The sequence below is a fragment of the Panicum hallii genome, chromosome 6 (genome assembly GCF_002211085.1).
Source record: "Panicum hallii strain FIL2 chromosome 6, PHallii_v3.1, whole genome shotgun sequence".
In the NCBI taxonomy this organism is placed as follows: domain Eukaryota; kingdom Viridiplantae; phylum Streptophyta; class Magnoliopsida; order Poales; family Poaceae; genus Panicum; species Panicum hallii.
In genome coordinates, this window is record NC_038047.1 from 36379781 (window position 1) to 36450132 (window position 70352).

A 70352-nucleotide genomic window follows, 5' to 3' on the forward strand; every position below is an offset into this window, starting at 1 on the left:
GAGAGAGAGAGAGAGGGGCAGAGATAGCGACAGACAAAAAAGGAAAACAAACGGCAACACGGGAAGAGCGAGAAACGGGGGCTACCTTCCCAGCTCCCAACAGCAGCGAGCGACCCACCCAGGCGCCCGCTCGCCGCCGCTTGACCCGCTTCCGCTCCTCTCCCTCCTCCTCCCCTCCCGAGCGCGGCTGGTCGGCCTCGCCGGCGACCCCACGTCTCTCTACCCCTCCTGGAGCCAGAGGCCGCGCGCGCGCGCCCGTGCTCGCTCGCGATCTGCTAGGGTTCCCTCCGGCGGGGCCCACCACCCATGCCGTCGGCGGCGGCGGCCTCCGCGGCGGCGCTCCTCCTCCTCCCCCTCCTCGCCGCCGCGGGCGAGGTGGCGGTCTGCCCGAGGCCGCCCGCCGCCGCAGCCGTCCTGCGCCAGCGCCACGCGCCCGCCTCCTGCTCGGCGGCGGACGCCCCGGGGCCCCGGCGTCGCCACGCCGCCGTCGTGGAGGTTAGCTTGGCTTTCCCGTCCGATTCCACCATAACTCTGCCAGAAATTGGCTTTGCCTTCCCATTGCTTGCGCTGCTGGGCTGCCGTTTGGAGCGCGGGAATTTTAATGCCGCTTTGCTTCTATCCACCTTTGTGACTTCGGCTTTTGAAGGAGCGAATCGCGTGCTAGCGCTCGATCTAGGCTGCGCCCAAGATGAATTCGAAACGTGTTGCAGATTTACAAGTTGTCCTGTCGGTGACTATGTTTGGTAGTTCAATCTGATGGCAGAATTGACTGAACTTTTGTTCACGACAGCGCGCCTGACCGTTGGATTAATTTTCCCCCATTATTTTAATTCGAGTGGAGACCAGAAACAAGGACCCGTTAATTCAAACACTTAATCACTTGTGTCTCTCCAACTGCCTCCCAGGATGTGATGGAAATCTTAGGTGTTGATGGTTGTGGTATAGGAAGTAAGTCGTGGACAGCAGGGATGAGTTGCAGCTGCTTGACTGTGTATCAGAGGTTGTTCATGTTACCTATGTGTATGCTCGATCATTTATTGCATGTTAGTTCAGCTGGACTCTTGTAGTGGATATGTGCTGGGCTGATTGTTGTAGATGTTGGTCAATTGGCCAGAAGTTACTGTTAGCAGTTTAAAAGGAATAACATTTCTTCCATTTCTGTATATTACACACAAAAGCTAGTCTGAATAGGGATTCTCTTTTCTACAGTGTGCACACACCATCCTGATAAATATGCCCATTAGTTTAAGTGCTTGTTTGCTTCTGTATCACACGTTTTGACGTTTATAATTTCGATTGCCTGTCAAAAAGTGAAATTAAGTTACACAGTTTGAATTGTCTCAAGGACTCATTTTGATTATCTTCTGCATAAAGGAGTGCATGATACTTTTCAGAGAGTACCTATATTCATTGGGTTTGGCATCCATTTTATACCAATACCTGGCAGTACATCAAAATATTCCTACTTTGCTCCTTGTTAGTTCAGATATATGTGCCCAAGTTGATTGGCTGAACTACACCGCTATTGATCTTCTCAGGCTTTTGGATTTTGTTCTTAAATCTTGGATGAGTACTCTTCTTGTCTCTTACCTCATGCTCCACTTTGATGCGCCAGGGTGATGATTGGGCTCTGCAAAAGGCAGTAGCACTTGTGCTGCAGAACAGGGAAGATTTTGTTGCTATTCTTTTTTATGCTTCGTGGTGTCCTTTTTCTAAAATTTTCAGGACAGATTTTCAAAAGCTATCGTCCTTTTTTCCAACTATTGCTCATTTTTCTTTCGAAGAATCTCATATCAAACCAAGGTGCGTCTTTCTAAAAGAGATAAACATAACATAGGTTTAACTAAATTTTGGCACACAACTCACTTGATATATAAATTGCAGAATATTGTCAAGATACGGAGTCCGTGCCTTCCCAACTCTTTTCCTTGTGAACTCTACAGTGCGTGTGCGCTATCATGGATCTCGGACCATGAATTCCCTTGCTATGTTCTATAAAGATGTTACAGGTATTATTCCTCAACGTTCTGAATTTGTGAAAGTAATAGCGCACAACTTAAATTTACTGTTTTTGACTAAGTTCAACAGAATGGCTGATTATTTCCTGCTGCACCTTAACCATTCAGATGGTATGTGCTGATTAAGCATATATTTTGTCTATAGATGTAGATATGGTGGTATTTTAGTAGGATTCAGTTCCCTGTTTGAGCCATTCTAGTGTTTATTCACTTTTCCATAATGTTTTCGTACATTTCACCTTCTTCTTTTTGAAATTATCAAGGTATGAATCCTGTGTCATTGGACACAATATCCCTGGAGACAGTGGAGGATACAGTAACTATAATTGATAATGACAAAAAGAGCAAAAAGGAGGATTCTCTGTTATTATGGGCAAGATCACCAGACAGGTTACTTCATCAAGATACATGTCTTGCATTGGCTAGTTCTTTTGTGCTCTTGAGGTTGCTTCATTTTCTTCTTCCCAAGATCAATGCATGCATGAAGCAAGCATGGAGGATGCGACTTTATGAATTGAATAGGTTGTTTCCTAGCTTGTCTTGAGGAAACCAATGTGGACATGGAAACTTGAACTGATTGTCTAAACAAGGCAGCATACACATAAGCGATGCATGCAGCAAACCAGATCATGAGGGGGTTGGGGTTCTGTCAATGTCTGCTCATAAGTTAATCAACATTGTTGGCTCATGGCTGACTAGTGAAAATGATAGTTCTAGCAGCTCAGTGTATCCCCAAGGTCTCATCAAAGATAGCTCTACCAGCTCAGTATATCCCCAAGGTCTCATCAGTGGATGTATCCTATTTCCTCGGTCTTAACTCTTTCTGTGTCGACTATATGTGGTCATTCCTTGGAAATGTCTCTACAAGCTTAAGTGGCATTCAAGGAAATGCTGGCGTGAATGACTGCATGGTGATCATCTATACTAGCGGCCATCTCTGTGCAAATTCAAATTTGTATCTTGGTCTTGTTCTGGATAAACAAAAATACAACATGTATTCTAAGAAAGATGGTTCTTCTAGGTTAGTCATACATGATTGATATGTTTGCGTTTGACAAACTCGAGGGGGTCCGTACTGTTTGTGTATAGCTAACAATCCTGTTGACCAACTGGTTGTTCTAGTGAAGTTTACTGGATGTAAATGGAATTGCCGGATCACAACGACATAAGTTATTTTTCTTTTTTCTGGCATGTGGTTTAATCCTGTTTGATGCAGGTTCATAACCGATATGTTTTTTTCAACCAGCGCATGTCTCCGTGTTTGCACAATGTTGGACCATAAGAAAGTTTGCAGCTTGGATTGGTGAGGGAGGAGAGGTGACGCCAGAAGCGAATCACGCCGTGCACAGAAAACTCTCTGATAGAGTTTTCTTACAAAACCAAGCAGCACATACGTAGACAGATCGGCCCGGAAGCCTTCTTTCTCATGTGTTACCTAGGCCGCTATGTGCCTCTAGGCCTGCTAGCGGGGTGGGTTGAAATGGGTTTTGTGGCGTGGGTTTAGATATGGAGTGTGTTTGGACGGGTTGTATTAGGTAATGGCTCGGGGTGGAGTAGATTCTATGTAAACGTGGGTTGAGACAGATTGGAGCGGGTTGGGACCAAACTAATGTGAGTCTCGCGTTGAGAGCTGGATCTTGGAAATAAAACTTTGAATTCCACCATAAAATTTTATCGAAATTGATTGAAATTTGTTGGAGATGACTCGGTATGGCTGGCAGCTACTTTCTGCAAAACAGTGTGGCTAGACCTACACGTGGGCCCCACGTCAAGAGCCGGACCCTGAAAATAAAACCTCGCGTTCACACTGTAAAATTTTATCGAAATTGATTGAAATTTGTTGGAGATGACTCGGTATGGCTGGCAGCTACTCTCTGCAAAACAGTGTGGCTAGACCTACACGTGGGCCCCACGTCAAGATCCGGACCCTGAAAATAAAACCTCGCGTTCACACTGTAAAATTTTATCGAAATTGATTGAAATTTGTTGGAGATGACTCAGTATGAGTGGCAGCTACTCTCTGAAAAGCAGTATGGCTAGACCTACACGTGGCCCCCCGAAAATAAAATCTCGCATTCACACTATAAAATTTTATCAAAATTAATAGAAAATTTGTTAGAGATGACTCTATATGACTGACTGCTACTCTGTGCAAAGCTGTGTATATACATACATATATATATATATATATATATATATATATGTGGGTTGGGATGGATTTAATTAGTAGGTCTAGCCACACCTATAAGTTTAAACATCAAATCGGGTGGGACGGAGTGGGTTGTTTAGTTTAGCTTTTGGGTCCAGGTGAGTTGCCATTTGATTTCCATATCATATGCATTGGGGTGGGGTGAGTAAGGGGTGGGTTTAACCAGGCCTAGGCGCCTCGTAGGATGGCTTGCAAGGGGAGCGGGCTCTTCACGAAGACATCAGCGGTCACGCCGGTCAGCTGCTGCTTCCGCCACCGCCTGCCCTTGTGCTCGTACACCACCTCCTCCCCGGCCGCTGCTCCTTCGCAGCCGGTACCATCCATGTAGATGATGTAGTAGCACAGCGAGCCGTCCGCGCGCTTCACCAGGATCCTTCCCCCGCGCCAGAGCAGCGGCCGGGGGACGCACCGCGTGGCAACGTCGAGGTCGACCCTGCACACCTGGAACCACACTTTGCCGCCGCCGTCCGTGTCATCGCCGCGCACGTACATATCCAGGGCCGCTCCGATGTCGCCGCGGCGGGCCTCCGCACCGTTGGACACCAGCGAGAGGCAGAGCCGGCCGTCCAGCTCGGACAGCGACGCAACCACACCACCATCCTCGGTCGCCGCCACTGGGAGGTCGATCTCGCCAACATTGTGAGTGCTAAGGTCGAAGCTGACGACCATGATGACGCCGGCCACGCACCAGGCGAGGTAGCACACCACGCCGGCGACGTGCACGCCGCAGTCGGCGGGGCAGTATTTCACGTGCCAGAGGCCCACCTTCTTCCACTCCGGGGCGAAACGCCCCGACGAGCCCTCCCAGCTTTCCCGACCTAGGGGGAGCACCTCGCACGTCACGTGCGGCCGCCTGGAAGTAGGCAGCCGGACGTCGAGGTGCACGACCTTGTACTCGCCGGTGCCGGCGCAGCGGCCGAGGCAGTACCAGGGGAGGTGATCGGCGGCGTGCGTCCACGTGGTGCGCCGGCCACGCCGGAAGAAGTGGCAGAGGCCGAGGCTCTCGTCGGTGGCCGGGTTAAGGAGCTCGGCATCGCGCTGGCCGCTGTGGAGGCATGCCAGGGTGCCGCAGCAGTTGTGCACGGTGAACCCGTGCCTCGGCTTCCCGCGGCACGAGTGCAGCGCCGCCAGCCGAGCCGCCCTGGCCTCGTCAACCACCGAGACGGGGCGCGGTGCGTCCCCGTCGTGGAGGAGGACGCTGCGGACGGGAGCGGCGAGGTGGTTCTACGCGTAGGAGTCGTCAGCGATCATGGAGCGCCAGCTCTTGCTGACGACCTTGAATCTCGTCGCCGATGACGGTGGCATGCGGGCCAGGATGTTGCGGATCGGGACGTCCGGGAGCCACAAGGCGGCGGCGGCGTCAGGCTCGTCCTCGGCATCGTCCATCGACAGCATGGGCTCGTTTTCGCGAGGGGAAGAAAAATTGTCGTCGATTTGGTCATCTTCGTTGTCCACCGGCATCATGAACTCGTCTTCGCAACGACTGGTTTCGTCACCGTTGTCCGCCGGCAGCATGGACTCGTCTACACAAGGGGTGGTGTCACTGCCGTCATGGAAGGAGGTGGAGGTTGAAGCCATGGCGACACACTGTAGCACCCTTATAAAAGAAAAAAAAAAGGTCACAACCCATCTCCATCTCTCTCTTTCTCTCTCTCCCCTCTTTCCAGCCCAGCCCAAGCTCTCTTCTCTCCTCTCTCTCTCTTTTCTCCCTCCTGCGCTCAGCCCAAACCCCCGCTCAGCCCAGCTTCCTCCATGTCTTGATCCGCCACCCTCCTCTCTCTCACTCCGGTCACCGACAGGTGGACCCCACCTGTCATCCCCCACCTCCAGCCGGTTCCCTTCCCCCTCCGCGCCGCACGCCCTGCCCGGCCGTTGCCGCACCTTTGCGCTCCTTCCTCCTTTACTCCGCCTTCAAGGCTCATGGTGAGTCCCGCGCCGTCACCCCACCTCGCGTCCCCTCCTCTCCCGCCGAAAACCGCCACCGCCATCATGGCCATGATGGCCGGCAGCCACCAACGCCGCTACTTCCCCTGCCGGCCGCTTTGCTCCCTCCCTCGGCCTATAAAAGCCGCGGATCCCTGCCATGCCCCTACCTCTCTCCTCTCTTGCTTTTGCTCTCCCTCACGGTCGCCCGCGCCGTCGTCATTCCGGAGCGCCGCCGCTGCCGTCGATCTTCTCCACTGCCGCTCTTCCTCGATGACAAGCCGCCACCGGAGCTTCGCATGGTGGTGGGCGTCGTCGCCAACCCTTCCTCCCTCCCTCTCACACCGTCCCGCCGCCGTGATTGCTTGTCACACCTGGTTTTGAAAAGAAAACCGAATGCATCTCATATGTGCGCCAGGATGAAGTTCCGCACATATAATAAACTATACAAGTGTATATCCGAAATATTGCCATAATGAAAGAGAGTATCATAGTACTTTATTACATGACTGAAAGTCTTAATCTTAAGCGAATAAATAAACGTTTATAACTAGTAGTGGACTTCAACTTCACAGACAGATGACTGGGACACATACACCTAGTACTCTTCAAAATTTTTGGGGAACACCGGGCAATTATCTTGTTCTGAGCAGCATTTGTTTTAATAAAGAAAGCGTGAGTACACTTATGGTTGGTACTCAGCAAGTGGAGTAAATTATATGACATACAAGGCTAAAATCAAGGAAAAGCTGATATGGTTTGACTGCGATAAGCATTTTTATTTGATCAAATTTTATTTAGCAAGCATTAACTAAATGTAAGTATAGACCAACCCTTAAATAAATAAAAGAGATAATATAACAACATGTCAGACCCGGGACTTCAGGACTATGTACATAACGTAGTTCATACAGGATTAGGGGATAGGACATATCCTATACCTTATCTATGTTGTACTCTACTCGCATGCGAAGTAGGACTAGCTGGTATAGAAAGAAACTACTCGAGTTATACTCGAGTACGATTCCTAGACTAGTGTCAGACTAGGATTCATGTAACCCTGTCCTCCCGGATATATAAGGACGGGCAGGGACCCCCTCAAAACATCAATCAACACCCAAGGCAATACAAACCACCATACAGGACGTAGGGTATTACGCACATCGCGATCCGAACCTGTCTAAACCTTGTGTTGCTTGCACTTTTGAGTTCCTAATCTCGGCGTCACCCTACCTAAAACTTACCACCTCGGGTATACCTTTCGGTGGGCAGGCGGTAAAACACCGACAGCTGGCGCGCCAGGTAGGGGAGCGCATCGAAGATCCACCTGCGAACTCGATGGCATCGTTCAAGTTCACTAGTGTTGTGCCCCCCCCAAGGCACGACGTTCGTTTTCGGCCTAGTGGGTTTGCATCACGGATGGTGTGGACAATTTTCATCGATTCATCATCGACATGAAGACGCAAACTCTTGCAGCAAGTTCTCATAGCGACCTCGACGAGTTCGTCGATAATCTTGACGACTTGTCAACCCATGGCTCCACTACGAGGACCGAGGAGGAGTCTGCTTTCGACGCGACTCCATCCAGCGCTGCAACAACTTTGCTCGGGTTGGACTCGTTCCAATCTGAGGGCTTGCGTAACTGATCGTGACTCGGTCTACGCAATTCAGCCACTAATCTTCAGGAGGCCAACAACTTTGAGTCCCTCTCCGCATTGGAAAAGGACTTAGACTCTTTACTCCGAATCGGAAAGCCCGAAACCACCACTCATCGGGGGCTGCGGGTTGTCTTGGTGACAACGGTCTGATGATCACCTCCACTCCAGAGGGCCGTTTCGTGCATTGGAAGGGCATGAAACTCTCTGATCTACTCGAGGATGAAGACCGACTTGTGGCACACCTTGAGCCCTTGCCTTTTCAGGAGGGCAGGCCATTAGCCACCGTGGTAGAGGAGTCGACCGAGCTAGTCGAAGCGAGCTGATGAGCTCATCTCACGCCAGGTGCTAATGATGGAAGAAGGCGAGGATGATGATGACTTACCCATCGTCGAACTTGATGTGATATCTGAAGATGAGGCCACAGCCAACACCGGCAACAAAAACGACACCAATCATGAGGCACGGAGGGCCAGGAATAGAGCTCGTGCAGTCCGGTGAAGGAGGGTCAACGAGCGCATGCGATCTATGCATCGCGAGCTGGACGCCGAATTCGCTGCCGTAAGCGAGCGGGGCTTTAGAACTCCTGTGGCCAACATCGCTAGGGTATCCGCTATACTCGAGCGCAGTAACGATCCCAACCTGCGTCAAGCACTTCGCTATGCGTAGAGGGCATGGATTCAGCTCGATCAGCAAAACCCGGCGTCCACCGTCAGAGAAGAAAAGGTGGGCGAAAGCCACATCCAGGATCACAGTTGATCGGCGGGCGGCCGTCCTCGACCTTATCACAGCAACAACAACGACAACGCTCGCGGGAGTCAGGACACTGGCGGGAGGCAGCAGCCACTTCCAGGAGGCAACCCGCGACAGGCCAATCATCGGAATCCTCCAGAAGACCTGCACCAGCGAATCAATGAAGGATGTGTGTTGTCGGTCAAAACCCACCGGCGAGCAGTGATAGGCAACACGAGGAGCCGGGAGGCTTTCGGGACGGCTGGTGGGCCCCGGTCCCTCGGTCAACGGCCCAGTAATCCGGCGCGCACCCTGGCTTGAGGTCACTAGGCGTGCCAGCTGATCCTGCACCTGATCAGGAAGGTGTGATGTATCAAATTCCTGTACGCACAAACATGTGTAAAGGTCAGTCCGAGCCGTGATCGGCTCATCACTTCCTCCCCGGTATCGGCTGTAGAGAGCCGATTGCATCAATACCGGATCGGATCTTTGGAACAGGCAATGTATATATATGCAAATAAATCTTGCTTCATAAATATCAATCTAATCCAATCCACGACAACTAAGCCCTCACTGCACAATCGGAACATCCTACACGTGATTGAGCCTAACGAATACACAAAAGCATCGGAACAATCAACCCAAACAGAGATCCTAGAAACAACCGAAGAGCCGATTCCTAGAGCAACCTCTATTCAAGCTACGAGCCGATACTAGAACATACCGCCGGAACTTTCAACTCGTTTGTAAGGCCTAATCATGCATATATCGAACTAAATCTCTGAATACACAGAAACTAGCCATAACAGATCGGATCTACTGGTAAAGACAAAGCAAGATGCAACCGTCGTATCCGTGATCGAACACGATGATTACTAAGCACAAGTGAGCAACGAACAAAGCATGATCGGGATACAAAAAGGATAACATTACTCTATGCGTGCTAAGATAACTAATGCTACTCGCCATCTAGAAGGCTTCAGAACGAGCAACACATAAACGAACGAGCAAGGGTGATGCTACCCCGATCACGCAGAGCGTGATCAGAGCCGCATGGCACTTACCCGATGAAAACCCTAGAACAGGGGAGGCGATGCGCCGAGAGTTGTCCTTAGACTCGTCCTTCTTAACTAACCCTCACCAAACACAACACGAATCTTAACTGCCTATATCTAAATTTCACGGCCTTTCTGGCCCCAATCACCCGCACAAGGTCCGATTCGCAAGCTTGTCGTAACTGTCTTCTAGGCCCGTCTTGCTCCATGGCCCACTTCTGGCTCGGTCAGATTATGGCGATAACACATGCCCCCCTAGTTTTGGCATTGGTAATTCCGAAATCAACCATTTAAAATCGCCTCGACCCTTCGACTTCCGAGCCGTACAGTCACGCCCCTTCAACTTCCAACGGATGTGACTGCTCTGTATCAGTCTCCTAGGGAACCGTCACGGTGCCGATTCACTTCACCTCTCTGTTTACCTTTATAAACTTACCCTCGGCATCTTCCCCAATCATCTTTCTCTCTTAGCCATTAACAATTGCGCTCCTTTCTTTCCTCTGCCATGGCTTCTTCTTCTTCTGCCTCCTCCGTTATTTCTTTTGAATCCGAATCTTCCCGAGAGCCTACTCCAGAATACGACCCGATAGTTGCTTACAAAATCCGTGCCCCCCTGCATTGGGATACGGAGGAATGGGACTTCCATTCCCAGTCAGAGGATGATGAATCCCTGACTGATGGTGAGGATCTCGCACTCCTCTTCGGAGCCGAGTTGGAGGAAGACGAAGATGATGCATCTTGGGAGGAAGACTTCTCCTCCTCGGAAGAAAGAGTTGATTCCTTCTCCTTCGAGGAAGATCCGATGGCAGGTAACTTCCTCTTTGGCAGGTCAGCAGACGAAGCTTCCGACGACACCGAAGAAGCCGAAGACGATGACGGCTTCACCAGCAATAGCAACGGGAATGATGACAACGGTGACAACAGTAGCGATGATAGTGGTGCTAGCGTTGCTCCGCCGGCCAAGCGCCGCAAGACTACTGGCGTGTACTGGTGGTAGGCTGTAGCACCACCATTAGGTTGTTTCAAGGAGCAGTTAGCTCCTCTTTTGTACTTGCTGCCCTGCTGTGAATAGAATCCTCTTTTGCATCAGTAAATTTCTTGCACATAACAACCTGCTCAAGAGCCGATGGCAACGCATCGGCCTTAGAATATACTAATCCGGATCCGAAATAACTTTCCAATTTGTTTTACCTTCTTCCGGACCTCAAATCCAAAACATATCTCTAGAGATTCTAGGATCCAGGTTAACTCCCAAACTTCTTTTGCTCATAAACCCCAGCCGCAAAATCCTCCTCCGAACCTTGAGACGCACATTCGATCCTGCGCCGCAAACCCTAGATCCATTCTCTAAGTTCTCGATTCGAAGCTCCCGATGGCGGAATCTTCGAGCACTGCTGCCGCCATCTTCGGTCTGAAGGTAAACTTCGACCCCCATTAATTTAATGCAGTAACCGTAAACTTTACTGCGTAGTTAAATGACTTCTTCTCCGATTATCTTATTTCCTTGTGGTTTTTTCTGGCTTCCGATATCTTCTTACCGCACCCTTCTTCCTCCAATTCTTTCTACCTCAGGCCTCATTCTTACGAGAAGCCCGTAGATCTGATTTCATCTGAAGCCAATCAAATCCCCTTCGTGAGCCAGGACATAGATCTAGAGTCTTGGTCAGATAGCCTCCGCGCTTGGCCAAATCCTCCTGAGGGTTGGATAGTTTGGTATAACCGAATGGCGGACGCCTACCAACCTCTATGGGAATCCATCGGGATAGTCGATGCTCTGTCTCTATCCCTTTCTCCTCTTGAAAAAGATGAGAACCTTCTGAAGACCATCGGCTACTTCTGGTCCGATGCCTTGAATTGCTTTCTTTTTGGGCATGGTCCGATGACACCAACGCTCCTGGATGTTATGATGATCACTGGCTTAGACATCTCATCGGCTTGTCCCTCTGCTTACAGGCTTTCTGTAGTCCCCTTCAAAGTATCTTCCAAAGCAGAATGTACTAACTGGAGTGCATACTTGAGCCAACACTAGAAACACAAGGGTCCTGTATCGGAGAAAGAGCATACAGCCTTTCTAAATTTGTGGCTTGAACACTTCCTCTTCTGTGGCCCTTCACTTGCTCCAACCAAAAATTACCTCCCTCTGGCTTATGAGCTGGCCAAGGGTAACCCCGTTGGACTTGGTAAATTATTCCTTGGGAAAATTTACAGATACCTTCATCTGATGACTTCGAGCCTTCTTTCACAGAAGAAACTCAGAACTAGTGGCCCGTGGTGGTTTATCCAGTTATGGGCTCATCTTTACTTCCAGAGCTTCATCCCCAATTTCCCTTCTCTAGTCAGCAGTTCTTTCCCTGACCTAAGTGGGAGGCAGATTAGATGTACTAGCTTCGGGCAGGCTTTGTACAGTCTTCCCAGCGGGAAATTGAACCCTCCAGGCGCCTTACGTTGGTTCAGGATCTTTTACCGAGGCCTAGACAGCCCAAACTTTCTCCCATATATCAATTCTGAACTCTTTGAGAACCCAGCCATGTTCCGGCTAGCCAATTTCTCCTATGATGCTGACACCAGGCGTCTGTACTCCATTATGGTTCGGCCCTGCCTTCTTCCGGTCGGCATGAGTACTTCCAATCGGATCATAAAGCCGGGGTATGAGTTTTACCAGCCGGTCGTAGCAGCCCGGCAGCTTGGTCTTGGACAAGTACCACCTCATTTCCTTCTTCTCCTCCTGACGTCAAATAGAGTGGATCTCCCTGATGCTGTAACCACCCAAAGGTGTTACAGTCTTTTTTCAGACCTTCCCCTATCTGTCCCTGCCGATCTTGTCTTCACTTCTTCGGCTGTTGATTTTGAGGGGTGGTGGTCGATGTGGAAAACTCACGTTTTCCGAAGAGCTCTGGGTCCAATGCTGCAGCAGATCCATTCTGAATATGAAATTCCCGCCGGAGAGGTACCGCCTCTTCGACTAACGTTTCTTTTTTGACTTTATTGAACCCTTTCTGATTTCATTCTTTGTTTCTGCAGCAGGAGGATGGCCCAGAGCCGACGAATGATGATGGGTCACCCTTTTGTTTCTTGCCAGTTGCCCCTGTGGTCCTCTTCGGCAAAAATCGCCTCCTCCTTCGAAGAGCATAATGCAAATACAGCCGAGCACTGCCAAGCTGACCCCCAAGCGAAAGCGATCCTCTGAAGCTGTTGCCCCCCGAGCTCGTGCTAAGACGAGGAAAGTCCTCGTCAAGAAGATCCAGAAGGAAGCTGCGCCATCTTCCCCTAACCCAGAAGTCCCAGTCGCTAACCAGGTTTGGATCACCTTCCCCTTTTTTAATATAATCGGCCTTTTGTTCATGGCCGCTTTCTTTAACTGTGCTCCTTTCCCCTGCAGCCTGTCGTTGTGGATGTCTCTAGTAGGGAAGAGCCCCCACGCCAGCAGGGTTTGGCTTTGGAGGTGCCGGAGGATGTGGATGTGCCCATTAGAGCTCTGATCACTCTACGTGATCCTGATGCGATAGTCCTGGAGGGTCCTTCTGCATCGGTTTACATCCCGGCTGCTTTGCCAGGTTCGTAGGAGCCGGTTGTGACCGCGTCATTTGCTAGCCCCTCTCTGGAAGGGCCATCCACCGCCTCAGCCACTGCCGACCTCCCTGCGCGAGAGACACATCCAGCAGAGCCGACCGCTATCTCATCGGCTGTTGCTCCAGCAGAGCCGACCGCTATCTCATCGGTTGTTGCTCCTTCTTCTGGAGATGTGGCTCCTGTGGCCTCTACCGTCATCGTTCAACCTTCGGAAGGGATGCGCCCTCAGGAGCCGATCGTTTCTTCATCGGCTATCACCACCTCTCTCTCGGGATAGGTATGCCTTATTCTTTTTAATTACTTCGGTCTTTTTCCACAGTGCCTTGCTCACCCTCTTTTCCTCCAGAATCTGGATCTTTCGGAGCTCCTTGCGTTCGATCCTGCCTTAATCGGGTCGGCCATACTGGAAGCCAATGACCCTCCCGTGGACTTGACCAGCACTGCCAATCAACTTCTCCACATGAAGAATCTTCTATCGGGTCCGATCGACGCCTTGATCCAGGATTCCAGCACAGTGAAACAAATACTTGATGAGGTCAACTCCCAGCTCCCTGTGAGCCTTCAGGTCAAGCTTTTGCCGGCCGGGTACCTCCCTTCTTTCCGAGCAAAGGTGGCAGAGGCTCGCCATAGGATTGAGACTCGGCATTCTCAATCGCTCCTAAGGACTATCATCGCCGAGATGTGCCAGTCAGTTAACAAGAAGAAAGCCGCACTCGACGCCAAGGTTGAGATATCTGCCTCTGCCCAGCGGCTCCATCTCCTGGAGAGAGAACTAGAAGACCTCGAGGCTAAAGTCCGGGCCACCAAGCAGCGCATTCAGGAGGAGAAGGATCTTATCGCAGGCTCCAAGCAGGAGGCAGCTGTGGCAGAACCGCTTGAATTATTCCAGCTCAAGTGCGTTAATGATCGCTATACAGCTGTCATCAAGTCAACGCACTTCAAACGGAACAATCCATTGGTCTGTCGGGTCTCCGCCCGATACAACCACGGTTCAACAGGATCGAGGCAGATTTACCTCGCACGAAGGCGAGTTTACAATCACAGAATAGCTCATCAACTTTTAATTCACAGACATTCAAACATTATTACAAACTAGGTTCAAACCTCAGTAAACTTATCCAAACAGTGTTCAAACTGACAAGCAGAACGGCTTGCCCAAACTTACAGCGGAAAGAAAAGATTACGCGACTACACACATCGTGAAAGTGGACACCATGCCCAGCCCAAGGCCTGTTGTCACTCAGGAGGGTCACTGCCAGCCGGGGACGGGTCCCATTCCACGGACCAGCCAAAAGGAACAGACGTTGGCCATGCAGGGCTTTCTATGGAGTTCTCGAAAGTTATACCTGAAACAGACACTAGCAAGGCTGAGCATTCTAATACTCAGCAAGACTTACCCAAGTTTGGGTATACTTTAGCCCGTAACTAGACTCATGAAGGTATTGCAAGGGTTCCGGGTTATTTTTAGCAGAAAAGCAACTAAGAGTATAACTTACTTTCAAGTTTTAGCTTTCAGATTCTAGTTTGATTAGTCCTCTAGGTAAGCACTTATACTAAGCAAGCTAGGTAGATATTCTCATCCATCAAAATTATTCCATTGAACATCACACTTTTTACTCGATGTGGCAAAAGGGATAAGCAGTCTCAATCCTCGTGAGAGGCGGACGATTCCGAATTGAATTTAACCTTGCAAGGTAAACCTAACACACACGCTTGGACATCCAAAGATCGTTCCGAAGCAACCATTTGCCTTTCATTCCGGGTCGTGGAGCAGGTCCACCACAAGCGACTATAGGACCGTACGCACACCAATTGTGCAGGACATACATCTGTAGCGCGACTACAAAACTCGTATTCCTGTCTGCCTTGCAGAACGTACTCCCGCACGTCGGTGCGTGGAAAGAACCAAATTACGAGTGGTGGGAGGTATGTCCACTTGCCGGGCCGATTGGTTACTAGGCTTACCGCTTACCATATTTCGTGGTATGTGGTTAGTACTTTCAAAAGCTTAGCCACCACTACCACACATTTCGACCTTAAAGCTTTTATCAAAACAGACAGGGTAAACTTTAGGTCATGATACAGCACATGACCCTGTCCATCATCCTTATAGTGGTTGCAGAATTGTAAACAAGCAACTCCTATATTGCGCGAGTGACAGGGAATCACCCGACTTTTACCGGTCCTATTTAGCAGAGCATCTATGCGATAAGGACTTGGGTACAATACATTGGATTCCTAAGATTTTATGCAACTAGGGTTTCATTTCAACTCCTAGACGTAATGCAAGATATATAATATATAAGTGAAATGGTAATAAATTGAAATACTGGGATATGCATCGGGGCTTGCCTTCCTGAGCGGGATTGGGGGTAGGGGTGTCAGAGGCTTCCGAACTTTGGTTCGGGGCTTCAGTTAGTCCCTCGACGGCTTGTGTTGGGTCTTCAAAAAAGCCTTGGTCTTGTCCTAAGACCAACTCGTAATCTCTGTCGTCGAGCATCGTTGATTCTATATGATATGCAACAATTTAAGTAAGACAAGATCTGAATTTAAGATTTTATGTTACAACAAGGTTGCAACTCAATCAAGCCACCACACATGAGTTCATGAAATAAAGGGGTTTAGACTTGAATTACTATTTATAATTGAGTTATGATCATAGTACTGAATTTATTGCAAACAAGAACCATAACATTTGCATTTGAATTTAGATCTCAAGTTTAAATTCACAACTTAGGTAAATAAGATCATAAAGTTTTGAAAGTTTAACTACATACTAATTATCAACATTTTAGGTCATGATAAAAAGATTTACTCGACTAAGTCCAGGGAACATGCTTAACTAATTTTAAATTATTTCAAATTTGAAATGTCCAAACTCAAAGAACTTATATTACAAAACAAAGTTGAGTGTAACATTCCAACATAAGATCACATAGGACTCCTAGCAAATACATATCAAAAATCATGAGCAACATAGTGAAGGTGTAGAAGTTACACCCAAAAAATACTTCTCAACTTTAGGTTCAAAATAGATACAAAAGTATTTAGTTTCATACTAAACTTTATTAACAAAAGTTGTTGGGTTTAAAATCTAGTTTCCAAAGAAACTAGTTTTGCAATTTTTGGATTTTTCTGCACTTTTCTATTGATTTTACAAGCCAGCAGCACTACTCACATGAAATAACAAACACGTTTACACAGAGGTCCCTGATCGGCACTATTCCTCTGAGACCGGTGGTTTGCAAGCAGCCCCCTAGGCTTTTGCACCTTCTAAGCCGGGGTCCCTGACCAGAGGTGAAAGGGGGCAGAGAGTGGATGGTCACCTCCGGCGAGGAAGGTCACCGGTGACGGGGTCTGCGTGGAGGGGGGGGGGGGTACCACAGGGTCCTTGCGCACCCTTGGCCGCACGGAATCGGGAAGGGGCGGCTTGTAGCGGCGGTGCAGCAGAGACTGGCGGCCGGCGGCGGAGGGAAACGGCGGGGGCCGTGTTCCTGTGATCTTGGGCGGTGAGGAGGTGGTCGGAATGCTTCTTGGAGGAGTGAGGAGGCTTGGTGCGGGATCAATTGAAGGTGAGGAAGACCGGAGAGAGACGTCCCACGGTGAGCCAGAAGCGGCGGCGGTGGCGCTCGTCGGTAGGGGGTTCCGGCCGGGATTGAAGGGCGATTGGGGGGTTAGGGAGCACGAGCGAGGGCCGGGACAACTTGCTAGGGGGTCCACGAGGACAGAAGGCGCCCGTAAGCGGCTGCCCACAGTGGGCTGTGGTCACCGGAATGGAGGAAGAAAGGGCGGCAGTGGTGCTCGGGTTCCAGGGCATTGTGCAGCACAAAAGAAGTGAGGGATAGAACGGCTATGAGCTGGGGATGTTGACGAGCAGGGAATTAAGGATTCAGAGGGGGCGCTCGGCCCGTGCCACGGTGGTGGCGATGTGTCAACCGACCAGGAGTTCAAGGGAGCCGTGGCGCTTGCGGAGGAGAGTGTCAGGGGCAAGGAGGATGCTCGGGGAGGAAGAAAACGACACGTGGAAGGGGAGAAGCAGGAGGTGGAGCGGTGACGGCGGCAGAGCGGCGGCCGGGGGAGCTGTACCGGCGGTGGAGTAGAGGGGGGGGTAGGAAAAACAGAGCAGAGAAGGTGCTCGGGGAGGAAGAAGAGAGGGGAGGGGGTCCGAGGACCTGTTTGCAAAACATAAGAATTACAGGGACCCTTCGGTAAACTAACTTTTCCCACTGATTTAGAGCTCAAATGAAAAAGTGCCCAAAATCAAAGTTGTAGAGTTTTTCAAACTCTACAAAAATGCTTTAGGGCTCAAGTTCAAAAGCTCAAAACTTGCAGCTTTATAAGATAGATTTTGAAGAAAAGTAACACTTGAATTACCTTGGTCCTTACCAAAGTGATTTTGATCAAATTTCGAACACATTTGCAAAAGTTCATGGAAGGTCATGATGACTTGTACTTTTACATATTAGCCCTCAAGTAAACATAAAAGTTACTTTTGTACATTACTTACTTTACATAAAAGCCCTATAGTTTTTGTTTTAACTACACATAGATCCCTACCTTTCCACCACAAACCCATTGTTCTTAAGATTTAACCTCCCTTTTTCACTTCTCTTCCTACAAAGATAAAAATTTAACACTTGGTATTATTTTTCTCCTAGGTTCCAGTGCTACCTTCTATTTAACCCAAATAACACTTTAATAGCCTATATTTTATAGAAATTATAGATATACCCCTAGCCTTTTGTACTATCCCACATACACCATAGTAAGCATACACATAAGCATACATATATCATACCAAAGCCTAGTGTCCCTATTTTTTAATTACCTGAATGTCACAGCAGCAGTCTTGACCGCCGAGCTGAAGGCGGACTTGGCCGAGCTGAGCGGCCTAAGCAAACAAGTGGTGCCGGGGGCGGACGAAGAGGACGAAGCGGTGATTGCTGAAGTTGACCGCATCTGTCTCGACGCCATTGCTGCCATCAGTGATTTCCTCCAGAAAACCTGCCCAAGATGAACTCTGTATTTTCATGTCATGACCTTGAAGTTGATGGTCATACATCGGCTATTTGGTAACCTGTGGTGTTTAATTGCTACAAAAAACTTCTAAAGTCGATGGTTTTACATCGGCTGTTCTAATGCCTTTCGTTAACGTATGGGCCGATCATACTCATCGGCCTTCTTTTTTATTTTTTTGTCTTACCACAATGCCACCGGCTCTGCCCGTGTCACCTTGCTTAAACTTACTGGTCATATCGGCTAATTGCCTGATGGGTGCCATCGGCTTTACTGTTCGTCGACCCACATACTTGGGAAGTATTTCTTAAGATGCTGACCGTTGACTGCCACTGGAAACTTGACGCCATCCAATTCTTAAAGCATGTACGCATTCCCAGGTAGGACCTGGTCAACCCTGTATGGCCCATGGCAGTTTGGGGACCATTTGCCATATGCCGCGTCCTTAGTTCCCAATGGTAATACTGCTTCCCAGACCAAGTCTCCTACTTGAAATTCCTTTGGTTTGACCTTCTTATTATATGCATGGGCTACTTTAGCCTTATTCTCCTTAATCTTCTCTAGCGACCATAGCCTAAGTTCCCTGAGGTCCTCCACATTGTCACTCATCAGAGTAGCATATTCTTCAGCAGATAAGTCATTCTGGAATTCTATGCGCCTTGACCCGGCCGTAATTTCCCACGGTAACATGGCTTCCTGCCCGTAGACCAAGTGATAAGGGGAAGTTTTTGTCGCCCCATGACAAGATATACGGTATGCCCACAATGCTTTTGACAAGACCTCGTGCTAGCGTCTGGGGTATTCATCAATCTTCCTCTTAATCAACTTGATAAGGCTCTGATTGGACGCTTCGGCTTGTCCATTTGCCTGAGCATAATATGGAGATGATCTAATCAGCTTGATACCCATATCAGCGGCAAACTTCTTGAATTCTTCTGAAATAAAAACCGAACCACCATCTGTTGTAATGGTCTGTGGGATCCCAAATCTATGAATGACGTGTTCCTTGACGAACTGAATAACATCTTTAGATGCCACTGATTTCATTGGAACCGCTTCTACCCATTTGGTGAAATAATTTGTGATAGCTAAAATGAACTGATGACCCTTGCTAGATGGAGGATTAATTTTGCCAATCATATCCATGCCCCAGTCTCTAAACGGCCATGGTTTAATAATGGGGTTCATCACGGACGCTGGTACCATCTGGATCTTTCCGAACTTCTGACATGCTTGACACCCTTTATAATACTTAAAACAATCTTCCAGCATGGTGGGCCAATAGTACCCTGATCGCCTAATTAGCCACTTCATCTTGTGAGCCGACTAATGAGTCCCACACGTTCCTTCGTGGACTTTATGCAGGAGCCGATTGGATTCGACCGGCCCCAAGCATTTAAGCAGTAATCCTTCCAAGGTCCTGTAGAACATATCATCCCCTATCAGGACATACCTCATGGCTTTGTACCGTATCCTCTTGGGTGCCCCCCGAGCCGAATCCTTCAAGTAATTGAAGATATCAGCTCTCCAATCTCCCTGGTCCAGTAGGTACACCTGATGATTTGATCCATCGGTTTTGTATCCTGAAGCCAGTTGCGCCAGATCATTGGCCTCTGCATTCCGAGCTCTAGGTATCCAATAGAAATTTATGTACCTGAACTGGGCTATTAATTCCTGGCATTGCACCCACAATGGAAATAGTAGCTCGCTTTCACACCTGTATTCTTCTGTGAGTTGGGAGATTACCAATTTTGAATCCCCGAAGACTTCTACCGCTTCGGCTCCGGCCTCTAGAAGCAATTCCATGCCTTTATGCACCGCCTCGTACTCTGCAAGGTTGTTGGTAATGGTAGTAGGTAATCTGATCGAGAAAGAATACGTTGCCCCCCGAGCCGATACTAGCAAGATGCCGATGCCACATCCATCTCTACAAACTGATCCGTCGAAGTACATAGCCCAGGCTCATACGGAAAGCGCTTCTATATTGGTATTGACCCTCTCAGCAATGAGATCCGCTAACGCCTGCCCTCTGACTGCTTTTGCGGGCTGATATCGGATATCGAACTCTGATAATGCAAACATCCATTTCCCCAATCGGCCTTTCAGCACAGGAGTCGATAGCATATGTTTTATAACATCCGATTTGCAAATGATGATTACCTCAGCCGATAACAGGATATGGTGAAGCTTAGTGCATGTAAAAAATAAGCAAAGGCAGAGTTTCTCCATATCGGGGTACCTTGTTTCTGCGTCCAGCATCCTGCTGCTGAGATAAAATACCACCCTCACCTTGCCATCATATAATTGTACTATCACTGAAGCAATAGAGGTGTCGCCGACTGACAAATATATGTAAAGTGGCCTATTTTGTTGTGGTGGCACCAACACAGGCGGTCTTGACAAGTATTCTTTAATTTCTTCGAATGCCCGTTGCTGTTCTGCCCCCCAGCGGAATTCTTCATTGGTTTTGATTTTTACTAACTCCATAAAGGGTTCAATTCGCCCAGATAGGTTAGAAATTAACCTCCAGACGAAGTTGATCTTGCCAATAAGCTGCTGAAGCTCCTTCTTGGTAGTGGGTGGCACCATAGTGAGTACAGCTTCCTGACTTTTTAGGCCAATCTCTATTCCTCTTTCATGAACCAGAAAACCCAAAAACTGCCCGGCTGACACGCCAAAGGCGCACTTTTTTGGGTTCATCCTGAGCCCGAACTTCCTAGTTCGTTCCAGAACCTGCCGTAAATCATCTAGATATCCCTCAACCGATGCTGACTTCACCAAGACGTCATCGATGAAAATTTTCACCAGATTGCCGATCAAATCATGGAAGATGTGGTTCATAGCACGCTGATACGTAGCACCAGCATTTTTCAAGCCGAAGGTCATAACCACATACTCGAACAAGCCCACCGCTCCAGGCACTCTGAATGCAGTTTTGTGTATATCTTCAGGGGCCATGAAGATCTGATTGTAACCTGCATTACCATCCATGAAACTTAAAATTTTATGGCCGGCAGCAGCATTGATTAAAGTCTCTGCAATAGGCATTGGGTATTCATCCTTCAGGGTGGCCCTATTGAGGTCCCTGAAATCTACGCACACCCGCCATCGGCCATCCTTCTTCTGCACGGGCACAACGCTGGAGATCCATTCGGCGTACCTGCAAGTCCTGATAAATCCAGCTTCTAACATCTTCTCCATGTCTTTTTTCACTTCAACCAGGACATCGGCTTTCATTTGGCGTGCCCGTTGTTGGAATGGTCAAAATCCAATTTTAAGAGGGAGCCGATGCTCAACTATACTCCTATCCAGCCCAGGCATCTCTGTGTAATCCCAGGCGAAGCAATCGGCATATCCCTTCAGCAAAGTTATCATCGGCTCTCGTAGGGATGGATGTAATTTCTTACTTATGAACGTTGGTCGTGGCTTATCCCCAGGACCAATATCTATCTCCTCAAGTTCGTTAGCCGATGTGAAACCATATCCTAACTTCCCATCCTCCATTAGGTCAATGCTGCAGATGGAAAAAGAAGATAGTAAAAAGAATTCCGGCCGATCGTTAAGATCGGCCGATCCACGCATCCCATTATTTTCCAAGTTTTTACAAAAAGAATAAGGCCGGCTGCCAGCGCTGGCCATATCATAACAACTATGTAAAACACTTGTCATAAAAAATTTGATTTTTTGGGGCCGATTGCAGGAATCGGCCTTCATAACTTCGTTGTAATGTCTCGTTTCTTGTGCCTCCTTTATTCTGTAAGGCCGGTGGATAAGACCAGCCTTACTCCATTTTTTGTAGCCTCGATGCGATCACACCCTTCTAAGCTCATCCCTGAAATCGGCTCTTGATGTTCCGCATCCTAGATGCTCATGGCGGCATGCAAAATTTCAATTGAGTTGTCTGCCTGAACCACTTCCACCTCGTCTCCGTCCCACTGGATCAAACACTGATGCATTGTGGAAGGGATGCAACAGTTGGTGTGAATCCAGTCCCTGCCAAGTAAGACATTGTAGGTACTTTTGTTGTTAACGACGAAGAACGAGGTCGGGACGGTCTTGTTTCCAATGGTGAGATCTGCACTGAGGACGCCTTGAGCTTCTGAAGTCTGCCCATTGAAATCACTTAGCGTGACGTTAGTCTTGATCAGGTCTCCGGTGGATCGCCCCAAACGGCGCAGAACTGAGTATGGCATGATGTTAACTGCCGCTCCCATATCCACTAGCATCTTGTTAACGGGCTGACCGTTAATATACCCTTTGAGGTATAAAGCCTTCAAGTGCTTGTAATTCTTGGCTTGTGGCTTTTCGAATATCACCGGCCGTGGTCCCAAATCAAGTTGGGCTACCGATGGCTCCTCACGGGTCCGAGCATGGAAGTCTGCAGGAAGTATAAAAACCATGTGTGTATCAGCCGATACCTTCTTATCGGCTTTTGTTGACTTGGGCCACCATTCTTTTCTGGAAGAGCGCGACTCCTTCTCCTGCACATAATGGACTTGTTCTGCCAGATCCGGTCGCGCTTTTCTTAAGGTCTTGATGTACTTGGCCTCGGCTTCTTCCAAGCTACGTAGCCGCTGAACCCTGCGCTTCTGGGAACGATTAAGTCCATCAGGGCACCAACGTGGACGATGATACCTATCTTCCTCTTCATCTTCCCCTCTTGGTGATCGAACCCGCTCTCGCCAGGTTGGAGCAGGTCCTAGCCGTCAGAAAACTGAGTCCGTTGCATCTGGCTTCACAGGTCCACACTCTGGGCAATCCCTGATAGTAGGCAGCCGGCTCATACCGGAATCCCAACAGTACCTGAAGAACGGGCAGTGCCAATGATCACGGGCATCTTCATGCTTCCTCAAGCGCTTTCCAGTGCGATGCTCATATTCTTGTTCTTTAGATTCCCGCTGGAGGCGCTGCTGGTACTGGTACTCATATTTCCTGAGAAGATCAGAAGAAGTTGGCCGTTGATTCCTCACATACCTTACTTGTTGTTCTGTAACATATTCTTTCTTCTCTTTTTGGGGCCGATCGCTGGGATCAGCCTCTTTGTTCTTGACCTAGCGGCGTGACGCCACCCCCACCATGTTGATGCCGAGCGCAAAGTCCAGCTGTCGCCTTGCAGACCGGTCATAATTTTCTACCATGTTGACACCAGGGAAAGGCTGAGTGTCAACTTTCATGGCGGTTTGGCCTAGGATCAATCGGCCCTACTCAATGGCCGATTGGATTTGCCGACGGAGCTCCTTGCAATCACTCGTGCTGTGGGTAAAGGAGTCATGCCATTTACAATATGATCTTCCTTTCAACTCCTGCACCGTGGGGGGCTTGTATCCTTCTGGAAACTTCAACTGTTTCTCTTTTAATAATAAGTCGAAAATTTGTTCGACTTTACCCACATCAAAATCAAGCCCCTTTGCAGGCCCAGTTTGCTTCACCCACTTGCAAGATACAGCACTTGCGCCGCGAGCCCATTCTGCAACTGATACTTCCATTTCTTCCCCGGAGTCATCGGCTTCTTCTGTATCAGCTACCGCCACTTGACGCTTAAATTTTTCCTGGTACAGCTCAGGATGACGCTGCTCATGCGTCCTCAGCTTCTGGACTAGATGTGCCAAAGAAGTGAATTCCAACTGAAAAGCCAGATCTCTGATCGGCTTCAATAATCCCAATGATGCCAATTCAACTGCTTCTTTTTCTGAATTCCGTGTTGAATAGCATCTATTCTTCATCTCCCTGAAGCGTCGAACGAACTCTGCCATGGTCTCTCCACGCTTCTGTCGTACCTGTGCCAGATCGGAAATTCCTGCCTCTGCAGCTTCTGAATGATACTGAATATGGAATTATTCTTCCAGCTGCTTCCAGGTACGGATAGAGTCAGGACCTAATGACGTATACCATCCAAAGGCTGGTCCTGTGAGCGATTGCGAGAAGAACCTTACTCGCAACAGATCCGATACGGAGATCATACCCAATTCTGCCAAATATCGGCTCACATGTTTGATAGAACTAGAACCTTCTGCCCCACTGAATTTGGTAAACTCAGGGAGCCGATACTAGGGCGGCAACGAGATCAAATCATAATCACTTGGATACGGCTTAGTATAGCCGATCGCTCTCCTCTTTGGTAATATGCCAAACTGATCCCTCAGAATGGCGCTGATTTGCTCCGCTGTTTGTAACCTAGGGGCCGAGTGTATACTGTCGTGACTCGGCCCGGTAGCATAAGTTGCTAGTCATGCTTGCTTATCTGCATCGGCTCCAGAAACCCCTCCAGCTGCTTTCTGTGTAGGATGTACTGGGTTATTGCTGTCCGGTATATACGCACACATATAACTATGTGGGATCTCCTTGGGTGGCTCGCTGAAGAACTGGTGATCCATGGGATCACCTCCCACTTTATAAACCACATAAGCTGGGGCACCATGTGATTCTGCAGCTGCGAGCGCGTAAGGCAATGGAGTTCTGGTTTGGAACGGCAATTCTCCCTTATGACTTCCCAAGGTAGGCCCAGTTGGAGAATGCTGATGCTTCATAATTTCTTGGACCACTCGCAAAGCTACACGCTCGAAAGCATTGACCAAACTTTCAGAATGTCGGTGCAATGAGTGAGCCACCGCATAATTTACCTCCTTCCGCAGAGCTCTGGTACGATCTTCAGATGGGGTAGACAGATCTACTCCGTCAAGAGCACCTTCAGGTGAAAACCCTCTCCACCTGACACCGTGGTTGCGAGTCCTTTCAAAAGAGCCGATGAGATCGGCTTCAAATTGAGTCTTGATTTCATCATATCTCTGCTTATGCTCAGCAGAGAGTTCTTCGTAAGTGATTGGATCGTCTCTTGCCATCCCGCCGTCCATGATTGACGAAGTCAATGGCGATGATGAAGTCGATGAAGATGATGGTGATGATGATGACGAAGTCGATGAAGATGATGGTGATGATGATGACGAAGTCGATGGAGATGGTCCCACAAACCCGCCGGTGAGCAGTGACAGGCAACACGAGGAGCCGGGAGGCTTCCGGGACGGCTGGTGGGCCCCGGTCCCTCAGTCAACGGCCAGTAATCCGGCGCGCGCCCTGGCTTGAGGTCGCTAGGCGTGCCACCTGATCCTGCACCTGATCAGGAAGGTGTGATGTATCAAATTCCTGTACGCACAGACATGTGTAAATGTCAGTCCGAGCCGTGATCGGCTCATCACTTCCTCCCCGGTATCGGCTATAGAGAGCCGATTGCATCAATACCGGATCGGATCTTTGGAACAGGCAATGTATATATGCGAAGTTCCAGGATGCCTCGGAATCCATCAACATCATCTTCGGGGGAGATGAGGACTTTAGTTCCAGGCGGGAACAGAAACTGCTGCTCCGAGAGATCATGTCTGTTGAGCTGGCGCTACCACGACCACTCTGTTGGTCGGAGGTCCCCATCTTGTTCTCACGCGACGATCAGTGGACAAGCTTCTCGGAGCCCAGCAAGTTCCCCCTGGTCCTGGACCCGGTGGTGGCAGAAGTCAGGCTCACCAAAGTACTCATCGACGGCGGAAGTGGTCTCAACCTCATCTTCGCTAGCACTTTGAGAAAGATGGGTTTGGACTTCGGACATGCTCGTTCCAAGCAAGTCTCCTTTCTACGGCATTGTCCCAGGTAATGCAGCGCACCCACTTGGCATGGTGGTTCTTCCAGTCACCTTCGGCACGAGGGAGAACTACTGCACCGAGTTCATCAAATTTGAAGTTGCCAACTTCGAATCCTCTTATCATGCCATACTGGGCAGACCAGCACTGGCCAAATTTATGGCAGTGCCGCATTATGTTTATTTACTTCTCAAGATGCTAGAATGAAGTGGGGTACTCACTCTCCGGGGCGACTTGAAGAAGTCGTATGACTGCAACCAGGAGGCGATCCAGTATGCTTCAACTGCGCATGTGCCAGATGATTCAGGAGAAGTACTCGCGGCCGTGCAATAACTCTCCCAAGCGGGCTGGAAATCCCTATGAGAAAGGCCAGCAAGTTGAGCATGCAGTCGACCGGCGACGTGGCCCTCAAGACGATCCAGCTCCAGGAGGCCGACTCATCCAAGACCGCCGTTATCGGTGCAGGGATTAGATGAGAAATAGAAATTCGCGCTCATCAGTTTTCTTCGAGCTAACCGAGACATCTTCGCGTGGAAACCAGCGGATATGCCAGGGGTGCCTAGGGAACTGATCGAGCATAGTCTGAATGTAAACCCACAGGCTGTGCCCAAAAAGCAACGCCTTCGAAGGTTTGCCCACGACAAACGTGAGGCAATTAAACGGGAAATAGCTAAACTTCTCACGGCTGGCTTCATTAAAGAAGTAATCCATCCAGAGTGGATAGCTAACCCCATCCTTGTAAGGAAAAAGAATAATGAATGGAGAATGTGCGTTGACTACACCGATCTCAAGAAGCATTGCCCAAAGGATCACTTCGGGCTACCGCGCATTGATCAAGTTGTCGACTCGATGGCGGGTTGTGTTCTCCTCTGCTTCCTTGATTGCTATTCCGGGTATCACCAGATCGCACTCAAGGAGGAAGATCAAATAAAAACCGCGTTCATCACCCCGTTCGGGACATACGCCTACAAAACTATGGCTTTTGGGTTGAAAAACGCAAGTGCAACCTATCAACGCGCAATTCAAATGTGCTTCACTGATCAGCTGCATCGGAATGTTGAGGCCTACGTGGATGATGTGGTCATCAAGGCCAGGAATCCCGACGACCTGATTGCAGACTTGGAAGAGATGTTCAGCAGCTTACGCAGGTTTCGGTGGAAGCTCAACCCAACTAAATGCGTCTTCGGAGTACCATTAGGAAAATTGCTTGGGTTCATTATCAGTAACCGTGGAATTGAAGCCAATCCTGTGAAGATTACGGGCATCACTGACATGGGGGCTCCGGCCATAATCAAGGATGTGCAGAAGCTAACAGGATGTATGGCAGCCCTGAACAGGTTCATCTCCCGACTCGGGGAGAGAGGACTACCCTTTTTCAAGCTCCTGAAATGCCAAGACAAGTTCCAGTGGATGGAGGAGACCGAGCAGGCCCTGCAAGATCTGAAACAACACCTTCGGTCACCTCCGGTCCTTACAGCACCATTGTCGGGAGAAGACCTGCTACTCTACATTGCGGCGATAACTCATGTTGTCAGCAGTGCCATTGTAGTCGAGCACAGCAAGGAGGGCCATGCGTTTGGAGTGCAGAGGGCCGTGTACTTCATCAGCGAGATACTCTCCAAATCTAAGGTACGATACCCGGTAGTTCAGAAACTTTTATATGCAATACTGATTACTTCAAGAAAGTTGCGCCATTACTTCGACGCGTACAAGATCACTGTGATTACGGATTTCCCGTTGGCAGATATTCTTCACAATCAAGACGCCACGAGGCGTATATTAAAGTGGGCAGTAGAACTGGGGGCTTTGTCAATCGACTTCAATCCACGCACTGCAATCAAGTCTGAAGCTCTAGTCGATTTTATGGCTGAGTTGAGAGAGAATCAAATTCCAACCCCAGTCGACAAGCCAGAGCACTGGACCATGTATTTCGATGGGTCTCTTAAGCTCGACGGCGGTAGCGCTGGAGTCCTATTTATTTCTTCCAGAGGCGAACAATTGAAGTATGTCCTACAGATTCTTTGGGAGGTATCCAATAATGAAGCCGAGTATGAAGCCTTGCTTCACGGGCTACGTTTGGCGACATCACTAGGCATCAAGCGTCTACTTGTATACGCTGATTCATTTCTGGTCGTTCAGCAAGTCAACAAAGAGTGGGACTGCAATAAGGAGACAATGGACGCCTATGTACAAGAAGTTCGTAAGCTGGAAAATAAGTTTTCCGACCTGGAGGTTCATCATGTGATACGGGAACATAATGTTGGCGCAGACATACTATCCAAGCTGGGATCCACCCGCACACAAGTTCCATCAGGAGTTTTTATCCAGGAGCTGAAACAGCCATCCATCAAGTCGTCACCTCAGGTAACCATCGATGCTGGCGTTCAACAGCCTGAATGGGAGGTTATGATGCTTGGAGAGGACTAGAGAGAGGTTTATATCGACTTCATCCGGAACCAAAGACTACTAGCAGGGATGGACGCAAGAAGTGCAGCGGCAGCTCGTGTCATGCGCAGAAGCAAAGGTTTTGTCCTAGTTGACAATAAACTCTACCGGCGTGGCGCACGGTCATGGGTGCTCATGAAGTGCGTTATGGGAGAAGACGGCTATGACATATTGCGGGAGATTTATGAGGGCGTTTGCGGCAACCACGCAGCTTCAAGAACGCTGGTGGGGAAAGCATAAAGAGCTGGTTTCTGGTGGCCCACCGTATAGTCCGATGCTGAGGAACTCATGCGGAGATGCCAAAATTGTCAATTCTTTGGCAAGCAATCTCACATCCCAGTTCACAATCTTATCACGATACCGCTATCCTGGCCGTTTGCTTGCTGGAGCCTTGATATGATTGGGCCTTTCACAGCGGCGCCAGGTGGTTTCACCCATGTATTGGTGGCCATCGACAAGTTTACCAAGTGGATCGAGAACAAGCCGATAGCCAAGCTCACACCAGATAGAGTCGTTGATTTCATCTTCGACATCTTGCATCGCTTCGGCTTCCCGAACACCATCATCACGGACCTGGGATCAAATTTCACAGCCAACCAGTTCTGGGAGTTCTGTGAAAATGCGTGCATCGAGGTCAAATATGTCTCTGTTGCACACTCAAGGGCCAATGGTCAAGTCGAGAGGGCGAACAGCATGATAATTGAGGGCCTCAAGAAAAGACTCTATGATGAAAACAGCCGGAAAGGAGGAAAGTAGATACACGAGTTGCCACATGTCGTCTGGGGGCTCAGGACTCAGCCGTCCAAAGCCACAGGACAAATATCTTTCTTCCTTGTCTACGGCTATGAAGCTATCTTACCGGCCGACATCATGTGGAAATCGCCAAGGGTTAAAATGTACAATGAAGGCGAGGCGGACGAGCAAGGCAGTTAGAGCTTGACTCTGTCTAAGAGGCCTGCTGCACCGCTCTCATCCAGTCAGCACGATACCTGCAGCGGATTCAGCGATATCACGACCGCAACGTGAGAGAACGGTCGTTCAGTATAGGCGATTTGGTCCTACGCCGCATCCAAGATGAGTCTGGCTTACACAAGCTCAACTCGAGATGGGAAGGACCGTTCGTCGTTAAGCAGATTACAAGATCGGGTCTTATCGACTACAATACCCCGAGGGCCAAGACGTCCCAAATTCTTGGAATGTTCAGAACCTGCGCAAGTTTTACTCATAAAGACGATGTGCAGGGACAGCCGTTCTCCGAGCGCCTAGATTTTTTTCTTCCAAATTCAATTTGGAGGCTATAGCCACGTTCATGTTTTATATGAATCAACTGCTTGCCATGAGCTTTGATGGTCGTTAAATACGGAGGCTACAACCACGTTTATGTTTTATATGAATTAACTTCTTGCCATGAGCATATCATTCGTTGCGATGATGATCGCGTTTTTTCCTAATAGGTTAGATCCGCTCGATCGGATTCTATCTAACTTGTTGGACGAGCTCACATGAGGAGCTATATCGACTACTCCCATAGTCACTACACTCGGGGTAGTTTCGACTTCTTTCCATTAGCATGACAGTCGTTGCGATGACGATCTCGTTTTTCCTAACAGGTCAGTTCCGTTCGATAGGAATATATCTGACTTGTTGGACGGGCTCACATGAGGAGCTATTTTGACTATGCCCAGAGTCATTGCAGTCAGGGTAGTTTCGACTTCTTGCCATGAGCATGACAGTCGTTGCGATGATGCTCGCGTTCTTTCCTAACTGGTTAGATCCGCTCGATCGGGTCATGTCTAACTTGTTGACGGGTTCCTATGAGGAGCTACTTCGATTACTTCCAGGGTCGTTGCACCCGGGGGAGTGTCTACTAATTAGCCTATGAACAAGGATGACAATCCAGAAGTCACAAGGCAAATCCAAGTGGAGACATCACTGACAGATATATACAAGCAGAAGAGTACTTGTTTTTACAATATCTCAATCCTGTATTACACTTTCCACTATTTTTTCCGCTACAAGTCGGGCTTCTAGGAGATACTCACTGAATTGCTCTTCGGAGCACTCTGCAGCCACACCCTGTGCGAATACTTATAGTCGAGCCTGTTATCGCCATATTCTAGACGGGCCAAAAGTGGGCCGTGGAGCAAGAAGGGCCTAGGAGATGGTTACGGTAAGCTTGCGGATCGGACCCTGTACGGGTGTTTGGGGCTAGTAAGGCCGTGTAAACTCAGATATAGGTAGTTAGGATTCGTGTCATGTTTGGTTAGGGTTAGTTAAAAGAGAATAAGTCTACGGACTATAAATATGTACCACGAATAAACAAGAAAAGAGAGATCATTCATCAACAACTCACGGCGCATCGCCTCCCCTGTTACAGGGTTTTCATCGGGTAAGTGCCATGCGGCCCCGATCACGCTCTGCGTGATCGGGGGCGCATTGCCCTTGCTTGTTCGTTTCATATGTTGCTCGTTCTGAAGCCTTGTAGACGACGAGTAGCATTAGTTATCGTAGCGCGCATAGAGTAATGTTATTTTCTTTATATCATGATCATGCTATGTTCGTTGTTCTTGCGCGCCCCGCAACCATCGTGTTCGATCATGAATGCGATGGTTGCGTCTTGCTTTGTTCATATTAATAGATCCAATCTGTTATGGCTGGTTTCTATCTACTAGAGATTTAGCTCGATATGTGCATGATTAGGCCCTGCAAACGAGTTGAAAGTTCCGGCAGTATGTTAGTATCGGATCGTAGCCTGAGTATAGGTTTCCCTAGGAATCGGCTCTTCAGCTGTTTTTAGGATCTTTGTTCAGGTTGTTTGTTCTGGTGCTTTTGCGTATTCGTTAGGCTCAATCACGTGTAGGATGTTCCGATCGTGTAGTGAGGGCTTAGTTGTCGTAGATTGGATTGGTTTGATATTTATGAAGCAAGCTTTACTTCATTGTTATATATGTATATTGCCTGTCCCAAAGATCCGATCCGGTGTTGATGCAATCGGCTCTTCATAGCCGATACCGAGGAGGAGCGATGAGCTGATCACGGCTCGGACTAACCTTTACAAGTGTTTGCGCTTGCAGGAATCTTACGAATCACACCTTCCTGATCAGGTGCAGGATCAGGTGGCACGCCTAGCGACTCCAAGCCAAGGTGTGCGCCAGATCGCTGGGCCGTTGACCGAGGGACCGGGGCCCACCAGCCGTCCCGGGAGCCTCCCGGCTCCTCGTGTTGCCTGTCGTTACTCGCCGGTGGGTTTCGATCGACAACACATTCTGGCACGCCCAGTGGGACCATCTTCATCGACTTCATCATCATCAACACCATCTTCATCGACTTCTTCACCATCAACATCATCTGCATCGACTTCATCGACACCGTCGGCTCCGTCAATCACAGACGGCGGGATGGCAAGAGACGATCCGATCACCTACGAGGAGCTCTCTGTCGAGCATAAGCAGAGATATGATGAAATCAAGGCTCAATTTGAGGCCGATCTCATCGGCTCTTTCGAAAGGACCCGTAACCACGGTGTCAGGTGGAGAGGGTTTTCACCTAAGGGTGCTCTTGATGGAGTAGATCTGTCTACCCCATCTGAAGACCGTACCAGAGCTTTGCGGCAAGAGGTGAATTATGCGGTGGCTCATTCGTTGCATCGGCATTCTGAAAGTTTGGTTAACGCCTTCGAGTGTGTAGCTTTGCGAGTGGTCCAAGAAATTATGAAGCATCAACATTCTCCGACTGGGCCTGCTCTGGGGAGCCATAAGGGAGAATTGCCGTTCCAGACCAGACCTCCATTGCCTTATGCACTTGCAGCTGCAGAATCCCATGGTGCTCCAGCTTACGTAGTTTACAAGGTGGGTGGTGATCCCATGGATCACCAGTTCTTCAGCGAGCCACCCAAGGAGATCCCGCATGGTTATGTGTGTGCGTACATACCGGACAGCAACAACCCGGTACATTCTGTACAGAAAGCAATTGGAGGGGTTTCTGGAGCTGACGCGGACAAACAAGCGTGGCTAGCGACTTATGCTACCGGGCCGAGTCATGACAGTATGCACTCGGCCCCTGGATCACAAACAGCGGAGCAAATTAGCACCATCCTGAGGGATCAGTTTGGCATATTATCAAAGAGGAGAGCGATCGGTTATACTAAGCCGTATCCAGGTGATTATGATCTAATCCCATTACCACCCAAGTATCGGCTCCCCGAGTTTACCAAATTCAGTGGGGCAGAAGGTTCTAGCTCTATCGAGCATGTGAGCCGATATTTGACACAATTGGGTATGATTTCTATATCGGATCCGTTGTGAGTAAGGTTCTTCTCGCAATCGCTTATAGGACCAACCTTTGGATGGTATACGTCACTAGGTCCTGACTCTATCCGTACCTGGAAGCAGCTGGAAGAGCAATTCCATATCCAGTATCATTCAGAAGCTGCGGAAGCAGGAATTGCCGATCTGGCGCAGCTCCGATAGAAGCGTGGAGAGACCGTCGCAGAGTTCGTTCGACGCTTCAGGGAGATGAAAAACAGATGCTATTCAACACGGATCTCAGAAAAAGAAGCTGTCGAATTGGCATCAGTAGGATTATTAAAGCCGATCAGAGATCTGGCTTTTCAATTGGACTTCACCTCTTTGGCGCATCTGGTCCAGAAACTGATGATGTATGAGCAGCGTCACCCCGAGCTATACCAGGAGAAATTTAAGCGCCAAGTAGCGGTAGCTGATACGGAAGAAGCCGATGACTCTGAAGAAGAACTGGAGGTATCGGTTGCGGAATGGGCTCGTGGTGCAAATCCTGTACCTTGTAAGTGGGTGAAGCAAACTGGTCCTGCAAAGGGGTTTGACTTTGATGTGAGTAAGGTCGAACAAATTTTCGACTTGTTACTGAAGGAAAAGCAGTTGAAGTTTTCAGAAGGACATAAACTTCCCACAGCACAGGAGTTAAAAGGAAGATCGTATTGTAAATGGCATGACTCATTTACTCACGGCACGAGTGATTGCAAGGAGCTTCGTCGGCAAATCCAATCGGCTATTGAACAGGGCCGATTGATCCTGGGCCAGACCGCCATGAAGGTAGACACTCAGCCTTTTCCTGGTGTAAATATGGTGGAACATCAAGACCGGTCCGCAAGGCGACAGCTGGACTTCGCACTTGGCATCAACATGGCGGGGATGGCATCACGCCGCCAGGGCAAGAACGGAGAGGCTAATCCTAGCGATCGGCCCCAAAAGGAGAAGGAGGAGTACGTCACAGAAAGACAAGTAAGGTACGTAAAGAATCAACGGCCGACCTCTTCTGATCTTCTCAGGAAGTATGAGTACCAGTACCAGCAGCGCCTCCAGCGGGAATCTGAGGAAGAGGAGTATGAGCGACGCACCGGAAAGCGCTTGAGGAAGCACGAAGATGCCCGCGATCATTGGCACTGCCCGTTCTTCAGGTACTGTTGGGATTCAGGTATGAGACGGCTGCCTACTATCAGGGATTGCCCGGAGTGTGGACCAATGAAGTCAGAAGCAAGGGATTCAGTTTTCCAGCGGCTAGGACCTGCTCCAACCCGGAAAGTGCGGGTTCGGTCACCAAGAAGCGAAGATGAAGAAGAAGATAGGTATCATCGTCCACGTTGGTGCCCCGATGGACTTAATCGTTCCCAGAAGCGCAGGGTTCAGCGGCTGCGTAGCTTGGAGGAGGCCGAGGCCAAATACATCGAGACTTTAAGGAAGGCGCGACCTGATCTGGCAGAACAGGTCCATTATGTGCAGGAAAAAGAGTCGCGCGCTTCGAGGAAAGAATGGCGGCCCAAGTCGACAAAAGCCGATAAGAAGGTATCGGCTGGTACACACATCGTTTTTGTACTGCCTGCAGAATTCCATGCTCAGACCTACGAAGAGCCATCAGTAGCCCAGCTTGATTTGGGACCACGGCCGGTGATATTCGAGAAGCCGCAAGCCAAGAATTACAAGCACTTGAAGGCATTGTATCTTAAAGGGTATATTAATGGTTAGCCCGTTAATAAAATGCTGGTGGATACGGGAGCGGCAGTCAACATTATGCCATACTCAGTTCTGCGCCGTTTGGGGCGGTCCACCGGAGACCTGATCAAGACTAATGTCACGCTAAGTGACTTTAATGGGCAGACTTCGGAAGCTCAGGGGGTCCTCAGTGTAGATCTCACCATTGGAAACAAGACTATCCCGACTTCATTCTTCGTCGTCAACAGCAAAAGTACCTACAATATCTTACTTGGCAGGGACTGGATTCACACCAACTGTTGCATCCCCTCTACAATGCATCAATGTTTGATCCAGTGGGATGGGGACGAAGTGGAAGTAGTTCAGGCAGATGATTCAATTGAGATTTCGCATGCCGCTATGAGCATCTGGGATGCGGAGGATCAAGAGCCGATTTCAGGGATGAGCTTAGAAGGGTGTGATCGCATCGAGGCTACAAAAAATGGAGTAAGGCTGGTCTTATCCACTGCCCTTACAGAATAGAAAAGTTGCATGAAGAAAGTCATTACGATGTACCTATTGAGGCCGATTCACGCAATCGGCCCCAAAAAATTGAATTTTTGATGACAGGTGTTTTACATAGTTGTTATATGGGATGGCCAGCGCTGACAGCCGGCCTTATTCTTTTCATAAAAACTTGGAAAGTAATGAGATATGTGGATTGGCCGATACTAACGATCGGCCGGAATTCGTTTTGCTATTTTCCTTTCCCGTTTGCAGCATTGATCTAATGGAGGATGAGAAGTTAGGGTACGGTTTCACATCGGCTGATGAACTTGAAGAAATAGATATTGGTCCTGGGGATAAGCCGCGGCCAACGTTCATTAGTAAGAAATTGCATCCGTCTGCGAGAGCCGATGATAACTCTGTTAAAGGAATATGCCGATTGCTTTGCATGGGATTATACGGAGATGCCTGGGCTTGATAGGAGCATAGTGGAGCATCGGCTCCCGCTCAAAAGTGGATTTCGACCGTTCCAACAGCGGATACGTCAGATGAAAGCCGATGTCTTGGTCGAAGTGAAAAAGGAAATAGAGAAAATGTTAGAAGCCAGATTTATCAGGGCTTGCAGATATGCCGAGTGGATTTCAAGTGTTGTACCCGTACAGAAGAAAGATGGCCGGTGGCGGGTTTGCGTGGATTTTAGAGATCTCAATAGGGCCACTCCGAAGGATGAATATCCAATGCCTGTTGCAGAAATATTAATCAATGCGGCTGCCGGTCACAAGATTTTGAGTTTCATGGATGGTAATGCTGGGTACAATCAGATTTTCATGGCCCCTGAAGACATACACAAAACTGCATTCAGAGTACCCGAAGCGGTGGGCCTGTTCGAGTACATGGTCATGACCTTCGGTTTGAAAAATGCCGGTGCGACATATCAGCGTGCCATGAACCACATCTTCCATGATCTGATCGGCAATCTGGTGGAAATCTACATCGATGACGTCGTAGTAAAGTTAGCATCGGTCGAAGGGCATCTGGATGATCTACGGCAGGTTCTGGAACGAACTAGAAAGTTTGGGCTCAAGATGAACCCAAAAAAATGCACCTTTGGTGTGACAGCCGGGCAGTTTTTGGGTTTCCTGGTTCATGAAAGAGGAATAGAGATTGGCCTAAAAAGCCAGGAAGCCGTGCGTACTATGGTGCCACCCACTACCAAGAAGGAGCTCCAGCAACTTATTGGCAAGATTAACTTCGTCAGGAGGTTTATTTCTAACCTATCTGGGCGGATTGAACCCTTTATGGAGTTGGTGAAAATCAAAACCAATGAAGAGTTCCGCTGGGGGGCAGAACACCAACGGGCATTCGAAGAAATCAAAGAATATTTGTCGAGACCACCTGTGTTGGTGCCACCACAGCAAGATAGGCCATTTTACATATATTTATCGGTCGGCGATACCTCTATTGCTTCAGTGGTAGTACAATTATACGATGGCAAGGAGAGGGTTGTGTTTTATCTCAGCAGAAGGATGTTGGACGCAGAAACAAGGTACCCTGATATGGAGAAACTTTGCCTTTGTTTATTTTTTACATGCACCAAGCTTCGCCATATTCTGCTATCGGCTGAGGTAATCATCATTTGCAAATCGGACGTTATAAAGCATATGCTATCGGCTCCTGTGTTGAAAGGCCGATTGGGAAAATGGATGTTTGCATTATCAGAATTCGACATCCGATATCAACCCGCAAAGGCAGTCAAAGGGCAGGCATTGGCAGATCTCATTGCTGAGAGGGTTAATACCAACATAGCAGCGCTTTCCGTACGAGCCTGCGCTATGTACTTCGACGGATCAGTCTGTGGAGATGGATGTGGAATCAGCATCTTGCTGGTATCGCCTCGGGGGGCAACGTATTCTTTCTCGATCAGGTTACCTGCTACTTGTACTAATAACCTTGCAGAGTACGAGGCGGTGCGTAAAGGCATGGAGTTGCTTCTGGAGGCCGGAGCCGAAGCTGTAGAAGTTTTCGGAGACTCAAAATTGGTAATCTCCCAACTCACGGAAGACTACAAGTGTGAAAGTGAGCTATTATTTCCGTTGTGGGTGCAATGCCAGGAACTGATGGCCCAGTTCAGGTATATAAATTTTTATTGGATACCTAGAGCTCGGAATGCGGAGGCCAATGATCTCGCGCAGCTGGCTTCAGGATACAAAACCGATGGGTCAATTCATCAGGTGTACCTACTGGACCAGGGAGATTGGAGAGCCGATATCTTCAACTACTTGAAAGATTCGGCTCGGGGGGCACCCAAGAAGATACGGTATAAAGCCATGAGGTACGTCCTGATAGGAGATGACATGTTTTACAGAACCTTGGAGGGACTGTTGCTTAAATGTTTAGGGCCGATCGAGTCCAATCGGCTCCTGCATGAAGTCCACAAAGGAACGTGCGGGACTCATCAGTCAGCTCACAAGATGAAGTGGCTAATTAGGCGATCAGGGTACTACTGGCCCACTATGCTTGAAGATTGTTTTAAATATTATAAAGGGTGTCAAGCATGCCAGAGGTTCGGAAAAGTCCAGATGGTACCAGCGTCCGCAATGAATCCCATTATTAAACCATGGCCGTTCAGAGGCTGGGGCATGGATATGATCGGCAAAATTAACCCTCCATCTAGCAAGGGTCATCAGTTCATTTTAGCTATCACAGATTATTTCACCAAATGGGTAGAAGCGGTCCCGATGAAGTCAGTAGCATCTAAAGACGTTATTCAGTTCGTCAAGGAACATGTCATTCACAGATTTGGGATCCCACAGACTATAACGACAGAAGGTGGTTCGGTTTTTATTTCAGAAGAATTTAAGAAGTTTGCTGCTGATATGGGTATCAAGCTGATTAGGTCATCTCCTTATTATGCTCAGGCGAATGGACAAGCCGAAGCATCCAATCAGAGCCTTATCAAGTTGATTAAGAGCAAGATCGATGAATACCCCAGACGCTGGCACGAGGTCTTGTCAGAAGCATTATGGGCGTTCCATATGTCTTGTCATGGGGCGACAAAAACTTCCCCTTATCATTTGGTCTACGGGCAGGAAGCCGTGTTACCGTGGGAAGTTACAGCCGGATCCAGCCGCGTAGAATTCCAGAATGACTTATCTGCTGAAGAATATGCTACTCTGATGAGTGATAATGTGGAAGATCTCACGGAACTCAGGCTATGGTCACTAGAGAAGATTAAGGAGAATAAGGCTAAAGTAGCCCGTGCATATAATAAAAAGGTTAAGCCGAAGGAATTTCAAGTAGGAGACTTGGTTTGGGAAGCAGTATTACCACTGGGAACTAAGGACATGGCATACGGCAAGTGGTCCCCAAACTGGCACGGGCCGTACAGGGTTGACCAGGTCCTACCCGGGAACGCGTACATGCTTGAAGAATTGGACGGCGTCAAGTTTCCAATAGCAGTCAACGGCCAACACCTTAAGAAATACTTCCCAAGTATGTGGGCTAACGAACAATAAAGCCGATGGCACCCATCAGGCAACAAGCCGATGCAACCAGCGAACTAAGAAAGGGGACAAAGGCTAAGTCGACAACGCTTGGTTTTGGCAAGACAGGAAACGAAAAAAGGGCCAATGAGCGTGATCGGCTCGTACGTTAACAAAAGAGATTAGAATAGCCGATGTAATGTCATCGACTTTAGAAGTTGGCTTGTGGCAATCAAACATCACAAGTTATCAAATAGCCGATGTATCACCATCGACTTTAGGTTCGCTGCATAAAAACACAAAGTTTATCTTGGACAGGTTTGCTGAAGAAAAGCGTCGATGGCAGCAATAGCATCAAGGCAGATGCGGTCAACTTCAGCAAGTACTGCTTCATCCTCTTCGTCCGCCCCCCGCATCACCTATTTGCTCAAGCTGCTCAGCTCGGCCAAGTCCGTCTTCAGCTCAGCGGTCAAAACTGCTGCCTCCTGCTTGGAACCCGCGATAAGATCCTTCTCCTCTTGGATGCGCTGCTTGGTGGCCCGGACTTTAGCTTCAAGGTCTTCCAGTTCTTTCTCCAGGAGGTGAAGCCGTTGGGCAGAAGCAGATGTGTCAACTTTAGCGTCGAGTGCGGCCTTCTTCTTGTTGATCGACTGGCACATCTCAGCAATGATGGTCCTCAGGAGCGATTGGGAACGCCGAGTCTCGATCCTGCGGCGAGCCTCTGCCACTTTCGCTCGGAAAGAAGAAAGATACCCGGCCGGCAAGAGCTTGGCCTAAAGGCTCACAGGGAGCTGGGAGTTGACCTCGTCAAGGATCTGCTTGACTGCACTGGAATCCTGAATCAGGGCGAAGATTGGACCCGATAGAAGATCTTTCACGCGGAGGAGTTGATCGGCAGTGCTGGTCAGGCCCAAGGGAGAGTCGTCGGCTTCCAATATGGTCGACCCGATCGAGGCAGGATCGAACGCAAGGAGCTCTGAAAGATCCAGGTTCTGGAGGAAAAGAGGGTGAGCAAAGCATTGCGGAAGAAGACCAAAGTAATTACAAAGAAAAAAGCATACCTGTCCCGAAAGGGAGGTGGCAATAGCCGACGAAGGAACGATCGGCTCTTGGGGGTGCATCCCTTCCGAGAGATGAACGGTGGCAGCAGAGGCCATATGAGCCACACCCCCAGAAGAAGAAGCGACAGCCGACGAGGTAGCGGTCGGCCCTGCGAGAGCAACAGCCGATGAGAGAGCGGTCGGCTCTGCCGGACGTACCTCTCACGCAGGGGGATTGGCAGTAGCTGAGGCGGTAGAGGGTCCTTCCAGACGGGGGCCAACAAGGGACGTAGTCATGACCGGCGCCTGCGGGCCTGGCGAAGCAGCTGGGATGTCAGCCGATGCAGAAGGATCCTCCAGAATTGCCGCACCAGGATCGCGGAGAGTGATCAAAGCACTGATGGGCGCATCCACGTCCTCTGGCACCTCCGAAGATGAGCCCTTCTGGCATGGGGGCTCCTCCCCGCTGGAGACCTCTACAACAGCAGGCTACAGGAGAAGAGAGTGTAATTAAAGAAGACATGAATAGAAGTCCGATTGCAAAGCAGGAGGAGGGGCCGAACCTGGTTGGCGACTGGAGATGCCGGATTGGGGGAAGACGGCGCAGTTTCCCTCCGGACCTTTCTGACAAGAACCTTCCTCGTCTTAGCGCGAGCCCGGGGGGCAACAGCTTCAGAGAGTCGTTTTCATTTAGGGGTCAACTTAACGGTGCTCGGCTGAATCTGCATCACGCTTTTTGAAGGAGGAGGTGCATTCTTGCCGAAGAGGACCACAGGAGCAACCGGCAGGAAACAAAAGGGCGTTCCATCATCGTTCATCGGCTCTGGGCCATCTTCTTGCTGTATAAACAAAAATGGAGTCAGGAGGAGTCTAGCAAAAGTTAAAAGAAGAAACGTTAATCAAAAAGCGGTACCTCTCCGGCGGGAATGTCATACTCGGGATGGATTTGCTGTAGCATCGGACCCAAAGCTCTTCGGAAAACGTGAGTTTTCCACATCGACCACCATCCCTCAAAGTCGACAGCTGAAGAAGTGAAGGTAAAATTGGTAGGGACAGATAAGGGAAGGTCTGTAAACAGACTGTAGCACCTTTGGGTGGTCAAAGCATCAGGAAGGTCCACCCTGTTTGATGTCAAGAAGTGGAGAAGAAAATGGGGAGGCACCTGCCCCAGACCAAGCTGCTGGGCTGCTACGACCGGCTGGTAGAACTCATAACCGGGCTTGAGGATCCGATTAGAGGTACTCATGCCAACTGGGAGAAGGCAGGGTCGAACCATAATGGAGTAAAGGCGCCTAGTGTCGGCGTCATGGGCAATATCGGCCAATCGGAAGGTAGCCGGGTTCTCGAAAAGTTCAGAATCGGCATAAGGAAGAAAGTTTGGGTTATCAAGGCCTTTATAGAAAATCCTGAACCAGCGGGAAGCATCTGGAGGATTCAATTTCCCGCCAGGGAGACTGTACAAAGCCTGCCCGAAACTAGTGCACCTAATCTGTCTCCCACTCAGATCAGGGAAGGAATTGCCGACCAAGGAAGGGAAATTGGGGTTGGAACTTTGGAAATAAAGATGGGCCCACAATTGGATGAACCACCATGGACCACCAGTTCTTACTTTCTTCTGAGAAAGAAGGCTAGAGGACATCAGATGGAGATATCTGTAAAGTTCCCCAAGAAATAGTTTACCAAGGCCAACAGGTTGACCCCTGGCCAGCTCATATGCCAAGGAGAGGTAATTCTTGGTTGGGGCAAGGGAAGGGCCACAGAAGAGGAAATGTTCAAGCCATAGGTTTAGAAAGGCCGTGTGCTCCTTCTCCGATACAGGACCCTTGCTTTTCTGGTGTTGGTTCAGGTATGTGCTCCAGTTAGTACATTCAGTTTTGGAAGACAGTTTGAAAGGGACTACACGGAGGCTGTAAGCGGATAGGCAGGCTGATGATATGTCCAAGCCGGTGATCATCATAACATCCAGCAGTGTTGGTGCCAACGGGCTGTGCCCGAAAAGAAAACAATTCAAGGCGTCAGACCAGAAATAGCCGATGGTCTTCAGAAGGTTCTCATCTTTTTCAAGGGGGGAGAGGGATAGAGACAGAGCATCGGCTATTCCGATGGATTCCCATAAGGGCTGGTAGGTGTCCGCTACTCTGTTGTACCAAACTGTCCAACCTTCAGGGGGATTTGGCCAAGCGCGGAGGCTATCCGACCAAGATTCTAGGTCTATATCCTGACTCACGAAGGGGATTCGATTGGCTTCAGACGAGATCAGATCTATGGGTTTCTCGTAGGAACGAGGCCCGAGGCAGAAAGAATTGGGGGAAGAAGGGTGCGGCAAGAAGATATCGGAAGCCTGAAAACCCCAAGAAAACAAGATTGCTGAGGAAAGAGTCACTGAACCACGCAGTAAAATTTACGGATGCCGCGTTAAATTAATGGGGGTCGGAGTTTACCTTCAGACCGAAGACGGCGGCGGCGGTGCGCGAAGACTCCGCCATCGGGAATCCTGAATCGAGACCCTGGAGAGTGGATCTGGGTTTGGCGGCGCAAGATCGGATATGCGTCTGAAGGACCAGGGAGGATCTTGTGGCTAGGGTTTGCGAGCAAAAGGAGATCGGAGTCAACCTGGATCCTAGAATCTCCAGAGATTTGTGTCGGATTGGAAGACTAGCGGAGGGTAAAGCAAATTGAAAGGTTATTTCGGATCCGGATCGGTATATTCTAAGGCCGATGCGTTGCCATCGGCTCTTAAACAGATTGTTGTGCACAAGAAAAGTTACTGATATAAAAGAAGATTTTATTCACAGCGAGGCAGTAAATACAAAAGAGGAGCTAACTACTCCTAGAGATAGCCTAGTGGGGATACTACGGCCTACCACCAGTACACGCTAGAAGTCTTGCGGCGTTTGGACAGCGGAGCAATGCTAGTGCCACTGCTACCGCTATCGCTGCTGCCGTCGACGTCGTCCCCGCTACCGTTGCTAGTAAAGCCGTCATCGTCTTCGGCTTCTTCGGTGCCGTCGGAAGTTTCGTCCGATGACCTGCCAAAAAGGAAGGTACCTGCCATCGGGTCTTCCCCGGAGGAGAAGGAATCGGTTCTTTCTTCTGAGGAAGAGAGGTCTTCTCCTCAAGATGCGTCGTCTTCATCCTCCTCCAGCTCGGCCCCAAGGAAGAGCGCGAGATCTTAACCATCAGTCAGGGATTCATCATCCTCTGACTGGTAACGGAAGTCCCACTCCTCTGCATCCCAATGCAGGGGGCACGGACTTCGTAAGCAGCGATTGGGTCGTATTCTGGAGTTGGTTCTCAGGAGGATTCGGATTCATAAGAAATAATGGAGGAAGCAGAGGAAGAAGAAGCCATGGCGAAAGAAGAGGAGGAGTGTAGTTGATAATGGCTGTGAGAGAAAGATGTCTGGGGAAGTTGCCGAGGGTAAGTTTATAAAGGTAAATCAAGGGGTGAAGTGAATCGGCACCGTGACGGTTCCCGAGGAGATTGGTACAGGGCAGTCATATTGGTTGGAAGTCGAAAAGGCATATACGGATCGGAAGCCGAAGGGTCGAGGTGATTTTAAAATAAATGATTTCGGAATTACCATCGCCGAAACCAGGGGGGCATGTGTTATCGCCATATTCTAGACGGGCCAAAAGTGGGCCGTGGAGCAAGAAGGGCCTAGGAGATGGTTACGGTAAGCTTGCGGATCGGACCCTGTACGGGTATTTGGGGCCAGTAAGGCCGTGTAAACTCAGATATAGGTAGTTAGGATTCGTGTCATGTTTGGTTAGGGTTAGTTAAAAGAGAACAAGTCTACGGACTATAAATATGTACCACGAATAAACAAGAAAAGGGAGATCATTCATCAACAACTCACGGCGCATCGCCTCCCCTGTTACAGGGTTTTCATCCGGTAAGTGCCATGCGGCCCCGATCACGTGATCGGGGGCGCATTGCCCTTGCTTGTTCGTTTCATATGTTGCTTGTTCTGAAGCCTTGTAGACGACGAGTAGCATTAGTTATCGTAGCGCGCATAGAGTAATGATATTTTCTTTATATCATGATCATGCTATGTTCGTTGTTCTTGCGCGCCCCGCAACTATCGTGTTCGATCATGAATGCGATGGTTGCGTCTTGCTTTGTTCGTATTAATAGATCCAATCTGTTATGGCTGGTTTCTATCTACTAGAGATTTAGCTCGATATGTGCATGATTAGGCCCTGCAAACGAGTTGAAAGTTCCGGCAGTATGTTAGTATCGGATCGTAGCCTGAGTATAGGTTTCCCTAGGAATCGGCTCTTCAGCTGTTTTTAGGATCTTTGTTTAGGTTGTTTGTTCTGGTGCTTTTGCGTATTCGTTAGGCTCAATCACGTGTAGGATGTTCCGATCGTGTAGTGAGGGCTTAGTTGTCGTAGATTGGATTGGTTTGATATTTATGAAGCAAGCTTTACTTCATTGTTATATATGTATATTGCCTGTCCCAAAGATCCGATCCGGTATTGATGCAATCGGCTCTTCATAGCCGATACCGGGGAGGAGTGATGAGCCGATCACGGCTCGGACTAACCTTTACAAGTGTCTGCGCTTGCAGGAATCTTACGAATCACACCTTCCTGATCAGGTGCAGGATCAGGTGGCATGCCTAGCGACTCCAAGCCAGGGTGTGCGCCAGATCGCTGGGCCGTTGACCGAGGGACCGGGGCCCACCAGCCGTCCCGGGAGCCTCCCGGCTCCTCGTGTTGCCTGTCGTTACTCGCCGGTGGGTTTCGATCGACAACAGATACCGGGCTACATAAGCTCAACTCACGATGGGAAGGAGGTACATAACCTTTTTATTGTGCACAAGGTTACAGGCCCTAGGTCTTATTTATTATAGTATCTGAATGGCCAGGAGGTACCAAACTCATGGAATATTGAACATCTACGTCGGTTTCATTCTTGATCAACTGGGGACATCTTCTATTGGTGCCTATAGATTGATACTATCAGTACAACTCCGTCTTATCGGTTTACGATTGGTACTATGCGCAAGTTTACTGAAGGGGCCTCGCTCCCTTATTTTCAGTAACATATTACTTGTTTTCGACTTGTACACTATGTTATTGAAGGGGCCCTGCTCCCATGATAAGAACTTCACTTGTTTACGACTGATTCCACACATGTTCGACTATTTTGACTACTTGTCTTGACTACAATCCTAGTCGGGATCGATTCGGACTAGATGGCTTCATCGACTGCTCATGCACTAGTGGCTACTGCTTGGGCTCGGGGGCTAGTGCCACCTTTCTGCAAAGACTGCTTTATGACTATCATGTGGCTTCTGGCTCGGGGGCTTGATGTGATAAGGCACTCAGCGTGCCTCCAAGGGCAGCTCTCATGCTTACACGCTGGACGTTGTACAATTCCTCGACAATGCCCGATCCAAGAGGCTTTTTAAGATTTGTCTTGGGTATAGGTTTGTTAACCATTATTTCAAGGACTTATTCCGAAATAAGGGGTTTGTTCAATCTGTTACCCAGATATCTTATTTAGTCATTGCTGGAGATGTTGGTAATTTTGGGTACAAAGATTTGTTTGAGAGGTAATTTTGGGCGTTTGCTGGAGATGTTGGTTGTTTCACCATATTTTCAGAGAACTTATCCTGAAAGAAGAGGTTTTCAAATTTACCATACCAATTTGCCCATGCTTACCATCAAATCTTTTGCATGCCACGATTCTTTGGATCCTTTATTCCAAACCTTGGATATTTGGATTCAAGGCTCGGAGGCTACGGGACACGTGTCATCAGCGACTTATTTTTCAAATTTGCTGGAAGATAAGGATAGAAAATTCAAGATTAAATTGACCCTTAGCCTAATTCTACGAGTCAATCTAAGGCTCGGGGGGTTACTCCATATGGAGTGCGAGTTTAATCGCACCCCATATAGAGAAGACTGGACAACTACTCGGGGCATGAGCACCTCACAGCCTCGGCGTAGCCAAAGAAGTACTCGGAAGACATTTCAAGATGAAGTTTAGGAGGACTCGAAGACACCTTCAGAAGTACTCGGACGCCTGCAGTACTCGGCTACGAAGAGCTCGAGGGCTTGTCAGACCCAGGCTCACAGGACTACCCACGTGGCATACTTCTCCTAGGATACGGGATGGGACATGGCCCACGCCCTATATCTGTTGTAACTACTCATAATGCAGTAGGATTACATGCCCTATATCTGTTGTAACTACTCGTAATGCAGTAGGATTACTGGTACAGTAGTTAGACTAGTTGGAATCGGTAGGAAACTACCCAAGAAGTACTCGGGTAGGACTCCTGGGCTTGTACACGACTAGGACTTTCATGTAAACCTATCCCCCTAGACTATATAAGGGCGGACAGAGACCCCCTCGGGGACAATCTCCATCAAAGGCAATATAAACCACACAGGACGTAGGGTATTACGCTCTCGGCGGTCCGAACCTATCTAAAACCTTATGTTCCTTTACACCTTTAAGTTTCTGATCTTGACAACACCCTACTACAAACTCACCACCTCGGGGGTATTCCTCGGTGGACGTGGCGGTAAAACACTGATAGTTGGTGATTGGGATATAGCCCAGTCCTCTTGGGGTAGCAGCCTTTGCTAAGGTGCTGGCCATTAGGGAGGGTTATGGTTCACGCCGCTACCGAAGGCTATCTAGTTTTCTATATATCTTTGTAAAGGCTTCGTAGTGAACTCCTCACCACTCACCTTGGAACTGATATATCAGCCATCCTCACGATTCCAAGCGGTTTGGACACTCACATGATAATTGAACTTAAAGAATGAATTAAATTGTGGTTCTTTGGCTTTGGAATAATATTGTTTACTTTATGCTTTATACTTAAGTGGGTTGGTATAAACTTATGCTTAGATAAATAGGTGCTCACTGATAAAATATGATCAATTAAAATGCTAACCGCTATAAGCCTTTTAAGCTCTCTTGCTGGCCTTGCATTCTTTTCCGACTCGTTGAGTACCAACCATAAGAGTGCTCACCCTTACCTAACTGCTGCTCCGAAGAGAACATTGACGTGGAGAACTACGACGACTTCGAAGAGTTCTAGACGTGCGTTCACTGGTCAACTACCTGTGGAAGAAGACATTGCCAAAAACTTCATTTTGGTTAATGATGGAATGTTTATATTATTCGGGGTGTAATAATGTTATTCCCTCTTGTTTACTTTTTAAACATTGTCTTGATATATTTCACTTATGACGTCTATCATATGTGTGTGAACTTGATCACGGCTTGTGTTGGTTCGAAGGAACTCGTAACTGCGGGCGGATTTGATCACCTCCTCTGAAGTCGGTTTTGTTGTGGGGCAGCGAACAGGGCCATAGAATTCCCTTCCAGCTTCGAACCGTGAAAACGGAACCGACTTGGATGGCTCTTGATTCAAACACGAATAGTGACCTATTGCGAGATCAAATCATAATCATCAACAAGCTTTTGTACTGAAAGGATTAGGTTTGGTTCCCGGCTAAATATATAGACTATCAATTTGCAGTTTATAGAGGTTTAACTATTTATCAGGGTATAAAGACTAAACTTTGCCCTATTTATATTAATTTGTATTCATATCCAGAAAGAACATTGACGATGTAGTATGTACAACAACAAAATTTCGGCAGAAAGAACATATAATTGGCCAGTTAAGCCGAATAGTGCCAAATAATAAAAAGTTATCAATAGACTGCAATCCCGCGTTGAAAAAGGTCAGGCCTTCCTACAGATGTGCAGCAAAGTAACACAAATGAAAACTTCTTGTAATGAAGCAACAAGGTATCATTGAAATTTCCACGGTATTTTGTGCAGCATGCAGAAACTTCATGGTCACAGAATGAACAATATCTACACTGCTTCACAAACAAAATTTCCTTATTGATGCTTTTCAAAAAAAAAATTCCTTTTTGAACAAGTGACGGCAGCATTCCATTCCATCTTTACTGCTGGGCCTCCGGCTCTTTCTTCCCCAGGTACCTGCGAAATTCAAGTTTCGGCATTAAAGCTTTTTCTGTGCTAGCTTCATTGTTATCACTGCATTACATAGGAACAAGTACAAAAACTGTTGTTGAAGGAAACAGCAATCATGGCCGACTTTTGGTACTGATTACTATAGTGAAGGAACAAATTCACTGCACAAGCCTTACCCCTGAACCCTAGCCCAACGAGATAACTGATACAGCTGAACGCTTTCATTAGAAGCATGGCATGCTAGAAGCAAGTAATTTCGCGGTTGTACCATCCATGCAAACCTCATGAAGAGTCCAGAATACACACACATTGCTGCATAAAAACATAAGCATCAATGATGGTTAGATACTTTGATGTGACCAATGATAGAATAGGAACTGCGAAACCAATGACCAATTGTTACACCTACCTCCTGTCATATTGCCCGATATCATTTCAGCAGGCTTGTTCATGTCAACCAAACCCTGGAAGTCAAAAAAAACAACTCAAGAGTTTGAATTACAAGGTACAATTTAGCTGGTAGCGAAAAATATAAGTTCAAAATGAAGGTGCAACTTGAGAGGTAATGGCAGCTAAATGCAAGCCTTTGACCATATACTATGTGCATATAATACATGGTTTATACATTTCTGACAGAAATTTAACCAGAAACGTAACAAATTTTGCAGGTCGAGGTAAATTACACAAAGTTTGAATTGAAAGAACCTGATGTTAGATCATCAGCCAGTCCAAAAAAATAAGAAGTTCCAACTTTAGTTACATAGCATCCATGAAAAAACAACTTGATGTTAGATCATTACTAAATATCTCAGAATGATAGCTGGCTTTGCAATTTTATGCCAGGCTTGCCACTTGCCAGCTACACACGCCCACTCCTCCCAAGAGACATCTAATTTACAGCAATTGTTTAGAAGTTCAGATAGAGATCAGGCAATAAAAAAGTATCAATGCACAAAAGCAAGATCTTTCTTTAGAATATTGACAGCCGGAACAGATTCCATTATACAACTGGTTGACAATTAACTTCCTTGCGGATTTAGCTCCATAATTTTTTTTAAGAAAATCGAAAGATTCCTCAATGAAGATGTAATAACACTCAAGCGCAGATATATTACAAAAGGGTGTTGATTCAATGATTCAAATCAGTTTCTGATCTGTTTTATCAAAACCCAGTCCAATTATTCAAATCAGTTTCTAATCTGTTTTATCAAAACCCAGCAGCAGTCTGACCCAAATGATCTGAGAATTATTTACTTTGGAAAAGGTTCATCAATATACATGAACACTGAAATTTGCAATTAATTTCCCCCAAAACAAAATCCCTGTGGGGCAATGAAAACTCCCCGCAAGCTTTAACTCCAAGCGGCAATACTAATTCTAACTTGCTGTACCTGTGTTTCTCACCAGACATGAATCACACAGGTGAGAAATGAGGAAACAAGTAACATTTTTACAGGTTAAACAGATACAGCAGGCATTTGTCCTTGTCCTTGCTTCTAAACTAATGATTTACTTGTGCCTAGTTAACTAAGCCAAAAGCATGAACCTTCAGCTTAGAATCCATACTTCCTGAATTAAATTACCGACCAGATGTTCCTCACACAGAAATATTTTCCAACCCGAACTCTGTCAAGAGCAGCATGTTTGACTACTTAAAACTACGAAACCACCACCATCAATATCACGGATAGGCGCGTTGTTACAATCGACCAGATCACACAGATATATAGGCGGGGGGGGGGGGGCGCGAAAACAAAGCTCGCTGCAGCTATATGTGCAGGCGCGTACCGCGATGACGAAGCCCCAGTTGGCGACAGGGCCCCAGAAGTGGCTGGTCTTGGGGCCGACGGGGCTGTTCAGGAACGACTTGAGCGCCGTCGCCATGGCGGAATCCGCTCCCCGCGGCAGCTGGAATCACCTGCCCACGCCACGCACACATACAGAATCACCGCATCGAATTCGAGAAAACCAGCGCGAAATCGTGGGCGGCGATCTCGACAGGACGGAGAGGTGTTCCGCGAGAAGACCCACCAGCCTGGGGAGTGGAGGGAGGGATACCTGGTGCAGCTTTCGCCGACGAGCGAGGGCGAGGAATTCGGTGGAGAACGGGGGGAAGCAGAGGATTTGGTGGAGTCGACGAGTGGTTGGAGGATGGGGAGTATTTGGGTATTCTGGATGTGTGGGGCCCCGACGCTATCTTCGCAGCCGACGGTCGAGGATTCTTCTTAGACAAATTTTAATTTCGAAAAGTTTGAATTAAATTTCGGAGGACTCGAACTATTCTTCTAAGCAAGCACATGCATAGTGCACCTCTTTGGATCGTGATCAAGCTATGAGAGTTCAGAACTGTGAAAATGACATGAGTTAGGATAAATGCGTGGCGGAACAACATGGATGAAAGCTTGTAAATAAACCTACAAATGTGTATGACAAACAGGGTTTCCCATGTACGTCACATTGTTACATTGTTCAACCTGTGGTAGTACATAAATTGCATGATCGAAGCATGGTTTTGCTCCAGAGCTTCCTTTCCTCGGTGCTACAAAGCGGCTACAGGTTCAGTGCCATCTTCTTTACTCTTGGGCCTCCGGCTTTTTCTTGTTCCCCAGGAACCTGCAAAAATCCAAATTCCGACATAAGCTTCCATTTTCCGTTCAACTTCCGTACTAAGGCCCTATTTAGATCGGATCCAAGTGTCAATAGGTGACTAGCTCATCCAGACGGGAGTGTCAGTGGGGTGGGCTGAACTTTAGCCAAAACTTAAAAATTTTAACACATGCATGACTGCTAAAGTTTAGCACTCAACTTCAACTTTAGCTTCTGCAAACAGACCGTGATACGCTTGTCCTGGGTTCCTTACTATGAACTACAAAAAGCAGAGCAGAGTGTTCTTATCGAAATGCTTATGGAATACTATGTGGCAAATGATGTTCGTCAAACTTTACAGAACTTGTTACTAGTAGTTAGATAGGGAAGTTGTGAGCTTGAACAAATAAATTCAGTGCAGATGCCTCTTACCCCTGAGCCCTGGCCCAGCGAGACAGCTGGTAGAGCTGGACGCATTCGTTGCAGCTGTGGGTTACCATGAGGAAGTAGTTCCGGGGCCGCACCATCCATGCGAACCTGACGAAGAGAGCAGAATACACGCACAACACTGCACAAGAACAGAAGCATTAGCAATTCGGTCGGACGCGTCGAAATCGCAGTTGTCCCCCAAAGTGATTCGCCTACCTCCCGTCATATTGCCGGATATCATCTCAGGAGGCTTCTTGGTGTCCGCCACACTCTGAAAATACAAATCGAAAAGTTCAGAGGAAACGATACTACATCCGGTCCAATTTGGGGTAGCGTGAATTGCAGCCTCCTCTGCACCTAGCCACTATCTTCTTAAGCATACAGACCCTCCGTTCAATAAAGCAGAGCAGAGTAACAAATAAATGTCACGCAAATATTTTTGTTTGACAAAAAGGTACAAGGACTGTGCCTTTATACATGACAAAGCTGCGTAACAATATTGTCAATGGTTGCACGCCTTTTTGTTTTGCTTGATTGGGTGACATTTACTTGAGACCTGATGAAGTGTAATACTAATAGTGAAAATAACAGGCAACTTTTGTGTACTTCCATGAGATAGATTCAGCTGGAGGGCAAACAATCTTAGCAAAATGGGCAGATAATTAATCGACAGAAAGACTCGATGCAATGGAAAATGGATGGATGATGACCTCAACACCACCAAATCGACCAGCCTGTAATGCACAATCAAATTCATATATGGGAAACGACAGCCGTTCAAATGCAAACTGTCTGATTCAAAATTGGCCAGCAGTTGGACTCTGACAGACTGACCCGCCAAACGACCTACGAAACTGACTCGGTCAGTCAGTCAGTCATTCAGGCTCACCCAAGTCAAACTGCCCATCAGAATGTGTTATGTTACTGCTCATGCATGGAGAGACGACTCTTGGAGCTCGAAACCTCCTCGACGCGACGGAGATCGCCACGCCCGGCTACGCAAAATGAAAGAAACCGCGCGCGGAGCAGTGATGGTGATGCGTACCGCGAGGATGATGCCCCAGTTGGAGACGGGGCCCCAGAAGTGGGTGGTCTTGGGGCCCACGGGGCTGTTCAGGAACGCCTTGAACGCCGCCGACATGGCGGGGATCGAGGTCGAGGCCGGCCGGCGAGCCGGCGACGAGGGCGAGGAGAGGGTCGCGCGTCCGGGGCAAGGAGACTGCCCGAGTACGATCCTGCGGAGTTGTTGGAGTGAGATGAGAGGAGAGTGATGGATGGGATGATGGCATTATTGGAAGCGTAGACCCGTACAGTCCACATCGTGCCGTCCGGTCCGGCGGCTTTGGAAGCAATAGGTTAGCATACAGTCCACATCGTGCTGACTGTACTGGATTACGAGCGATCATTATAATTGTAGAAGTGCAGAGGCTGCAATCTCACGTGTATTATACGATGCTGACTACGTGGGCAGGCTGCCAAGTGAGAGGAGAATCCTATTCCCGATAAAGAATAAGAAAAAGAAAATTCAAGGAATCCTCTCCCCCAGAAAGAAGCTGGGACACTCTAGCGAGGATCGTGTGATGATTTGCTCTGGTTGGATTGTGTGGGAGGACAGGGTTATGATAGTTCTTTTTTTGTTATTAAAGTCGGGCTCAGTAGACAGGAGGAGATGTAGAGAGGATCATGGACTTCGTCAACTCAGTGGTTACGTGGTTGTTTTGGAATTATGTTCTAGCACGTTTCCTTTCGTTTCAGCCTGATCAATTAACTGAGACGAGAGACCAGGGCTTTATTTACTGCATGGAAAAGAAAAAAAGCACTGCAAATTGACATTGGTAGACACTGGTAGCACGTATTGATAAATGCCACATTCTCACAGAGAAAGCATTGAGACATCACTCCACTGCATCCATCATGTGGATGGATGCACTTGTCCAGAAATGAAGGCAACATCAGGAGCCTCGCTGCACCCCATAGTTAAGAGGAGCAGTTACACCTCTTCCGTTTATGAAAGCGCTGTAACCGTAACTAATAAACAGAGCAACAATAGGACGAACGAATGAAGGCCATTCTTTCTGTACAATGTACATACAAGTTACAACAAGGTGTTGCTTTGTTTTACAACAAGAGATCACGCCTGTCATTTTTTGTCAGCGGTTAAGTTAGATATGACGTGGCTACCTACCCTGCTCATCGTCTTCGATATGAGAGCTTGGTGCCGCTTGATACTTGAAGTTTCACTACTGCTCTCCGGTCCCTTCTGATATTCCTTCTGAAGCTCTTCAAGACGACTGGACACCTGAAAAATAAAAGAGGAAAGAACCATGGATTGCTTATGATAATCTAACAGCGCTGGCTGATTTCCATAACTGGCAAATGAAACGATTTATTCTAAATTTGCCCATTGACTCATCCAGATAAAATGGATGGAACTTGCTAGATTTCCTTCCATGAATGTAAAAAACTGAGAGTGAAAATACAGTAAGATTAACTAAGTTTGGAAGTTCAGTGCTCTATCACAACAGAACTGAGACCAGAAATCAAAAGGGAAACAGAACAGTGACACATGCTGTAATGCAAACTAAAGCACCACAGTATAGCTAGCAACAGAAGCATCAAAATTACAGCTACATAAATAAGGTTATTGAAACTAATAGACTAACAGAAACATTTTGTACCAAAGAGAATTCATATAATACCTGTCATTTATACAATACTGATGAGTTCTATACTTCTATTACTATACAAACGAGACAGATCGTTGTAACAAAGCAGAAAGCAACAAATGGAAAATAGTTTCAGGAAATGCCATACAACAACTTTTAGTTTTTTCCATGATCGGCAAATTCAAAGGAAGAAATGAAGCAACACTCACAAAAAAAAAACAAGTCACAAACTATATGATTTGCACAATAGAAGTTTGCTACCTTAAATGTGAAGGCAATTGGCAATAATACGTCTGGATCAGTTGCCTCCTCAGGGAAATTTCTCAAGGCATGTAGGAGACTCTCGAAAGGTAATTTGACCTGACAGTAGGATAGCAACTCAATTCAATATTTCAATCTTTGTTTTAATATGCCTTCAAGCAAAAAGCAACAGAAGACAAAAAAAATAACTCACCAAATCATCATGACAGAATCGCAATAGAGCCAATCCAACTTGGAAAACAATCTTAATACCCTGTAAGTATCAACCAGCAATCAGACATAGCCACTAGATCAGAAAGTGTCAAAGTGAACATAATCAGTATATTTTTTAGTCTTTCTTGCCCTACAGATTGGTAGCAGTAACTAAAAAATTAAATGAATAATAGCATAACACAACAAACAGTAATCCAATCTTATGAAAGAAATAGAAATTCATGTAAAAAAATTATGATTGGACTTGAAAAAAGTGTATCAAAAAAGGAACCATAAGCAGTTGCATCATTAGATGACCATCTAAGAGTGGGAATCCATATCATTCAACTAAATCTTAAATCAAAATACATTATGTAAACTAGTGGAATTTTCCAATGAAAGGAGTCTCACAGATATAAAATGTTATATTAATTATGAAGCAACACTGCTTGAAAAAGTCAACTAACCCAAGATAAACTCTAAACCGAAATATATATATGGCGGAACAGATTCTAACCTCATAAAGAAAGACATCCCAAACTCTAAGAGTAAGATGAAATGGGAAGGAATATGAGAAAACTGTGATAAACCATTGGCTCGCATACATGCTTGGGTTTATCATTTCTTCAACAAAGTGTTGTCCCAATTTTGGCATGTGCTCCATAACTAATTTCTCAAACTGAGATAGATATTGCTGCACAAGTGGCAAACCAGCCTGTTGCAAGGGTATAAACAGTATCAGTAGAAGATGTATGCAAGTTTACTTAAGAAAAAAGATGTTGACAATTTAGCATCCCCTGCATTTCTAATCACTCAAACTGCAGTTGGTGCCTGCTTGCAGAAGAACATGTATGTAGCCATGAACGTAAGGAGTAGAGTAATTTATCATTTAGATAAATTAGATAAGACATAAAATTCGTGTTCGAGAAGATAAGATATAAATTAAGGCAGGCACCAAACATGCATTATAAATCACTAAAAGTGTATCTAGTGGAACCCAAATCCAATTCCTTAAGTTCATTTCGATTACCTGATACAAGCCTTCCATTGGTGCATGGACAGCTCCCTTCAGCAAGGCAACTAATAACCAGAATGCATCTTCCTCACTCATATAAAGAAGCAGCAGCCCAGCTAAAAATCCCATTCCCTGTGAAATGGTTGTGTAAATAACAGATATCATTACAGAGAGATTTGTTTACCCAGAATTTAGGCTTGCGAAGTTAACACAAACCTGCACGTATCCAACATCCCTATCATAGACAGAGTATGCTTTCAAAATGTTATACAAGGATCTTTGACCCGGACCATGTCTTTGTTGGAAGAAAATATGAGATGGAAATGTACGTGATATGTCACGAATAATTTCCAATTCAGAGGCCGATGTCTCATACATCACCAGCGTCTGTCCAAAGGATAGAACAATGACGCAAATAAGATTGATAAAGTAAGAATAAGAAAGCTACTCTACATGGTACTCTGATCATTAAAAAAAAAGGAAACTGAAAATTAGGCCAGTAACCCTTCGAAACTGCCACGCCTTGAAAAAGTCAGGATTGTGTATGATGGAATGTACAAATTGCAGATCAAAATGGGCTTCAACAGGATCCAGTATTCATTTGAGTAATGGTCTTATTACATATAATCTCCATAAAGTTCAGAATTTTTTCCTAACCAACAGTAGTAGGATTCAGCTCTCCCTAATGCATTATCTGCAGTTTTAGTGTTTCTGAATCTAGTCTAGGAAAACCACAATCGTATAAAATGCCAAAAGAAGTAAGAAGAAATTATCATAATGGATACCTCATAAACCCCAGGGTTCATTAGCAAGAGGTCACGGCTGCCTGAAATCAACTGCCAAACAAGCCCTCTAAGACAATCAGGAATTCCTTTCCTTATTCGCCTTTTGACCACATGAGGGTTCCTTCTAACATAATGCTTCCAGTCACTACCACCAACCCCTATCATCTTCCTCCATTTTCTTATCCGTCTTTCCTCCCTATGGTAAAAGCAAAAGAAAAAATAAAATAAAACCACCTGTGTAAGGTAGCTTGTTTTAGAGAATAAAAAAATAAGACGCCTTAACTGATCTACGCAAGGAAATTCGTATGACCAAGGAATGATAATATAGCGTTGCAGGCATGGAAAAAGATAATAGTAAAAAATGTTATTTATCAGTGAGGCAGTGGAATGTATTAGAACAATTGTCTTGTTACGTGCTCAAACAGTTATGACCCAAGCTTAAGCACAGAAATGTATAATTAACAGCCACTGCAAAGAAGAAAGTAATATCCGGAATGATTTTATTACAACATACAGGAACTGGCTAACATGTTGAATTGGCAGAAAGTAATTAATCAAGGAAGATACAATGACCCCAATGTATCATATGGTCAAATGTGTCCATAATAACAGTTAAGACTTGTATGGCAATTCATACCTCTCACGTTCATGTATGGATCTGCCTTTTGGAAGTCCATCAGGCGAGCCACTTTGTTCTGGCTTTATAAAACCAAATCTGTCCACGGAACGAGAAGGAGCCGGTCCTGGTTCAGTGTCGTCGATTGCTTTCTTCTTATCCATTTCAGTCAGTATGTTTGAACACGCTGCCCATATATCGAAAATGGTATCCTGCCAATTATTCGAAGAAACCGTCCACTAACGTAAACCTCTCATCACATGAAGCAAAGCAGAATCTGCATACTAGAAGACTAAGCAAGTGGAAATAGATAAAGAACAAAAGGTGGTTACATGATTTCACGCGGCTAATACTACCATGATAGCAAAGCACAGCATCGCCTTTCTTTTAGTGTCATCACTAGATACATAGAGCACGAATTGAGGTGAGCTAAACGGAACCCCGGGGCGGCGGGGGAGGGGGGGGTGGGGGGGGGGGGGCGCTTCAAATCTCGGTCTCTCCACACTGCATAATCCCATCGCGGCGCTAATCCCAGACCCGAGTGGCAAGCTCGCAATTCAGAAATATTCAATTCTCTCCCGCGATAGTCCATCTCATCAATTCCACAATGCAGGTGACGGCCCGCCTACCGCCCACACCCGAATCCCCGCAATCCTAGAAATCCGTAACCGCACGAATCCCACGAGACCCAGCGCGCGGCGGCCCGCCCCGATGAAACAGCCACCTGCGCCATCCGAATCAGGCGCCCCGGCCGCACCGAGCACCCCATTCCCGCCGGCTGCAGCCCCGCGGCCGAAGGAGGCCCGAGCAGGGCGTTCGCGATTTCAGCAGGTGGGTGAGGAGGAAGCTAGGAAGGAGGGATCAGGGACCGGACCTGCTTCTGGCGGGAGGCACGCGGCCGGAGCTCGGGGAGGAGGAGGAGACGCCGCGGGAGGCGGAGGTGGTGCGCGGCGATTTCGTCTTCGGTTCCGCGCGTGGGTTCTTCGAGGACCGCGATCTGGACGTGGATGGGACTCGGGATTTTTCTCTCTCTCTTTCTCCTTTCGTTTTCTCTTTTCCTTTTTCTCTTTTAATTTGTTGGCAGATCACCGTTTTCTTCTCTGAATGAACGGGCTTAGCCGTAGTTAATTAAATGACGCGGCGACAAATGGACGGCCAGTTCCGGTAAGGCACGGCAGGTTTGCGTTTGGCTCGGGAGTTTTGTCCCGTCCGTGGAAGCGAAACAGGGGAATCATCACGCACGAGATTTCTTTCCGGCTGCGGTGCTTAGCAATAAATTTATAAGTAAATTCTCGAAAACGAAAAGAAAATTATTGGTTAGGCGAACAACCAGTCCACGGCTTATTAGCCTAAAGCCTAAAGCCTAAAGGGTGATCTTAAAGTATGATCCGTAAAAGTGTATTTCTCTCCTCTCGACAGGTTGGATATGTATACTCTTAAGAATGGATCATCATCTAAAATTCAACTAACGGTTTCCAATTGATATCACCTTACCCTCCAGTCCAATCCTAGTAGGTAGTTCTTCTCATCCAATCCAGTCTTATATAACTATCAATCCCCACCAATCCAATTCATACCTGAATGAGGAGGACGAGAAGGCCTTGGCCAGCCAGCGATCGATCGATGATGCCGTCGCAAATTATTGCCCAGGCAGCCGGTCACTCAGCGATGTCATCCTTGCAGATTGAGCGACCTGAGAATGAGAAGAGGTCGGACGCGATGAGCTCCTCCACGAGCGCTTGCAGGCCCTGCGCGGTTGTGCCAACGCGGCACCGACGTCGACGACATCAGCAGAGAAGAGCTCGCGACAAGGTTGATCATGCCAACATACACGGCCTCCTTGACGTCCACCTCCACGACGGCGCGGCAGCGGAGGTAGGCCACCAGGATCCCGCACCTTCCGTTCCTGGACGGCGCGTGGCTTGGGGGGTGGGGGGCGAAAGCGAAATGAATCAGTTAGCATAAGATATAGCTAAAATATATAATCTAGATGTGCAGTTAGGGTTCAACCAGTGTGAAAATCTCATCCTAAAAAGTTTTACAACCTATAGTCAATCCTTTCAAAATACTACACTAAAAATGTAAACGCACATAAGAGTGCAGCAAGAAATGCGGAACCTTAAAGGAAGGACTCTCGACACGAAGATTTATCCCGTAGTATCGATAGGCATAAGACCACCCTAGTCCATATTGTTGAAGCACTCACTAAGAGAATTGCTTCCCGGTCATTGAGTCTCTTTCGCGACTCTTCTCGACTCGCCACGAAGGCTCTCGCCAAGTCCCCGGTCACCTTGATGCCGCTTTCCACTAAGAAGCTTCTCCACGAAGGATGGGGTCTCCACGCCCCCGCATAAAGCCGTCATCGCCGCTCCACACCAAGCCGGAGGGTCGATGACTTGCCGACGAGCCACCAGGACTCCAAGAGGCCGGCACACCATCACACAAGGCAGCAACACCTTGCTCTCTCACTCTCTCTAGATCTAATCCTAGCACTAACACTCTCAAAGGTTATGCTAAACCTAAGGATGTGATCAATGAGCTTTTTGGTGGCTTGGAGAACTTTTTCAAAGTGTGGGTAGCTTCTCACGAACTTCAGCTGTCTCAAATAACCCAAGGTGAGACCTTATATAGGCTAGAAATTCACTCCTAGATGTTACTTGCTTTTATGTAAAAAAGCTTAAAGCATCGGTTAAACCGGTCATAACCGTCGGTTTAACCGATCACTCTGAATCAGCATACTAGCCGTTGAATGTCTCTCTGCCACGTCTGAGCATGCTTGCGTCATTGCACCGACGCAATGCACCAACGCACAGTCGATTCAACCGGTGCTGAAGACTTTGCTTGGAAACTCTTCTGGAACCAAAATATGCGTACTGAGCAACCACAGAACGCTTGCATTGATGCCTTCTTTTGCATCATCAGTTTAACCGGTGCCTCTGTCATTTCTTCACTTGATTGCCATGTCATCTCCTCGTTGCATTGACGCCTCCATTCTTATAGCGTCGGTTCAACTAGTGCAACTGGGTTCTTATTGTTGTTTCAACTACCAATGCATCAACCCGTTATCTTCTAGGACCATCGGTTTAACCGGTACTTTGAATGTTTCTGCCATTTGTCCAAATTATCTCTGCATTTTCACTACAACTTGGGCATCTTGACAGTGATTTGGACCATCTTGTATATGGATTGGACTCCATCTATGCGACCTAGAAATTCTACGAACTTGAGCTCACAAACTCGTTAGTCCCATTGACTATGTTATCACACAATCACCAAAATCCCAATCATGACCTAATGGGGCCATGTTCCTTATAGTGTGCGCGGGGAGGCGCTGGTCGTGCGCACCCGTGAGGGCCTTCCGAGCGGAGTTCATGGAGGAGACAACCACGCATGTGGACTGTGGAGGTTGCCGATTAGCAGGAGTAGCTTGGGTCTAGCGTCCGGCGCCTGGAGCCAAGCTGCCATCAGTCATCCGTTCCCTTCATCTAGTCCAATAAGATTCAGATTATCCCATACTTTTTATCCAACATAATCCAATCCTATTGGATCCAAAATAAATGGATGTCCATATCCAACTTGACCCAATTCCAATAGAGTCCAAGTGCCAAAATTCAACCTAAACTTAAGATTGAATATTATCTACTTGACGGGTCCAGGGACCCGGGGTCCCCAGCGGGCCCACTTCTCGCTGACCAGCCCGAGGCCGCGCCTGAGACGAGCGCCCATCCACGTAGGCGCCAGCTACTCCCGGGCCACCTAGGCCCGTTATCCCTACTGGCAAGTCAGACGGGGCAAGCATGGGCTATGTTCCTGACCTGAGAGGCGATCAGAGACCGGGTCCGTACCATGGCTCCAACTGAGGAATCCGACCAGGCTCCGCCTTACACATGTCAACTAAAGAAGATAAGGACGAGCCCTGGAGTCAACTTTTCGTACAAGGCCAACCACTCCCGTCACAGGGGTCACAATCCCCTCTTTTTTGGGGCACTATTCCCCCTGCCCGTCCTCACAAAGGGACGGGGCATAACACCATCATGACCGAGCAGGAACACCTCCGTCATGATGGAGTGATGGGGCGTGGCACCAGGGATGGAGCGTGACTACCATACTGTACTTATCAACGTCCTCACGCCCCCGACCGACAAAGCACGACGCATAGGGATAGAACTCGAGGGCCACTCCATGACCCAGGACTTGGACGATGGTCGTCAGATGACTCCGACTAACAGGGTGGGCGGATCCGACTGATAGAGCTGACGAGCCCAACCGGCAGGGCCAGGAACTCTCTCTCTCTCTCTACCTCACTTTTTCCACCCTTAGCTCCCGTGCTCTTGGACTATAAAAGGGAGGGTCATCCATCTCATCGGATAGCAGATAACGCACCACATCTTCCACCCGCAAGCTTATAACTCCCCAAACTCTCATGAGCACTTGGGCTCAAGTAATACAACCGACTGACCCCCGACTGGACGTAGGGCACAATTGCCTGAACTAGTATAAACCTTGAGTTATTGTGTGCTAGGCCACATCCGATCAGGACGTGTGATACACACTTCGAGTAGGTTTAGCTGCCGACCATTTTCGGAACCGATAGTTTGGCACCGTCCGCGGGGAGGACGTCGTGCGTCCACCATCCCGACGATCGGATGGCCTCCATCTCCGGCATGTCCAGCCTCATGAGCCTAGGCGATACGATTCATTTCGGCTCATTGGAGTTTCCTACGGCCCCGCACGGTGGGCTGTGGGAACCTCCCATCTTCACGCCCTTCCAGGCCTTCCACTTCGGAAGCCTAGACTTTGTCGCCGATAATCTCGGCACGCTCCACCTCCACAAGGAGGCCACTCCTCTGATGTCGCTTGAAGGAGACACTTCCTTGACCGACACGCGGGCTAGCCTCGACATCAAGGCGCTTGCATGGTGTATCGAGCTCATGCTTGGTGCCAACACCTTCGCTAGTGACGTGGACTTGCTCCTATTCTCGCTGTGCAACGTTTTCCACCAATTCTTCAAAGGGATCCCGCTGTCCCCGCCATGCTCGCCGCGTGGACGATTCCCGTTTGGCCTCACAAACGCCCCGAGTGTGTATACCAGGGAGGGTTGGGAGATCATGTTACAACCCCCTCTCGCCACCGAGTTCGTGGGCATGACAGGTTATAGTCCTGCCTCATTCCACAACCTCTTCTTCGATGACGACCTCCTGAGCAAGGGTTCCAACGTTGGTGACGTGTCATCCCCCGGCTACCCCGCATTGCGGGAATGCACCATGGCGGATGTGCAGGGGCGACGGCTAGTCCTGGTGGAAATTGAGGACATGCACACCCCACCAGACCCACGCGCGTAGACCTTGGCTAATGCCCAGGTGCACAGCGAGGACCTACGCTAGCGGCGGCAGCAACAGTCGCCACTCGTGTCGGTGCACCCCCAACACAACTCCGAGCCAAATGCTCGTAATGTTGCGGGCAGCGCGCTCGTCAAGTCGAGCAGGCTATCATCGCGGACGCCAACGCCCCCACCACAGTTTGCAAGGGCCAGGCAGAACATCGCCGCCGCAGTGATGCTCCTGCGCAACCAGCTCGAGCCTGTAGACCCTCAGCAGTAGGAACTCCACCACAACATCCGGACGTTGGTGGAGCGAGCCGCCGTACAACAGGCGGAAAGGTCCACGTCATGTCGCCGGCACGCGGCCTCCTGCCTAGTCGGAAGGGCAGGCTCACAGCAGCCAAACCCTCAGTCCAGCAGCGGTAAGGGCATCCACCCCAGGTGGGTTGCGACGCTGCGGATGCGCCGCTCCCCGACCCCGTGCCTGCCGCGCAGTGCCCCCTATGCGTGGCTAGCTCAGGCCCAACTACGACGCGCGCAGCATCATCCACTCACGGCAACTGGCTTGCCGCGGCACCGATGTTGACCGAGCCACCGCGTTGTGGCTGAGGCCCACTAGTCCGAGGGGGAGCACGACGAGGTGCCCCCGAGGCATGGTGGCCGACCGTGCAATCAGGACGGCGACCGGAGCCCTATCCCAGATGGCCTGGGCCCACGAGCTTCAATCGTCACATCCAGAAAGCGCCATTCCCACCGCGCTTCCGACCAGCCACCAACATCGCCAAGTACACTAGGGAGACGAACCCTGCTGTATGGTTGGAAGACTTCCTGCTCACTTGTCGGGCAAGAGGATCGGATGATGATTACTTCATCATCCAGTATCTCCTCATCTATGTAGGGGAGTACGTTCGAGCGTGGCTCAAATTCTTACCGCCTAACAACATCCGTAGCTAGGCGGAGCTCAAATAGTTCTTTGTTGGGAATTTCCAAGGCACGTACGTGCGCCGTGGAAACTCCTGGGACCTCAAGAGCTGCAAACAGGAGCCTAGCGAGTCCCTGAGGGACTACATCCGCCAGTTCTCCAAACAGTGCAACTCCCTCCCTGACGTCATCGACGCAGACGTCATCAACACGTTCCTCTTAGGGACCACCTGTAAGGCCCTCGTCCACAAGCTTGGCCGCCGGAAGCCGTGCACCACCCGTGAGCTTCTGGACATTGCCATGAACCACGCCTCCGGCAAGGAGGCGGTCGGGGTTGTCTTCACCGATGATCGGGCCAAAGGCAAGGCCAAGCGGGAGGACCAGGATGAGGGCCCCTCCTCAGGGCAGGGGAAAAGGAAGAAGAAGGATCGGCATCGTGCCAACCCCAACACGGCCGCCGTGGCCGACCGTGCGGGGAAGCAACAGGGCAACGCCAACCACTTCGAGCAGCTCTTGGAAAAGTCATGCACCAATCACGGCTACTCCGTCAAGCACAAGCTCAAGGACTGCGAGCTTCTCAAGCGCATGCTGGGTCAACCCAGCAAGCGCAAAGGTGAAAACCATGACAAGGAGGCCCCTAAGGATCAGGGAGCGCCACCCAAGGATAGGAGCGGTTCCCCGATCTGGATGGCCGCCTCATGAGCTTTGGAGGTCCTCGGGATGACTACATGAAACGCCCCGGTCTAAACAACCAGAGCTAAACATGTATTTAAACACCAGAAAATAGTCTCTGGTGAAAATACATTACACAAATGGTGTCGCAGTCATACATAGCTTTATTTAATACATTCGATTACAATAATAATATAAACTAGGAATACAACAATAGCGGTGATAAACGCGAGGGTAAACTCTTCATCCGACATGGTGGCTTCTACTGCGACGGCACCACTCCAGACTTGGGTATAGGGCACGAACTACTCGCCTTCCTCAGGCACAAAATTAGGATCCTCTGCAATAAGTCATAAACGGGTGAGTACAAAAGTACTCAGCAAGTTCTACCTCACCCTACAGGAGGGGAATGACATGCACGATGCACATTAAGCACAAAGCATTAGTAATGCAACTTATGATATGCAACTCTTCCTGACACAACCCACAGTAGGTAGCTCACTAGTTGTCAGGACCACACCGTAGCCTGTCCATTCCGTGGACACGGACCATTCGAATGGATTCTACACTCTGCAGAGGTCGTACACTGTACCCACAAGCTCGACTGCCCGAACGGACAACCGACATAGTCGACACCCAGCCATGGTCACGCCCCAGCCCGGCCGCACAAACCCTCGGGTCCTGACCCCAATGGTCTATACCCGAAAACCATCCCTGCGACCGTCCGGCTAACCAGTGGGATTAGGCTAAGTCCGGCCCATGATGGAACCTGTGGTCGTACTAAAGTAAGCTAGGTGAGATGTCAAAACAACTCGGTCCTTATGGTTCACCAGGGCAGCAACCATTCCTCAACATGTCAACTCGAGCCTACCTCCACGGTAGCACTCACCTGCCAGTCTACCACCACGGTAGCGCCGGCTCCAACATACCCAGCTGCCCTAGCCTCAGCCAAAACCCTTCATATCCTAGTCTCAATTCTGGATATGCATAACTACTCACATGCATGTATGAGCACACTCAATCACTCAAGCACCGGTATATGTAATCGATCATAAACCAGAGCTACAACTAGACGTCCTCACATGGATGCAACCGCTCACGTAGGGGTTGATGAAACTTGCCTTCGCTTACGTACGCGTCGGCGGCGGCGACTTCCTGCTCGCGGTACGGGTCTTCTGGCTCCGGCGCGCTGTACTGGCCTTCGTACTCCTTGGCCGGCTCCTCCTCGGTCACTCCGTGATCTACGGCGGAAACGGCACAACTGGCAAACAAACATAAGCAAGCTATAAAATAAGCTCAAATGGAGATGAAAATAGGAGAAATAGATAGTACATGATTTGAGGAGAGGGTCAACTGTTGGAGCTTCGTCTCGTGAGTGAACTGGGCTCGGGAGAAGTGTTTCAACTAGCAAGGTGAAGCGGCTCGGTGTGTTAGGGCTGATGGTGGAGTTCATCACGGCCTCGCTCCTTTTATAGGCGAGGGGAGCAGCAGCGGCGTCGCACAGGGATGGGCGATGGCGTGGGCTGCGGCAGCTCGCCATCAGCTCAAACAGTGGCAGCACTGAAGACGCGAGCGTCGAGGCGGCAAAGCCGGCGAGGACGCTGCAGCGGCATGGGCGAGTTGGGGACGCGGAGGTGGGCGGCACGGCGCGGTGCCGGCGGCAGTGCGTGGTCCCGTCATGGGGCCGGTGTGTCGCGCGTGCACGAGTGAAAGCGAGCGCGGGTGGGGACGACAGGGATGTGCGTCGGCTTCCTTTTTAAATGAGGTGCGGTGGTTTGCGCGGCGGAAAAATATCTCGGCCGGCATTATGTGCGACGACCCCGATTTATGGCGAGGTGGAGCCTACCAACAGATGGATCACAACCTATATACTAAGTACTCGAGTTTAACTAGGAGACTAACACTTACCTTATTGGAGCGACAAAGTCACGAAGGAACGCACACCTTTAAGTGGCTAGTCCAGCACTAACCTTACCACAACTTATCTACCTTGCTCATGGGTGGATGGCATGACAAGAGGGGGGGTTCTATTTATAGGTCAAGGGGGATGGTGCTGCCAGTGAAGATAAAGAAAGCACCGGAGAAGAAAAACAGAGGGGAAGGGGAAATGGAATTCCCCAAGGACTTATGCGCAATTTTAGAAAACTGCAGGGACTTATTTGTAAGGCAAAATTTTCCATCAATCCAAAACTCAAATGAAGAAATGCCCAACACGAAAGTTGGAGAGTTTTTCAAACTCTACAACATTGCTTTAGGACTCAAATTCAAAAACTCAAAACTTATGTTTTTACACATGAATTTTTGAACAAAAGTCGGATTTGAATTGCTTTTGTACTAAAGAGTAAAACTTTATAAAATTCAGGACCTAAATGCAAGCATTTATGACACATCATGATGACGGGATAGACTTGTCATAATGATTGGATAGACATGTCATAATGACGGGATAGACTCGTCATAATGATTGGATAGACATATCATTATGACGGGATAGACTCGTCATAATGATTGGATAGACATGTCATTATGACGGGATAGACTCGTCATAATGATTGGATAGACATGTCATGATGACTCACATTTTTACACTTTAGCCCTGAGTAAATTTAAAAGTTACTTTTGTAAATCAAATATTTGCATAAAAGGACTTGTACTTTTATAAAATTACGCAAACACCCTTATTTTCACCATTTTACCCAAAATTTTTACACTCTTCAACATACACATTTCCAATGAAACTTTTGGATAAATAAATATATATTTTTACAAGGGATAAAATAAGGAGTTGTAATGAAACACCCTTATTTTGTATTTCTTTCAATAGTGATGAAAACTGGGATGTTACACTGCACCAAGCGTCAACACAAGGCCCAACTCCGGGAGGTCTGTGCCGCCAAAAGCTCCGTCCCCAAGTTCCTCCATTGGTTGAGCACACCGATCAACTTCGATCGGGGCGACCACCTTCCCAGCGTCCCCCGATCGGGGAGCTACCCGCTCGTTGTCAACCCTATCATCAGCAACAAGCGCCTAACCAGGGTGCTAATGGATGGGGGAGCAGCCTCAACATCTTGTATGTTGAGACCCTCGACGCCATGAGCATCTCGCAGTCCAAGCTCCGCGCCTCCGTTTTCCCCTTCCTTTGGTATCGTCCCGGGCATGAGGGTGTACCCCTTGGGGAACATAGACTTGCCGGTCACGTTCGGCGCCCGCGGCAACTTCCACACCGAGACCCTAATCTTCGAGGTGGTGGACTTTCAGGGATCATAGCATGCCATCCTAAGGCATCCTAGCTACACCAAGTTCATGGCAGTCCCCAACTACACCTACCTCAAGCTGAAGGAGCTAGGGCCGAATGACATCATCACGGTCAGCGGCTCCTTCGAGCAGGCGTACGCCTGTGGTCGTGAGCACTTCGAGCTCATCACCATGATTGCCAACTCCGCCGAGCTCCGGAAGCTTCGCCGGACGGTGGAGGAGGGTGCTCCCGACTGCAACAAGCCGACCCCGTCCAGCGCCTTCCGCCCAACCGAGGACACCAAGGCGATTGGGGTCGACCCCAACGACCCAGCCAAGATCGTGCAGGTTGGGACCCAACTTCCGGCCAAATAGGAAAGCGCGCTCATCGACTTCCTACGCGCTAATCGTGATGCCTTTGCATGGAAGCCTTGTGACATGCCAAGCATCCCTAGGGAGGTCGCCGAGCATGAGCTCCGCATCAAGCTAGGTTCAAAGCCCATGCAACAATGCCTGCGCCGTTTCGACTATGAGAGGCGCAGGGCCATAGGCGAGAAGATCACCAAGCTCGTGGCAGTCGCCTTCATCAAGGAGGTGTATCACTCCGACTAGCTTGCCAATCCCGTCCTTGTAAAGAAGAAGAATGGGAAATGGAGAATGTGTGTTGACTATACTGGCCTTAAAAAGGCGTGTCTTAAGGATCCTTTTCCTTTGCCGCGCATAGACCAGATAGTTGATGCCACGACAGGATGTGAAATCCTCTCTTTTCTGGATGCCTACTCGTGCTATCACCCGATTGCGATGAAGGAGTCCGACCAGCTCGCGACCTCTTTCATCACCCCAATCAGCACGTACTGCTACGTCACCATGCTGCTCGGGCTGAAAAACACCGGTGCCACATACCAGCATTGCATGTAGAAGTGTTTTGCCGATCAGATTGACCCACCCCGGCAGCCAAACCAGCTTGGGCCACCGAAACCTACAATTGTCGTTTACGTAGACAACATAGTGGTGAAAGCGCCTCGCGCGGGAGACCTGATCACCACACTAGATGCCACCTTTACTAACCTCCGAAGGTTTAGCATCAAATTGAATCCCGAAAAATGCACTTTCAGTTTTTCGAAGGGGAAGGTACTCGGATACATAGTCTCTGAGCGTGGCATCGAGGCCAACCTCGAAAAAATCATGGCCATCACTAGGATGGGCCCCATACGCAAAGTGAAAGGCGTGCATCGGCTCACAGGCTGCCTGCCGCCCTCAGTCGGTTCATCTCCCGGCTGAGCGAGCGGGGAATGCCCCTCTACAAACTCCTCAAGAAGTCGGACACGTTAGTCTAGACGGAAGAGGCCTAGCAAGCCTTGGATAGCCTTAAAGCGTTCCTGACCTTGGCCCCACTTCTCATCGCTCCTAAGCGACGCGAACGGCTACTACTCTATCTTGCGGCGACCACCCACGTGGTCAGCGCCGCTCTTGTGGTCGAGAGGGAGGAGCCTACCTGAGCGGTGAAGGTCCAACGACCGGTGTACTTTGTCAGTGATGTGCTCACCGAGACCAAGGCTTGCTACCTGCAGGTGCAGAAGCTCTTGTACGCCATGCTCATGGTGACCAAGAAGCTGCAGCACTATTTGACCAACCATGAGGTCACCATCTGAAGCGTCCCCCCATCAGGGAAGACTTAAAAGTGTTACTTTATCAGTCCCAGGAGGCTGATAACACTTTATTACATCAGATGGTACATCACCGTACAACTCTTCGCGGCAATGGGCAGTGAAGCGCCACTATCGCGAGGATTACAACTAAAACCCACACTACTATACTAGCTACGAAAAGGGGATCGTCAGAGTCTTGCGCCATGCGGAGTTCCAACGGTGACCTCACCCACAGGCAAGACTGGGTGCAGGACGGAACCCTACTCGACATCTTCGGGGATGTAGTCTGGATCTTCCACTGTAAAAGTAAGAATGGGGTGAGTACGAACGTACTCAGCAAGTCCAATCACACCCGCGGAGGGGGTATAACAGAAATAAATGCACAGGTTAATCCAAGGATAAGGTTATGGTTTTATTTGCGGAAAACTCGGTTTTACGCAAGGGTTCGTTCAAAACAAGTTTTCAAATATCAAGGAGCACGTGCTGTTGATCCACACAGGATCCGAACTTTAAGCTACTACCGGGCTCCCCGTCCATCGTAGCCCACGGCACAACTGCCGGACATTTTCCAAATAACACACACACCAATCCCAGAAAAACACTAGTTATGTGACCACACCGTAACTTGCCCAATACCGTGGGCACGGCTATTCGAATAGATTTTTAACTCTGCAGAGGTGTGCAACTTTACCCACAGGTGGGGTACCACAGCACGAACACCTTAGTGCCGGTGCAGATCCCATCAAAGCCCTTACCCACCTTAGCTAGACCTGGCTAGCCACCACGGGATCTATCAAGGGGTCATTCGACCTATCACCGAGGTTTAACCGGGGCATAAGTCACACCGAGCTTATCCCGTCTCCTTGATCACCCGTTGCTCCCAGCTCTCCTGATGGCTATCAGACTAACTAGTGGGGTTAAGCTAAGCCGTTGCCCATACAACGGTCAAGTGGTTTGCACGACAGGAAGCTAGGTGAGACGACACATCAACTCGGTCCTTAGGGGTGACAAGATGGATATCTCCCTTCCTCGCTCAACCACATAGGTACGAGCACACCAGCGGCAATTCACACAGAAATGCCATCCATCCCGTCTGACTCATCTCTCAAAATCACATTTTTATCCCTTCCCACACGCACGCATTTCTTTATAAAACCAGGAGGGTCAAGGTAAGATTATCACAAACAAGGGTGGCTATCGTACCATGTTTCCAGCAAGCGAAACCATGCAATTTATAAAACAGGCCACTGGGTTGTGTTTATAAAAACTAGGACAAAACATGCATCAAAGGGGCGGGATTGAACTTGCCATCGTCAAACCCTTGCGGGAGGTCCTGATCGAAGCACTGTCCCTCGGGTTTGGGGTCGCAGAACTGGTCCTTGTTCGCTTGGTCACGGTCGGAACCTTCCTCGTTCACTCCGTGTCCTACGACACAAACAAACAGGCACACAATCAAGCGAGGGAACCAAAAGCCTTTATCGTTAAGCTTGAATCGGAAATAATTTAGTTAAGGAGGTAGAGGTAATATTTTTGGGTGGTTTCTTAATGGCATGGTTAAAACTATACTAGAAAGGGCGTGGTAGAGTTTCAGGTCGATCGGAGGTCGTTTGGCGCATGAAATGACGGGTTAAAGAGGGGCTTAAGGGTTAAACCGGAGTCCAGGGGCTTATTCGTAATTATTTGGAGGGGGTAAGGGCCTATTTGCGAATCCTAGAAATACCCTGGGCATGCTAAAAGGTGTCAAGTATATCTAGGTTTATGTATCGAGGGGTTTGGTTTGAAATAACAGAAAGAGTAGGGCTTCTTTTGCAAAAGGGGGGTGGATAGGGGGTTCCTTTGGGGAAAAACAGGAGAAGGGGGGGGGGCTTTGGGCAAAGTTGCACTTCTCCTTCCTCTCCCCCGCACAGAACAGAGGAGGGGAGGTGGGGCGCCGGCGCCCGGCCGATTCCGGCGGTCCGAGGCACGGCGGCGGCCGGGGTTAGGGCAAGAGGGGGAGGGAGGCAAGGGGAATTGATCCCCGGCCTCACCTTGGACCGGGATGCAGCGGGGAAGCGTGCCCACGGGAGCAAGCGGCGGCGGGCGGAGGTGCTTGCGTCGGCGGCGCTACGAGCTAGGGAGGCGGCGGGCGGTGGCAGTGGAGGCCGTGGGGAAGGGAGGAGCGGGGTAGGGGCCTATTTATAGGCGGGATGAGGCGGTGGGGAGGGGGTCGCGACGGTGGCCGGCGCGGAGCGCCATTAATGGCGCTTCGGCCCTTGTGTGCGTCGTGTTGTGGTGTGGCGGCGAGGGCGTCGATAGGGGCACGTGGAGGAGGGACGCGGTGCGAGCACAGGGCGGGGTGCGGCAGGGGAGCAGCGGCGAGCGGCGCGGCGTCGCAGCTCGGCGTGCGCGTGCAGCCTCGGGTGCACGTGGGCCGGGGCGTACGCGAGCCAGAGTGCGCGTGCGCGGGGAAGGTGGGGAGCAAGGACGCGTGTGTGCGCGAGCAGTGGTGGCGGGTGGCACGGCGGCTCGGGGTGAAGCGTGCACGGCCGGCTGGCGTGTGCGGCGAGCGACGGGCGGCACGGCGGGCGACGCGGTCACGCGATGCACGCGCGGGGCGTGCGCGAGGGTGCGAACGGCCGAGCACAGGGGCGACGGCGCGCGGGGAAAGGGAGGCGGCCGGTTCCTGGCGCGGCAGGGGGCGGCCAGGGGCTCGCGTGCGGGAGCCAGGCAGGAGGGAGAAGGGGAAAAGAGGAAAGAAGGAAGGAAAAAGGGAAGAAAGAAAGAAAAGAAAAAAAGAGAGATTGGAAAAGAAGTGGGAGAGAGAG

The 70352-nt window shown here is 48.8% G+C and overlaps 4 protein-coding genes across 7 annotated transcripts; 1 reads left to right on the top strand and 3 right to left on the bottom strand.

The window, feature by feature from the left end:
- Nucleotides 1-148: 148 nt before the first annotated feature.
- LOC112897307 (5'-adenylylsulfate reductase-like 4) lies at nucleotides 149-3207 on the top strand. The gene is made up of 4 exons (XM_025965582.1): nucleotides 149-495; nucleotides 1616-1803; nucleotides 1885-2009; nucleotides 2282-3207. Exons 1-4 carry the CDS (start codon nucleotides 307-309, stop codon nucleotides 2560-2562), a joined length of 783 nt encoding a protein of 260 aa, XP_025821367.1. The 5' UTR covers nucleotides 149-306; the 3' UTR covers nucleotides 2563-3207.
- Nucleotides 3208-46855: 43648 nt separating this feature from the next.
- LOC112897347 (mitochondrial pyruvate carrier 1-like) lies at nucleotides 46856-49459 on the bottom strand. Of its 2 annotated transcripts, none has more exons than XM_025965626.1 (5): nucleotides 49234-49381; nucleotides 48991-49120; nucleotides 47612-47666; nucleotides 47379-47514; nucleotides 46856-47208 (listed from the first exon to the last, which is right to left on the bottom strand). In XM_025965626.1, exons 2-5 carry the CDS (start codon nucleotides 49084-49086, stop codon nucleotides 47172-47174), a joined length of 324 nt encoding a protein of 107 aa, XP_025821411.1. In that variant the 5' UTR covers nucleotides 49087-49120; nucleotides 49234-49381; the 3' UTR covers nucleotides 46856-47171. The 2 variants fall into 2 exon arrangements, with proteins under 2 accessions (XP_025821411.1, XP_025821410.1); XM_025965625.1 differs by having other exon boundaries at nucleotides 46881-47208; nucleotides 49261-49459.
- Nucleotides 49460-49576: 117 nt separating this feature from the next.
- Nucleotides 49577-51509, bottom strand: LOC112897346 (mitochondrial pyruvate carrier 1-like). Of its 2 annotated transcripts, none has more exons than XM_025965623.1 (4): nucleotides 51263-51493; nucleotides 50434-50488; nucleotides 50221-50356; nucleotides 49577-49815 (listed from the first exon to the last, which is right to left on the bottom strand). In XM_025965623.1, exons 1-4 carry the CDS (start codon nucleotides 51356-51358, stop codon nucleotides 49776-49778), a joined length of 327 nt encoding a protein of 108 aa, XP_025821408.1. In that variant the 5' UTR covers nucleotides 51359-51493; the 3' UTR covers nucleotides 49577-49775. The 2 variants fall into 2 exon arrangements, with proteins under 2 accessions (XP_025821408.1, XP_025821409.1); XM_025965624.1 differs by lacking the exon at nucleotides 49577-49815 and adding an exon at nucleotides 49823-50068 and having other exon boundaries at nucleotides 51263-51509.
- A 682-nt stretch (nucleotides 51510-52191) lies between these two features.
- On the bottom strand, nucleotides 52192-56801 carry LOC112898467 (ecotropic viral integration site 5 protein homolog). 2 transcript variants are annotated; one of them, XM_025966796.1, is made up of 9 exons: nucleotides 56627-56801; nucleotides 55774-55964; nucleotides 55137-55332; nucleotides 54568-54738; nucleotides 54367-54483; nucleotides 53854-54051; nucleotides 53338-53397; nucleotides 53145-53243; nucleotides 52192-52516 (listed from the first exon to the last, which is right to left on the bottom strand). In XM_025966796.1, exons 2-9 carry the CDS (start codon nucleotides 55914-55916, stop codon nucleotides 52358-52360), a joined length of 1143 nt encoding a protein of 380 aa, XP_025822581.1. In that variant the 5' UTR covers nucleotides 55917-55964; nucleotides 56627-56801; the 3' UTR covers nucleotides 52192-52357. The 2 variants fall into 2 exon arrangements, with proteins under 2 accessions (XP_025822581.1, XP_025822580.1); XM_025966795.1 differs by lacking the exon at nucleotides 56627-56801 and having other exon boundaries at nucleotides 55137-55370; nucleotides 55774-55909.
- Between the last annotated feature and the right edge of the window lie 13551 nt (nucleotides 56802-70352).

Bases quoted from the DNA above. Each gene is read 5' to 3' on its own strand.
- LOC112897307 (XM_025965582.1), top strand. From the start codon at position 307: ATGCCGTCGGCGGCGGCGGCCTCCGCGGCGGCGCTCCTCCTCCTCCCC. The intron at 1,804-1,884 runs GTGCGTCTTTCT...TATAAATTGCAG, and splicing joins GAATCTCATATCAAACCAAG to AATATTGTCAAGATACGGAG. The intron at 2,010-2,281 runs GTATTATTCCTC...GAAATTATCAAG, and splicing joins GTTCTATAAAGATGTTACAG to GTATGAATCCTGTGTCATTG.
- LOC112897346 (XM_025965623.1), bottom strand. From the start codon at position 51,358: ATGTCGGCGGCGTTCAAGGCGTTCCTGAACAGCCCCGTGGGCCCCAAG. The intron at 50,357-50,433 runs GTAGGCGAATCA...GTTCTTGTGCAG, and splicing joins ATCCGGCAATATGACGGGAG to TGTTGTGCGTGTATTCTGCT. The intron at 49,816-50,220 runs GTAAGAGGCATC...GGATTTTTGCAG, and splicing joins CGCTGGGCCAGGGCTCAGGG to GTTCCTGGGGAACAAGAAAA.
- LOC112898467 (XM_025966796.1), bottom strand. From the start codon at position 55,916: ATGGATAAGAAGAAAGCAATCGACGACACTGAACCAGGACCGGCTCCT. The intron at 54,484-54,567 runs GTTTGTGTTAAC...ACCATTTCACAG, and splicing joins GGGATGTTGGATACGTGCAG to GGAATGGGATTTTTAGCTGG. The intron at 53,244-53,337 runs GTGAGTTATTTT...TCCTACTGTCAG, and splicing joins GATTCTGTCATGATGATTTG to GTCAAATTACCTTTCGAGAG.
- LOC112897347 (XM_025965626.1), bottom strand. From the start codon at position 49,086: ATGGCGACGGCGCTCAAGTCGTTCCTGAACAGCCCCGTCGGCCCCAAG. The intron at 47,667-48,990 runs GTACGCGCCTGC...TTTGACTTCCAG, and splicing joins ACTGGGGCTTCGTCATCGCG to GGTTTGGTTGACATGAACAA. The intron at 47,515-47,611 runs GTAGGTGTAACA...GTTTTTATGCAG, and splicing joins ATCGGGCAATATGACAGGAG to CAATGTGTGTGTATTCTGGA.